The sequence below is a fragment of the Medicago sativa genome, chromosome 2, assembly GCF_051527215.1.
Source record: "Medicago sativa cultivar Bolivia chromosome 2, Bolivia_mono, whole genome shotgun sequence".
Taxonomy (NCBI): domain Eukaryota; kingdom Viridiplantae; phylum Streptophyta; class Magnoliopsida; order Fabales; family Fabaceae; genus Medicago; species Medicago sativa.
In genome coordinates, this window is record NC_140750.1 from 8,371,833 (window position 1) to 8,443,921 (window position 72,089).

Genomic DNA, 72,089 nt, shown 5'->3' on the forward strand with positions numbered 1-72,089 from the left:
AAAAAATTTGTGATTTTGTTGTAAAAAATAATGATTAGGTCTACAGAATTGTTTAGCTGTAAAAATTAAAGAAGGATAAGATTAGAATCTTATTGAGATTTTTTTTTTTTAAAACTTGGCTTACTGAGATTTTTTTTTTCAAAATGAAGAGACCAAAATTATAACTAATGAAGCCTAAATTCTAGATCCCTAAAAAAACCTAAATTTTACTAGTACTAGACCATCGACCCGTGCTAACGCACGGGTCATACGAAAGAACAAATATTACGCAAATATGAAAGTAAACATTTTACTTGAATCGAAAAAATAGTATAATTCAATTCATAAAATAAATTGCCAGAAACCTTTGTAATGTACCATATTAAATAATTTCCACGACATCGACCCTGTTACGGTAACATAACATATAAATTTAATGACATAGTTTATTGAAGAAAAGAAAATCCAACGTCTGTCAACATAAAAATAGTATCAATATGCAATAACAACAATACTACAAAACAAAGTGCTACACATTACGGAAAACTTCTATGTATACCACATTTGATGTCACATCAGTATCTTGGCCGTCCTCATCATTGATCAACATCTTCAAACCATCCCTTGAAGTAACCCTCGATATTGCGACATACAATTGTCCATGTGAAAAAACAGGAGACAGTAGGTAGACACCAACATTTTTCAAAGACTAAACCAAACACGGATTATTAAATGTCTGATTTATGCATATTGAAGGAATTCGATAACAAAGCAAACAACTACAGCATTCGAGCAAGCTAAACATCTTTGTCGTCCTTAGGCTCAATTTTGACACGAACAAATCTGGTAGGTTTTGTGGCCGCCGCCTGGCCAACTTCACCATCATCAACAACCACAGAGTCAATGCTATTATAGGACCTCTTAGCACCTATTTTGGTGGTTGGTGTGTCAACCACACATGTATTGATGCATGAGTCCTCAACCTCTGGTACATCCTGCAGACATTTGCGATAAACAATTTCATCAAAGTGTTACGGATTAAACCTTTACGGACTCACGAAAGATTAATGTAATAGTTACCATCTGAACATTTGAATTGTCTGGCGCAGCTCCATCCACACTAAGCGAGAAGAGATGTTATTGGGGGGGGGGGGGGAGATAGTCATCGAAAGCTGCTTGCAGATTCATCTTGTCAAGAAGGAAATGCATAGGGGGATCAAAAACGGGGTAGGGGATACTCTTATGAAACCTATCAGTCAATCGTATATCAAATTGCCCGTCACCCACAAAAACCAAGGTAATCCAGGCACCAAGACTGATTCCGTAAAAGTCACGAATTTCTTTCCATCCCTTTGTGAGGAAAAATCACTACTAAAAAAACAGCGTTTTCGGACGGAATTTTCGGACGGATACAATTTTGTCTGAATTTTTCGGACGGATTTGGGACGGTTTTAACGGAGCGAAATTTCCGTCCCAAATCCGTCCCAAAATCGTGTGAAAATTCCATGACATGTTCAAACAGGGTTTTTTCCAACGGATTTCGCACGAATTTATTTAAAAAAACAATTCCGTCCCAAAACCGTGTGAAATATTGAGACGGATTTCGGACGGCTAATATTTTTGAGGGTTTTAATTGGGAAAGTTTCATCTCCCGCATATCTCACAAAATTTCCCTCGCGTGTTCTGCTCTCATTACCCTAAAATTTCATCTCCCTCTCTCATAACCCTAAGACCAATTTTAAAATCATTTTCTCAGTGTGCTGCTCTTCAATCAACTTCTGGTGTCCTGCTCTTCAATCAATTTCTTCCAAAATCTTCTCAGGCTCGTCAATCAATTTCTCAAGCTCACCAAGGTTAGCTTCTCTTCTCTTCAGAGAATTCTCTGTATATTTTTTTAATTTCTCAGTGTTTTTATCAACAAATCAAGCATGTTACCATAAACTTGTATCTGATTCTTGGTTCAATTTTAGGGTTTATTTTGTTTTGCTTATTAGGGTTTTTAGTGTGCTTAACTACCTAGACATGGATTCATGTTTGCTGTTGAAAATAATTGTGGGTTTTGTGCTTAATTTTATTGTGCCTGCTTAATCACTTTCACGATTTCTTTGTTCAATTTCAAGTACTTGGATTTTTTTTTCTGTTTTGTTAAAGATTCAATTTTGTTTTCATCAATGGCCTTATTGCATACCCTTTTTGTTTTATTGGTATGACCCTTGGAGGTAGTTTAGACCAATAAAGACATTAATATTGGTGTTAGTAGCTTACCCTAAAATATTTGTCAAAATAAAGACCACTAAATGTATTAGGAAGCTAAAATAATAAAATAACTATTTGAAAGTTTGGCTCAAAAAGTTAGAAAGTTTTCTGTAGAAAGCTCTTGTCACAATATTTTCATTCATAAAACCACTATTTTGGGGGCAGCTGCCCGAATTGTGGTGTAGTGTACAAATAGCCCAACTGCACGGCAGTTTGTTTTAGCCTACAATTGGTTTAATTTGTTACTGGATTTTTGCTGTTGTCGCTGTTTTTTTTTCTGGTGTTGTGTTCAGCTCCTTTGTAGGACGGCTTAGGGAGTCTTTTCTTCCTAATTTTTGCTGGTATGCTTTGGCAGCCGCTGCTGTCTTGTATTGTTTTTGCTGGTATGCTTTTGCAAGAAGTAATATTCTAAATTAGTAAAGCAAGCCCCCTTTTAGTGTGTGTGTGTATTTCCAACCATTGAATAAGTATCATCATCTATGGCACATCTCTGGAAGAAAAAAAAATGCAAAACAATCATTAGTAATCTTAATTTCATTAGTACTTTGCATAGGTACATTTACTAGTAATTATTTTGAGGACCAAATATTTACCTTTACATCTGTGAGGTCTACATTGTGCTCTCTAAGAAAGCTTAAAAACTCTTTGAAGTTCTCTTCAGTTGGATTATTGTGTCCACTGTATGGCCAAATAGCCAGTTTCCTTTTAGAATGTTTACTTGTTAATGTCACAAATTATAAATTGTCCTGTTTCTTTGTAAAAATAATTGATTGCTAATTGGTCAGCACTAAGAATGAGAAAAGAAAAGAGAGCAAAAATGATAGATTGGCCATTGATCTAGTTTATATGGCTACTGGTTATGAGAGCAAAAAAGAAATTAGAAGATAATGGTTTACTTAAGTGTCTATTTTCATTAAAAAAAAAAGTTATGATAAAGGGACATAAAGGGACTGTTTTGGCACGGTCCAGCTGTGTTTCTGTGATGTTTTTCCTCCTGTTTTGGTGTTTAGCAGCTGCGTATCAGCAGTGTTTTCTGCTATTGTTGCAGCTTCCGTGTAGTTTTCCCTTATTTGTATTGTCCGCCTACCCGTTTAGCACGTCTTGTGCCTGGTGTGTTTCAATAATATACACCGATTAGAAAAAAAGTATATTTTATAGTCAGAAATTGATTCATATTATTTTTTCATTCTCAAATAATATGTTGCCTCTGCAAATTTGTTGTTGTTCTAAGTTCAAATTGATTCTGTAAATGATAGGGATGGATCGAAAAGTGAGTTTGTCGTGGTGCTTATGTTCTAATATTGCAAAAAGTTGCACTTAACAACGTAAATCATATTTGAACTCAAAAAATTGAGACCAACATTCAGTGTCTAGTACTCTGCCAAAAAGTGAGTTTCTTTACTTATCATTTGTACAAACCATAGCTACTACTGTGCCTCTCATGCTTTTCATGAATGTGAATTGATGAATATTGTACTTCAGGCAAATTAACATATGCCTAGTAAATGAAATAATAAATAGACCTTAATTTCTGAGCATTAGAAAGATAATGTACTATAGTCCTGGTTAATTAATATAGTAATTGATTATTTGTTGATAGTATTGCATGACTTCTGGATTTTCTGTGTATTTGTGTCATGTGACCCCATTAATTTGTGAACATATTGGAGAATGACACAGGAGGAGGTATTTCTTGATTTCCATATTAAAAGGGATAAGACATGGGTTGATAATAGAGCTGAGCAAGCCCATGTAAGTAATTCTGTAACATTACAGATTAAATTTATCTATGATTTAAGTTATAATAATAGAGCTGAGAAATGATAGCTTTTAATTTATCTATGATTTTACTAAAATTACATATTTATAATTGGTTGTTATTTAAATGATTAACAAAATTCAAAATTGTAGGGAAATTTTAAGAAGAGAAAAGCAGAGCTTTTGGAAATATATAAGTCTCAAAATCAAGAGGAAGAAGGATTGTCTTCTGAAACCCAGCATAATATGTCAGATGACTTGACTATTTGGAAGGAAGTAGCTCTCAAAGGTAAAAAAGGGAAATTATATGGTTTAGGTTCTATAGGAACAAATGGTACGAAGTATACTTTTTGAGGGCAGTTGTTGTCGCCCATGTCCCTGCTAGTTCACTTGAGCGTGTATATGTTTGTCTTGTGTTCGAGTATGTCATCTTTTGAACAAAGTGTTACTCAAATTTGTGTTACTTTACTTTTTTGTATTGACTAATGAACAATTTAGTCATGTTAGTTTGTAATATATTGTGCTAGAACATTGAATCTAGTTCGTATAATTTTATTTTAGACAATGAGGATTTTTTACCCTTGAATTATTATATTTATTTTTATTCGAATCTAGTATTGTACTATTGAATATAAATTTTAGGATTTGAATTTATCTCAAACACATTAAAAAACAAATCTATTTGTGGAAATTCTGTAAAAAAAAAGTTTATAATCTCGTCCGAAAAGCGTGGTAAATATTTTAAAGCAAATTAAATTATTAATTTTGCCAGAAAATCGTTGGAAGTTTTAAATGAATTCCGTCCGAATTTCGTAGGAAATTTTACCTTAATTCCATATGAAAACCGTTGGAAATTAAACTAATTCCGTCTGAAATCCGTAGGAAATTAAAATTAAGTCCGTTCGAAATGCGTCTGAAGTCTATTCCAATATCCCACGGGAAAACCGTGTGAAATCCGTCTGAAATATTTTTGGCACGGAATTTGGGACGGCATTATGATTTGCGACGCGGCTTTTTCGGACAACGCCCTATCCGTCCGAATTCCGTCCGAAAACACATTTCCGTCCGAACTCCGTGGGAAATTTCCGTAAATTCTGTCCCAAAACCGTCCGAAATTCTGTTCGAAAATGACCTTTTTTTAGTAGTGAATGCTCTGTTTACTCTGTCGATCAATACTTCAAACTTGATAAATAACTAACAAAAACATCACAAATGTTGATAAAATTGAAACAGTACAAACATTGATAAAATAGAATGCAAATAATTAAGAATAGATATATTTCGCAGCAAACACATACAACATCAATGCCATATTCAACGATATATGATCTGTATTTGAGTCTCAGCTTGTTGATTGCTTTGTCAAGATCAGAAACAGGGTTTTTCACCAAAGGACCTACAAAATATTGAAAGGGATTGAAAGAATGATTTATACTTTAAACCAGTGAAGAATAAGTGCAAGTAAGAGGAGAGGAAGTAATTCTGATGTGAAGGAGTCTCATGTTTGGTTACATTAGTAGTTTGTTTAAAAAAAAAAAAAGGGAATTAGCATATATACATACCGTAGAAAACAAATTACTATTGTTGATAGTATTGGAAATAAAAGAATTAAACAAATTGTAGTGACATTTTAGCATATATGTGTGAAACCCTTGTCTTATAATCTGCTTGTAATGTTTGTAACGGAAATTAAAATTAAAAATTAAAAATAGAAACCAGTATAAAATTAGGGCTAAAATAATCACCCATGTTAACTTTTATATATAAGAAGATATATAAGAAGAAAAGTTGTTTAAGATCAAGGAGAAAGAGTAAGAAGCAGATGTGGTTATATTTGAAAATAAGCATTAGGGTTAAAACAGTAAATCCAAGCATTAGGGTTTAAGTTAAAATTAGGGCTAAAATAATCACCCATGTTAACTTTTATATATAAGAAGATAAGAAGAGAAGTTGTTTAAGATCAAGGAGAAAGAGTAAAAAGCAGATAAGGTTATATTTGAAAATAAGCATTAGGGTTAAAACAGTAAATCCAAGCATTAGGGTTTAGCTTAAAATTAGGGCTAAAATAATCACCCATGTTAACTTTTATATATAAGAAGATATATAAGAATAGAAGTTGTTTAAGATCAAGGAGAAAGAGTAAGAAGCAGATAAGGTTATATTTGAAAATAAGCATTAGGGTTAAAACAGTAAATCTAAGCATTAGGGTTTATGTTAAAATTAGGGCTAAAATAATCACCTGTGTTAACTTTTATATATAAGAAGATAAGAAGAGAAGTTGTTTAAGATCAAGGAGAAAGAGTAAGAAGCATATAAGGTTATATTTAAAAATAAGCATTAGGGTTAAAACAGTAAATCCAAACATTAGGGTTTAGGGCTAAAATAATCATCCAGATTAACTTTTATATATAAGAAGATTCAACATTAATGAAAAAAAAATTGAATTAGATATCTATCTATGTGCTTGTGATGTATATCATTTTCATCACCTTGCAAAAAGCATGGGGATATCATTTTCATCATATGTGGTGTGTGTATGTCTAACGTCATCATTTCTCTATTTGTACAGCTGCATACTTTTGTCGATTGACTACCACACATGTGCCCTTAAAAATTTTATTTTAGTATCACAATTTATACTTAGTTGAAGAATTTTTTTTTCTTCTAAAAATTGAAGAAATTAGTAGTTAAGGTAAGATTTTTTATTGTCATGTCTCCTAAAAATATGGTTACGCTCTAAAATGATCAAAATACCCTTAAACTGAAATTAAATTCTTATGCAAGTGTTTTTTGTAATGAAAATCCGGTCCCCTTTTCTAAACTTAAGTTAAAAAATATGCAAGATCAAGAGTTCAATGCTATGGTTTTATGCAATTTTATACTCTCTGTTGTTTGATTATTTGTGATTAATTTACTTTTGTGTTCAATTTTAAGTAGGAAAATAGTGTTTATCGTTTTCTGCAAGTTTTGGTTTATTGGAAGTAGTGTAAACTCAATTCACTTAAGTTTTCACAACTCCGTTCACATAAACTTCTACAAACTTGATTTACATAAACATACACAAACTCAATCTACATAAAATTTGAGTTCATAAATGTTCGTAAACTTTAATTTAATGTAGGCATCCGTGAACTATATTCACTTCAATTTACAGACGAAGAAAAAAATAAAAAAGGCACAATTTAATGTCAGAAACCCTAGAAGTTCACTATCATACGTAATAGAGTTATACTAGAATATTAATTGGATTATTATGTTGTTAAAGTCATATTCAACCCTTTTTTTCAATTATAAAAAAAAAAAATCAAATTGAGTACAGAGAGAGAGAGACTCAAATCTATTAAAATGTATAACATTAGTACTACTAAGGATTATGACACCAATCCTAATTTATTATACTCATGAACATATGCTTGCTTATTGCTTATACATTGTTTTTGCTTATACATGATAAGTTGAACTTATTTATTTTTATGCAAACACGCTGAGCTTATTTAAAGGACACGTTGTGTCTTGACTTAATTTATGGAATATTGAGCAAGTTGTTTTATATCCATTGGATGGGTCGTCCCTGGAGCAGAAGAACTATCATACGATGTTAATGCAGTGAGAAAGTTCACAGCTGATGTGGGATGAAATCCATCATAAAAAACGTAAACATTTCTATTGGGGCATGGAGTTGAATCAGGAACGCAAATCCCATCTGACCTCACTGGACAACAAGGAGCACTTATATTCGTAAAACCTGAAATACAAAATATCATAGTTGCATAATTAATTGATTATAAAAATCTATATCATACATTATCAATTGTTTCATTACACCCTTCGATCCTAAGAGAAAGTTTTGTCAACAAAAATTGATGTATCTAATTCAAAAATTGGATCAAATAGTACTATTAACTTTTGCTGATATAACTTTTTCTTATTTATAAGATAGTAATGAGTATTAATCTAGAATATGCAATGAAAATAATTGAAATGCTTACCAAGTGATTCGTCTATGGAGCCAGCAGTACTATTTACAAAGATAGATTTAGAATTTGGATATCGGATATTTAATTGATCCACTAGAGATCTAAGTTTGAGACTAAATATTAATGATGCTGCATTCTGCTCTTCAACACATGATCCATCTGTCCCTCGAGTAGCAATTGAATGTGGAGTGCAACCTATAAGGCCAATTCCAACATGCACGAGTTTTCTTGCCCCAAAATCATACAAAGACTGTCCACAAAAAAATGCCATTCAAATCATTGTTGAAAAAAAATAATCATGTTACCCTATTACATTTTCAAACTTCACTCTCAGATTCTCATGCATTATACAAATGTTGTGGACGGTTTCTTGTTGAAGGACTAATTACATGAATGCTTCTTCAATGTCGGTCAAACAGTAAAAAATGTGGTCAAACATTCAAAAAGTGCATGAAACGGACCAACCTTGCTGACCGAGAAACCGGGGTATATTTTGAATATATAATCCGAAATCATTATCAGAATAGTTCAAATTATATAATCTGAAATGTGTTAAGACTGTGTAAAAACTTGTGTTATGGAGGGTTTGACACATTTCAGATTATATAGTTCGAATAAGACAAATACATGATTTTCTTATGGTTCACATTGCATCAATAATTTTTGTGGTCCATGACAAATATAATTTTTTTTTTGAGGGAAAATATAAAATTTTATAAATTGGTGTGTTTGGTTCATTTGCATACCATACCACAAAACCATGAACATTTATCCAAATGATATGATCGATAAGTTAATTTAGTTTACTACAACAGAGGTAAACCTAATATATTTAGGATCCATGATGATGTCACACTTATCCAATTTTTTTTTTTAAAGAAAGCCCCTTTACAAAACATAAAATTCTGATAATGCAATTTTCTGACATATTTTTGCTTTATCTTTTTTTTTTAAAATAGTAAAATTGATTTTTTTTTACGAGGAATCAACATATTTTTACTTTTGTTATGATGTGTGCGTGTTTCTTTTTTCTCGCACACTCATGATTTTTTTTATTTCTCTAATATATAAAAAGTCTCATTATTAAGTTTGTTTTAGAGCTTAAAATGTATTGGACCGACTTTGTCTAGTAGACTCCACCCCAATGATATTGTCCACCTCTGTTAGGTACTATATTATGTATATAATTTTAAATTTAGTAATATATTTAATGATACATGTCATTTTTTCTTATAATAAAAAGTTTATGCGAGTTAGACTCCGAAGGCTCATCAGATAAGGATAAGCCTCAAGGTTTAAAGGGTGGTTAGAAAAGTATCTACATATCAACCATAAAATTGGTAGCGGAAGTTGAACCCACGGTATTAAGAGCGAATCAATTCTTTAGCAACTGATGCAATTTAGCAATGATACACATCATTTTATGATTTTGCATCTAAAGTAATAATATAATGAACTAACACGTTTATATTTCTCTAACTGAATTATATTTAGTATACATGCAAATAACAAACACGTATATAAAAAGTTGAAAGATATATACCTTTATATAAGAAGAATACTGGCTAATAAGAACTTCAGCATATTGCTCGGTGTTATAGATGCGACTTGTTGGGTAAAATTGGGGCAAGTAGTAGTTGTTTATGTAATCGTTGCTGCCAATATTCACATAATACAAGCACTTATTTAGATAATTTATGGCATTTCGCAAACCTCTAAGTTTGATAACAATTCTGGCAAAGATGATTTTATGGTGTAATATTTGTAATCCCAAAGCGACATTAGCACCCTGCAAATATTGCATATATAGCACTATTTAGTCGCATTTACTATCACTAAAAATATGAATATATATAATATTTTTGAGGGAAATGAGTATATATAAAGTTGCCCGTGCTTGAGGAAGAATGGTTTTACGGTGTTAGGGAGAGGAAACAAGATTTTCATAAAAGTAGTAAAAAATAGAATGGGGTGAGAAAGATGGACACATGAGTTATTTAAGTCACCTTTTAATCTCAGACAATTATTTTGATCTAATAATTGTAAAATACACACACAATACCATATGTTTGGCGGTCTCCGAGCGGATTCCAGATGCACCAGATGCATAGTTTACACCACGAAGTATGTCGTCCGAGTCACTAATGTTTGCATATGGTGGGATGAATTTTGCAAATCCAAGCATTTCACCTACAACGGTAAAATGTTAGCTTATGTGAGTTCAACAAAACAAAAAGAATTAAGAAAAATACACACATTTGATGACATTAAGGGAACCAAATCCTCTCAATCCACTTTTATCTCAATTTTTCTCAATAATAAACCCTAGCCATTATATTAAATCTAAGTTTATATATATCAAAAACCATTTATTAAATGAAATACATCGGAACAAAACATCGTGTTATAGAGAGTTCCCACACGCAAAAAACTCATAATCATTAATGCCTCAAACACGTACATATGCCATGTCGTTTTTATCCCCGTGCTACCTATGTCTTCCGCATTCATTTTTGCTTCCACTTTTTTATTATTGATTTACAAAACTTACGTGAGAACGAAATGACAGTACAAGAATGCAAACCATGTAGATATTTGAGAAGGTATTTTATAAACTAACCTATAAAAATGACACTATGATGCAATTTGATTGAATGTATTTATTTTATATATATATATATATATATATATATATATATATATATATATATATATATAAAATATCCATCAATCTCTAAATAAAGCCCTTTTTAATTATTGTTTTTCCAAAAGGCCCCTTTACAAAATATAAAATGCCGATAATCCAGTTTTCAGACATATTTTTGTTAATCTTTTAGAATTCGTGATTTCATTTTATTTCTCTTACGTAAAAAGTCTCACATTTAAATTCAATGTAGACATCAAAAATGTGTTGGACCGATCTCGATTTTGAGAGATTGATATTCAAGGCCTCAATGTAGATATAGTTATTTACAGGGGTTGCATTTTCCTGAAGTAGTAAATTAATTAGGGTCTAGTTATACTTTATTTTTTACAAGTGGGTATAGTTGTACTTATAAGTTTACCAAAAGTATACTGCTACGATTCTGACCAACAATTTGAAAGGTCAAAATATTAGGCAATTTAGGGCATGTTCGTTATAGTTTCTTTTCGGAATATCAATTCTTTTAGATAATAACTATTATTTTAAAAAAAAATGTTTGTTGCACATATTTTTAAAAAATGACATTATTTCAAAAATAAATAAATAAAAAAATGACATATTCTACTATTTGTTTAAAGAAAAATATCTAAATTAACTTATTTTTTTCAGGGAAAAATATCTAAATTATTGACAATAAAAAACATTGTAACTTTAACACGTGATCACACCGTTGCAAGCAGTAAGTTTTCTATATAATAATTAGGCTAAAATATGGTATTGGTCCCTGCAAAATAGGCCAGTTTTGGTTTTAGTCCCTGCAAATTTTTTTTATAGTTTTTGGTCCCTGCAAAAATAGACCAGTTTTGGTTTTAGTCCCTGCAATTTTTTTTTATAGTTTTTGGTCCCTGCAAAAAATTTTGTTTTTGGAAATAGTCCCTGACCCCAGTTATGTGATGATTTGTCACTTTTATAAATTAAAAAATAATTATTGTATCTGTTTTATTATTATTTTTTAATTAAAAAATAATTATTGTTATATAAATTATAAAAAATAATATTCTTTTTATTAAGTAAACACATATGCCACATATGCACAAAAGTGACAAATCATCACATAATTGGGGTCAGGGACTATTTCCAAAAACAAAAATTTTTGCAGGGACCAAAAACTATAAAAAAAAATTTGCAGGGACTAAAACCAAAACTGGCCTATTTTTGCAAGGACCAAAAACTATAAAAAAAATTTGCAGGGACTAAAACCAAAACTGACCTATTTTTGCAGGGACCAAAATAAAAAAATTTGCAGGGACTAAAACCAAAACTGGCCCATTTTGCAGGGACCAATACCATATTTTAGCCTAATAATTATTAAGGGTAAATCTAATACGGATCTTTTAAAAATGGTCAAAAGGTGGACTCTTATCATTTTCAATGAAAAATAAATTGATAATAATAAAAAACAGGAGAACAGATATAATATTTTATTTCGATTTACTAAAAATAAGAAAATTCATATTTGGACCGGATCCATATTAGACGCCTCTAATAATATGAAAGATGTATAATTAAAACAACAAAGGCAATTTAAAATCTTGATATTGAACATACGATTAAAATCTCTAAAAGTACAAAAATAGATAGATTGTGATTATAATTGGTTTTAATAGTGCAGATAATAACATTACCAATTATGTCAATTGATGTTTTTCCATTCGTAAATCTTCCTGTTTCACCGGTTGGAAAGTCGATGCCATATGGCTTGTAATTAGATTTTGCATTGGTTAGAAGATTGTTGTTGTTTCCATTGTCCGACAAGGAGTCTCCAAATATAAACATGCAAGACACTTGAGGTGTTTGTGTTTGTCCGTGGACACAATGTTGCATGTAGCATGCAACCAAGAGAAAAAGATGCAAAACTAACCATATTTTAGTCTCACAAGCCATTTCTCTAAGAATAAAAATAATTATGCTATATATAATGAGAATGTATTATGATATAGTATATTTAAATGAGAAGTACGTAAATCATAAGATGGTTCATATGTATATATAGGGTATTCGTCACAAAATTGTCAAAAATAAGTATTAATGAAGGATATATCAATGACTGACGGGTTTGGCAAGTTTATATAATTTCTTAACTAATAAACACTAAAAAAAGTCCACAATTGTTTTCAATTTTGCACGTTTCGTAGACTCTTGAAAAAATAGTTTTGCACGTATGCTCATGGAATCTTTGAAAGAATTCTGGAAATTTGAAATTAATAAGTTACAATATTGCACGTGGTGAATTTGCTGTGAGTTATTTTAAATGGTGTGTCAAGATATATCCTTTTTAAGTACGAGTGGAAATAGACTAGATTGATCGGAACCTACGGCAAAAGTTATGGTGCATAAGCCATAACTTATGCACCATGCATAAGTTAATCACAACCATCAGATCAGGGACACGTGTTATAATCTTGTGCTTCAGATCTTTCCCATTGTTTTGCATCACAACCACTCCCTCTTCTCTCACACTGTACAGAACAAAAAAAACAAATGAACAAAAGAGATGAACCTTCATCTTCAATCTTTTTCTGGCACGGTGGCCGGCCACCCTAGGGTGGCGGCGCTAAGCTTCCAGCGATGCTCCCCGTTCAGTCGCTAACTGTCACTACCTCTTCCTCCCATCGCGTGACATCTATTAACAATGTCAAAATCATTGGATCGCCGATATACGACAACAGAGTTCTCTTTGTTTACGGAATCGATAGATTCTTGGATTTGGATCCTAGATTTCAGTACACTGGTCCTAATCAGAAACCTAATTCAAATTCCAATTCATCGTTTGAACAGGCACTGAAACCTAATTATCCTAGATTTGGATTTGGATCCTAGACCATCGTTGGCTCTTTCTTCGCGACGTGGTGCCTTGCAAGTTTATCTGGAACGACGTGGTGCAGAATAATACAGTGCAAGATAATGATAGTGTAGTTGTGGATCCTAATGTTTTCTCAGATGGAGATCGGAATCTTTTTGATCCTGGTGAATTTTGAAGTTAATTTCTGTAAGTTAGCTACACAGAACCAGTTAATTTCCCAATGTCATTTCAAGTGAAACTTTTAGTAATTTTCATAAGGCTTTAAACTTCACAATCTGATTATGAATCAGTGTCGATTTGGATTTACAATCTGAGTGTAATTGGGAAAGATGCATGTCTAATTCATGCGACTTGTTTAATTGACTGGAAAAGAAGTTAAACTAATAATGTTTTATGGAAGTTGGAACAAGTACTGGAAACCAGCAATTTGCATCTAACTTGACCAACGTTCTCTCTCTCTCTCTCTCTCTCTCTCTCTCTCTCTCTCTCTCTCTCTCTCTCTCTCTCTCTCTCTCTGTTTGCTTTTTTTAATTAATTCTTTTTTGAATCCGGATTTGATGAATTATTGAGAATGTTGTGATGAATTGTGTTGTTTATGATCAATCCGGTTCGGATCTGGTGTTAGCATTACTCACGGAAACCATTTTCACTGCAAAATGATTTTGGAGTCTAACTCACGGAAACCATTTTCAATGCAAGTACAACTCACGGAAACCATTTTCACTGCAAAATGGTTTTGGAGTACAACTCACAGAAACCATTCCCACAGCAAAATGGTTTTGAAACCAACTCACAGAAACCATAGCCATAGCAAAACCATTAGACAATTATTTTGGTTTCTCATAGAAGACTATCAAAACCATTAAACCATAATTATGGTTTCAGTAATAATTTCAGTGTATAACATCTTAATCATTATTCAAAACCATCTAACAATAATAATTTCATTAAAAACCATTACACAATTATCTTGGTTTCACATACATGATTATCAAAATCATTAAACCATAATTATGGTTTCAGTAATAATTTCAGTGTATAACATGTTAAACAACGTTCCAGTAAAGAAACTCATAATTCATACTCATTTCTCTCTCTAACTCATAAAAAGCTTATTCAAAACAGCTTATTTTGTGCAAAATAGCTGTTTTGCACAAATAAGTTGTTTTGTATAAATAAGTTGTTTTGGATAAGCTGTTTTGCACAAATAAGCTATTTTGTATAAATAAGTTGTTTCGAATAAGCTGTATTGTATAAATAAGCTGTTTTGAATAAGCTGTTTTGCACAAATAAGCTGTTTTGTATAAATAAGTTGTTTTGAATAAGCTGTTTTGCACAAATAAGCTATTTTGTATAAATAAGTTGTTTCGAATATTGCATAAATATGTTGTTTTGCATAAATAAGTTGTTTTGAATAAGTTGTTTTTTAAAATGAAATCGAAATAAGCTGTTTTGTATAAATAAGCTGTTTTGAATAAGCTGTTTTGCACAAATAAGCTGTTTTGTATAAATAAGTTGTTTTGAATAAGCTGTTTTGCACAAATAAGATATTTTGTATAAATAAGTTGTTTCGAATAAGCTGTTTTGCATAAATAAGTTGTTTTGAATAAGTTGTTTTGCATAAATATGTTGTTTTGCATAAATAAGTTGTTTTGAATAAGTTGTTTTTTAAAATGAAATCGGAATAAGTTGTTTTGTATAAATAAGCTGTTTTGCACAAATAAGCTGTTTTGTATAAATAAGTTGTTTTGAATAAGTTGTTTTGCACAAATAAGCTATTTTGTATAAATAAGTTGTTTCGAATAAGCTGTTTTGCATAAATAAGCTGTTTTGAATAAGTTGTTTTGCATAAATATGTTGTTTTGAATAAGTTGTTTTTCAAAATGAAACCAAAATAAGTTGTTTTGTATAGATAAGCTGTTTTGAATAAGTTGTTTTGAACAAATAAGTTGTTTTGCATAAATAAGCTGTTTTGAATAAACGGTTTTAAAAAAGTGATACTAATAAGTTGGGTGTAGAAAGCGGTTTTAAAAAATTATAATATGGGGCTTTATTAGGCCCACAAATAAATAGATTTTATAGTGGGCTTGGCCCCAAATAATTTTTTTCACTTGGGGTGTAGAAAGCAATTATGTTGGATGTAGAAAGCAATTATGCATGGTGCATAACTTATGCACCATAATCACACCCGGAACCTGCCCTAGCATACGCTAAGACAAATAAGTTTTTATTTTTAAATGAAGAATAATTCAACTTTTTCAGAAGTCTGTTTAACTAAAAAAAGATTATACTACAAGTCAGGGCCGTTCTTTGGGGAGTGCAAAGAGCTCAACCGATCTGGGCCTCCTAAAGTGATGAGCCTCAAGAAAAAAATTATTGCTCAATATCCCCACCCCCACTCAAAAAAGAAAAATAAACATGTTTCATGTTTCAATTTCTAAGTAAAAAATCATGTTCCATGTTTCTATTTCTAAGTTAAAAAACACGTCTTTAGTAAAAATAATTGCTAATTTTGAATTTGGTGGCTAATAATCATTATACGAGTGTTATTTTCAATTTAAATAGAAGATTAATCTTTTAAAAAATTTGTGGTTTTTTTTATTAGGGACCTATTTTTACTATAGAGCCGAGCCTCCAGTTTCATAGGGACGGCCCTGCTACAAGTAAATGCGAGGAATATTTTTTATTACTATTATTTGTATTTTGTATCACATGTACATTTGTATGTATGATACGTTGGCAATTGAACAAGTAGAGTCAGTAAAAAAAAAGGCTGAGGAAACCTTGAAGGCGACATTTATAGGAAGGTCTAATTTCTTAAATCCAAAGTATCAAGTTTTTGTTGAGTATTAAAATTTAAAGTCACCATGAAAAAGACTCTTCAATTCATATGATATATGGCTGGCCTCTCTACATGTATATCAGTCTGAAGTTATTTGGATCCGCGTCATTGAAATAGATGATGATTAGCCTGTATAATAGAATTGACGTGCATTTGGTTGATAATAATTAGATATATAATATTCTGTATATATTAAAATTGATTTTTTTTATAATAGTGACTAAAATATTTTTTAAAAAAAAATAGTGACTAGAGGTTGTATTTTTTTATTTTTTTGAGGTCGACTTTGGATTTTTCTATTTTTAGAATCAGCCTTATTTCTATTGACATGCAGGGTTTACAATTTATTTTTGTTTGACTTGTTATTTCTGCTTTTGTTGAAGTAACTAATTTATTCTAAATGTTTTTATGTCGAACCAAATTCTTTTGTAACTTTACTTCATTATGTTACTCGAGGTAAATGATGTCACAAAACTTTACCTACTTAATGTTTAAAGGTGCATTGAATTTTCGGAAGGTATTTATAAAATTAGGTGAAAAACGTGTTAAATTCCTAACTTTTCTTATGAGGATTGGAAAAATTCAAATACTTTTATTAATTTCCTAACTTTTCTTATGATATTACTTTTGACATTCATTCCCTAAAAAAATAATTTTGACATTCGTAAATGGAAACCTTTATTTAATCCCAACGAGAGCGAGAACCAAATATTATAGACGGTTGAGTCTCATTTCAATCATCATACGATCACCTATAAATGTTTTAGTTGTTAAGTTTGGTTGAGTGTCATGGACCAACCGATAAACTCAGTGGAACAAAGAGAATTCTATCTTCAAATTATGTAAATTCAGTATAACAAAGATAATTCTCTCGTCAAGTTATACAAAACTCATGTGTAATCGATGTTTTAATCTTTCAAAACTAAGGGAATACAATAAACAGAGATATTTCGGTTTGAATTGACCCAAAAGTTCTCTTCTAAAGACGCCATAATTAAATCCAAATTTCAAATTTTAATAAAAGAAAATTATTCTAATTCCAAATTAAATTTAAAATCAAATCAATATTAACAAATTAATTATAGACTAATCATAATTCAATTTTAAATTAAAAATATAATATTTAAAATAAAGACAACATTAATAAATAATAAAATTGCGTCCAGTACTTCAAGCTTATTTCTTAAAAAAATACTTCAAGTTTACGTTGTTTCATAATGAATCCCGATTGTGGTAATTCAATCATGAAATATAAAAGTATAGGTATTTTTCTTATTTTTTCAATGTCATAGATCAGATAACTACAACATCAACATGGAAAAATTACACAATGACTCACTTTTTTCTCTTGGGTCCCAAAGGGAGAAGATTCTCTCTCGGAAGGAAATCTTCACCCCTTTGGGTACTGGATCCTCTCCGGTGACAGGAGGATCTAGCGTAATCCTAACCATTGAATAATAAATACACAGGAACAATTAAATGTTAAAATTAAGAGAGATAATATATTTAATGGTTTGAATACATTTAATTGCTTCTATGCATTTATTATTCAATGATTAGAATTACACTGCACCCTCTAATCACCGGAGAGGATCGAGTTCCACTCCAAAGGAACTTCACAAAAACCACAATTACTCAGAGATAAATGCTCCACAACCAAAATCGTAAACTCCAAAACACAATCCAGGAACTACTGGGCAATCTTGAGAAACCAGAAAACTAAAACGGCACATGACCAGAACACTCGCAAAAAGGGTGCAACCATCTAGGAAGGACCTTCACCATTGATCTCACCTGCCAAGCCAAAATATGCCAAAACCAATTTAAATAAACCAGAATGTCAGAAGTACACCCCCAGCAGCTAAAATATTTGAGCTTGTTTATACTAATGGATTAAGGGCTTCATTGAACTTTTTAAAATAGACTCTTATGATACGATCTGTAATGGGATCTTAGATTATATCATTATTGATTCTTAAAATTTTCACTCGAATATCATTAAAAATATAGTAATTAAAATAAAAGACAATATTAATAAATAATAAAATTGGGTCAAATTGCCACTTGTGTTTTTCTCAATGGATTACTACTGAGTAGCTTGATTTAATCTTGTTTGTACTAATGGATTTTTTGGTGGTGCCATCATGTATAATCTTACAACACTCATGTGATTAAAGAAGGTGAAGCCGTGAAGGTGATCGATGGTCAATCAAACTGTCCAATGTCATTGCGGAGCCATACATCCATAAGACTACATTGTAGGTCCAATGAAAAGTTGAAAAAGTCAACGGTGTTAGAGATGTATCAGCCCAACAATGTCATTGAGACAGCTATATATAACCAATTCACATCTTTGTGGAAATGAACTTGTTAAATTTAAACATGTCATGTTATTATATAGAAGAACTTCACATATGCCATGCTTCTATACTAGCAATGTGGGACTAAAAGAATATGTTTTTTTTTTTAAGGAACTAAAAGACTATGTTTATACTCTCACTTTCACACCTTACTGCATCTTTGTGGAAATGCACTTGGCAGGGCCGGCCAAAAACTTAGAGGGGGCCTAAAACTTGGAAAAAACGAAAAAAAAACTTGTACCTACGGCCAAAATCCGTCACTAAATGTCCTTTTTCCGTAGGTAAAAGTCTAAAAGACAGCAATTTTGCTGTCAATTATGCATTATCCATAGGTAAATGCCTATTTGTCTGTGGGTAAAAGTCTTTAGATTTTTTTCAGTTATTTTTAAATGAAAAATTGTCAAGATTATAACGGGGCCTCCGAATTGTCGGGGACGGCCCTGGCACTTGGTGTTCTATGATCGAATTGTACTGTGGCTCCTAGTATTTCAAAGAATTGATGTCTGTCCACCATCCTTAAAAGATTAATAAGATCAAATAATTAAGATTATGTTCAGACAACTACCTATCTCTATATTCCTTGCTGCATTCTTCAAAGTGGATAAAGCCACTTTTCCTCTAAGGGAACAAAATGTATGTCAAATGTATTAAATTTAAACATCTAGATAACAAAGGATCAAAATGTCTAACGTTAAATTTTGTCAAATGATATAAAAGGTCATTCATATAGTAGAGGTGTCCCTGTGGATTAATGCCCTTATTTTCCAATGTAGTAGATTTTTTTTTTAAGGAAGTAGATTCGTATTTATCGACCTGAAATTACAAGTGACATATGAATACTTAAATTGATACACAATCGGATCACTCGTATATCATTAAAAAAATTAGTGATTAACATAAAAACAACATTAATAAATAATAAAATTGTGTCCAATGCTTCAAGCTTGTTTACCTAAAAAAAAAAATTCACGCTTACTTTTTTTTTCATGATAGATGCCGGTCAGTCTTATTCATGATATTTTACGGGTCTTAGATAAAGCGTGAGAAAAGAACTTCACTACATAAGGATATTACATACGTCATAAATTTTGGGTGCTTTCTTTTTCCACTTTATTAACTTCTCGCGCCATGTGGATTTTATATTCCAAACAACTAAAACACCCTCCAAAGCACGTTAAAACACCCTCCAAAGCACGTTAAAACACCCTATATTTTTCGTACATTATAATTGGAATAAGATGCGCAGGAAGAGACATCATCCTATTATTATATTATTAATTAAAAAAAATATCAAAAATAAAGGAGGGGGGGAGGGGTATGATCTTGCATTATCAAATTAATATTCGCAATCATCATTTCAATCAATCTAAGAAAATTGTCATTAATATCTTGATATAATAATTTTTCTTTGGATACTCTAAAGGTTAGAAACACATTTCACAACTTAAAATATTATATGTAAAACTTATCTCGAGCGCTCTCTTTCATTATTTCTTCTTGCAAGTTTTCATCAATTGTCTGATTTTTATTCAATCTTTGTCTCAATTCATTCCAAATATTCATATTAGTTATCATTATTCCATGTATTTAATACTAAGGCATGCTTGATTTTCTTCGGCACTAGTTTCATGCTGTCCGAGACTTTTGCCTATATGCTTCCAATCACTTAAGCCCCACTTACTAGCAAACTCAAGTTACTAGAAGTAGAAGATTTAAACAATTTACTATAATAAGAACATACTTTGTGAACATATTTGCAATAAATTAACCATTTTCAGTCACTAATCTCACCATTGCATAATTTTCTTGAATAATTTTCATATGAGAAATTTCCTTTTCAACTAGAATATCCTTTGATTTGTTATTAAGATTCTCCAAATTTCTTGAATCATAAACATCAAAATGAGAAATTTCTTGTTCATAATCATGACCAAAATTTTCAATATTAGATACATTTGGCACATTATTAGGAACATGCACAATGTGTGCCCAAAAATATTTAATATGGGGGTTTATATAGCAATCCTTGTTTTATAGAAGGATATATATATATATATATATATATATATATATATATATATATATATATATATATATATATTAAATTGCATCAAGTCGTCCCAAACATTAACATACTTCAACCTAACCCTTCACCCTGTTTTATTTAGGGTAAAATATGCTTTTCGTCCCTGTAATTATAGGCCATTTGAATTTTCGTCCCTGAGCTTACTAATCCTCCCATTTCGTCCCTGTAAAAGTTAATCACTTGAAATTTCGTCCCTCGCCCCTTTTAATCACTGCCACGTCAGCAAATTACCAAAATAGCATGGGAAATGACGAAAATACCCCTGACTTATTTTTTTTTTCCTTAAAAAAAATTTCAAAATTTTGAAAATTCTTTTTTTAAATTAAAAAAATCTGAAAAAATAATTAAAAATCATAAAAAATTTCGGAAAAAAAATGTTAAAATTAAAACTGAAAAAACTGAAATTTTTCGGAGAAAAAATCGTAAAAAAAAATTCGGGAAAAAACTGGGAAAAAAATTTTTGTCAAAATTATTTTTTTAAATTAAAATATCTGAAAAAATAATTAAAAAACATAAAAAATTTCGGAAAAAAAATGTTAAAATTAAAACTGAAATTTTTCGGAGAAAAAATCGTAAAAAAAAATCTGGGAAAAAGCTGGAAAAAAAATTTTGAAGGAAAAAAAACAAAAAAAAATAAGTCAGGGGTATTTTCGTCATTTCCCATTCCATTTTGGTAATTTACTGACGTGGCAGTGATTAAAAGGGGCGAGGGACGAAATTTCAAGTGATTAACTTTTACAGGGACGAAATGGGAGGATTAGTAAGCTCAGGGACGAAAATTCAAATGGCCTATAATTACAGGGACGAAAAGCATATTTTACCCTTTTATTTATAACACGACAGTTAATGATTGGGCCCCTCTTGATACGCCTAGCTATATATCCCTCTACAAACAAGGCATACTATATACACCCCCAATACAAAAATTGGGCCCCTACAAACTTGGGCCCTAGGTCGTTGCACCTCCAGCATATGCACAGGGTCGGGTCTGACGCCGATTGTGGTAATTAAATCATTAAATAAAAAATGTGTATCCTTTTCTTAATTATCCCATGTCGCAAAGATCACCTCAATCAAACAATTACAACTTAATGGATTTCCACTAAATAGCTTGATTTGCGCTTGTTTGTACTAACGGATTAAGGGGTTCACTGAACCTCTTCGAGTAAACTCTTATGACATGTTCTATAATGAGATAATATATACATCCTTATGGATTCTTAAATAATTCAATTAGACCATCCACAATGGTGGATGCTTAACTTATTTAGCACAGGGCCGGCCTTACGCGTAGGCCAGAGGTGAGACGGCCTAGGGCCCATGCCGTTAGAGGGCCCTAAATAAAATTTAATTGAGGGGGCGTATCTAGAAATATTTGATTTATGGGGGGTTCATATAGCAAAAAGCCCCAGAATATTGATATGATGAAGGGAGGGGCTAAAATCTGTTAATGTTTTAGGCCCTTTAGATCAATTTGCTATATATACTCTTGTATAACACAAAAATTTCTATATGCACCCTCCCTATAAAAAAATTTATTTTTCTTAATAATGTGCCTAACAAATATTAAAAATATTGGTGATATTTATTATCCAAGAAATTGAAATAATTTTCATAACAAAACAAATTATATTTTAGTTGAAAATGAGACTACAAAATTAATCTTAATCTTGTTTATCTAAGGTTCAAAAAAAAAAAATTATATCAATATCGTAATGTCAAATTTCTTGAATTGGTTGAAAGGATTGCAAAATTGAATTTGATATTGCACGATCATGCGAGACGCATTCATAATCATGAAACCGACGTGAGACACATTCATGATCATTTCGCAGATGTTATATTGTTCTCTTCTACGGTATTTTATTTTGGTTTGATTTCTATAAAGTATTTGATTTATTTCAGATGTTGTCTAAAAAAAATTATTTGGGAGTGAAAAGCGGAAAAAAAAAAACAAAATGAAGAGCTAATAAAATCACAACAATGAGCTAAAAAAATTTACGATGTATTATATGAAGGACCATTTTCTCGTATTATGCCTAAGGCCCATAAAACTCTAGGAACGGCCCTGATTTAGCACCACATTAAATAGGCACCCATATTGTGGAGTAAAATATATGGGTTCCTATGGAGAAGAGTGGATATGGAAGCACCCGCTCTCTCTTCATTTTTTGTTGGTCCTATTTAATAAATCTTAATAAATTACATAAATTTTGTTGAAATGTAATGATATAGAATTATTTGTGGTAGCTATTTAATAATTTCTCTTGAGGTGTTGGGTTGGAGAAAATTGATGTTTATTAAGTATTATCGTAAAATTAATGATTAGACACCGGGAACCCATTTAAACATCCAATTTAGGGTGCTTTGTTGTGAATGATCTTACATATCATCAATGACATTGAATGTTGTTCCTTTTGTATTTGAATGTTTGGGTAATAGACTATTGGCAAATGTTAACTTGTGCCCTCGAGGGCACATGTTAAGGAATAGGGGTGGGAATGAGCCAGGCCGAGCCGAACTTTACTTAAATAGGTTAGGCCTAGTTGAAAAAACTAAGACCTAAGCCTTGGCCTTTTACCTGTCAAAGGCTTTATTTTAAGTCTGGCATGGCCTTTTTAAAAGCATGGCTTGACCTATTAGCCTGTTTAGAAGCCTAGTCTGTGTTACAAATTTCAAACAGAGTCTGTTTATCAATTTTCTTTTCCTTTCAATTTGTGCAACGTACTTAATATAGAGATAAAACATTAATTAGATACAGATTAAACTTTTGAATGTCGTTGAGATTTATATTTGAATTGTAGCTTTTTAATTATTAGTTTTTAGTCAAGTAATTGTTGCTTTTTATTTTAATTGGGCTTAGTCATCTTTTTTTGTCTGAAATATGATTTTCGGTGAAAATAGACTTTAATAATCTAAAATTTGGTTGAAAGATAAATATAATATGGTCCATAATTATTTCGGTCATGATTTATACTTGAATTCTCTTAAATGGTTTGTTCATAACTAAAGTTCATTCAACACTTGGTCTCAAACGGTTATTGTTATCATGGTTTTACAATATTCATATTAATATAATTGTTTTCCTTTCTTTATTGGAACAATAAAAATAAGGGTCTTGTTAACAGGTGCCCTAAGGGCATTGTTTAAGGAACCCAAAAAAAGAAACTATGTCTTGAAAATACAAGTCAAACACTTTTAAAAGTCATAACCGTACAATTTCCAATGCAAAAATTGCTACTTTTATATGCTTAAACAATGCCCTTAGGGCACTTGTTAGCATTTTCCTAAAAATAATAGATACAGTTGAAATCGTATTTGAAATTAATTAAGTAGATATTTAAATCGAATCAAACCACAATTGATAATAATCTTCAAATCAAAAAGTTTAATTTTCCTCAAAACGTTACAAATCTAATCACGATAACCCTACTTTCAAGTGTTCAATTGAGTTTGCGTATTTGGCAAAACTTCAAAACTTCTTTTAATCTTCGATATCTTACTTTAGCCTAGTTACTTTTAAAAAAGATTCAGGTAAATCAAATATTTCATGTGATTAATTTTCATACATTGACAATGTAATTTTTTTTACACATGCATCCAACCACATCACGTTAAATAGAAAATTTCACGAAATCTAAAAATAATATCTCGCCAATTATCCATTTTCTATGAAAATATCACTTGCCATTAAATACAACTGCAAACATTACAAAAAGTTGTTTAAAGACAAATTACGTACACTTGGACTTGTTGCACAAAAGGAAAAGTAAAGAAATATAAGACGCCTTTTAGACGCATTCAAATGAACAATACATTATAGGACAATAATAGTGGCACAAATAACTTATTAGCACCACTACCTTAAAAAAAAAAAACTTATTAGCACCACTAAAAACTCTTTAGATTTGAGCTAAACGATTAATATCAATAGGGTAAGCATCTGATGCAGATTGAGCATTGTAAGCTCTTCTACCAATAACACTATTTCCAGCTTCAGTTGGATGAAATGCATCCCAAAATAAGAACCCATTCCTATCCCTACATGCAGGTTGAAAGGGCAAACATGTAATTTGACCATTGTTTCTTCCTACACCACAGCATCCAGCATTTGTAACTCTAAAACCTGAAAATTAGAAAGAAAGAAAAAATTATTTTGATAACTTGAAAAATTGATGAATTGTGAATTTAAATTATTTTAGGGAGAAAATAATTACCATAGGATGATGGGCTGGTTATGATGTCTTGAAAGATACCATAAACATTTACATAGATGAATCTTGCATCAGGAAGTTGGTTATTGAGTTGATCAACAAGAGATCTTAATCCATTGTTGAATAATTGATTTGCAGAATTGATTCTTGCTACACATGTTCTACCATCTGGGCTGTTTTGAGCCAATGCATTTGGGGTGCAACCTATTTGACCAACTCCAAATAACGCCATTTTCCTTGCCCCATAATTGTATAAAATCTGAATCACAAACACAACAATTGAACTTTTAATTTTCTTTCAAAAAAAAATAAAATTGAACTTTTAATTTGTGACATAATATTAGCCGTTAGATCAATTCATTATAACGATTGATATTTGATGTAACCCTGGTGTTAATAGATTAGATCCTAACTTAAATATAATGCATATAGAAAAAGAGTCTGACCCTGAGTTGCTGAGCATATGCTTGAAGAAGGACATTAGCATATTGTTGTGGTGTGAATTGTCTACTGGTAGAATAGATTGTAGGCATGAAATAATTGTTAAGGTAATCATTGCTACCCAATCCAATTGTATAAATGCACTTGCTAAGATAATTTGCAGCAGTGTTCTCATCTCCAAAATAATTTACCAATTGGGACACTGTCCTTTGGTAATTTTGCACTTGCCCTCTAAAACTAATTCGTTGTCCCTACAAAATAAGGATCAATTTTGGAAAATAAGCATGTGGTTACCCAAATGAAGAAAAAAGATAATCATATGTGACATTATTAGAAGCAAAAAATAAGTACCAATTGTTGTCCAGTTTCTTCTCTGATTCCAGCAGCTGCTGAAGCATAATTGACTCCTCTGAGTATTTGTCGGCCTCTAGCTGATGCATAGGAAGGTATATAACCATTGAACCCCAATTGCTCAGCTGTTAAATTTCCATTAAATGTTAGACAAGAGTAAATAAAGACAATTACTTGCATGCATACAGAGGAACTATATATTAATTAAAGAGTCAAATCATGAATATATATAGTTGAGAAAGATAAATAAACTAGAGTACGTAATACTGATGGTATAGTACAAATAAAAAGTTATATTAAGTCATCCAAGATTCAAAATATTCTTATATAATGTGAAATTATCACTTCTTTTTTTTGTTACATTGAAAAAATATTTAAACAAAATAATCATTTTTAAAAGACTCTATCTGTTTGTTACATATATACTCCCTCCGGTCACATTTATAAGCAAAAAAACATTTTTTAGGTTCATTGAATACATGATGTATTTGGTCTATATATTGACTAAATACATTATGCATTCAATGAATCTAAAAAATGTTTTTTTGCTTATAAATGTGACAGGAGGGAGTATTTTTTAACGATGAGAAGTTGTTTTGAATGGTTTTTCTAAAAAATAATGTTTATAATTGATTTAATACCTAAACTATTGAATAACAAAATCACTTTTTTTATAACCTGTAGCAAACGATATCATAACCTAGCTAATTAAGAATGCAATGTTGACTTAATTTTTTAAATAAATAAATAATTTTTTTTAGTATATTTTTTTATAAATAAATTAATCTCGAAATTAAAAGAAATCTCACCAATGACATCAACAGTGGTTTTGCCGTTGGAAAACCTTCCAGTTGGTCCGCCAGGAAAGTCAATTCCATAAGGTAAGTAATTAGCTTTTGCTATAGAAGTGAGTTGGTTGTTGTTACCATTATCCACCAAAGAGTCTCCAAAAATAAAATAGCAAGGTACTTGTTGTGCTACTCCAATTCCACTCCACAAACTCAAAACCAACACTACTATCCCTATATTAATCATAGAGAGGTCCCAAAATGCCATTGAAAATTTGAAGCAAAAAAATATGGTAAATAGTTGTAATGGCTAATGGGGTGTGTGTGAAAGAGAGAGGGAATTGGATGATGAAAATGTGAAATGAGCAAAGCTATATATGTAGTGGTGGAGGAGGAAGAGATATGGGGCAAAGATTTAAGGCTTTTACGTACGGTTGAGGATATTTTGGTAGAAGCTAGCATTAAATTATACGCGGATATAATGTGAAACTGAATGAAAATGCTGGCATGAGATCTAGTTCTGCGTGCATGATCAGATCACCACCATCATATCTATTCCTATTGTCTTTAATGTGAAATTATTGCCTTTTGTAGTGATGGATACATATGTTGGTATTTCAAGTTGAGAATGAGTCTTAGTCTTAATTAGATGAAAAAGTGGATGTTGAACACTATGCAAATGAGATGACCTATAAATTTACAGAAAATGCTAACCGGTGTTCTGAGGTATTGATTAAAGAATCAAATATAATAAGGAAAATGCTAACTTGTGTCCTTAAGGCACAAATTAATAAGTTAAAAGTAGAAATATTATGTTGTAATTAATTCATTTTTAATTTAATTCTTTTACTTTTGAGTAATTGAATGCACAAAATTTATGGAAAAAACTTCTACTTTTGATTGCTTAACATGTGCCCTAAGGGCACAAGTTAGCATGACCCATATAATAATAGTTACATTAGATATTGTGCAGAGGTTAAGACGTGTTCAACTCACTTATATAATTGTTGTTCAAAGTCTGACGTGATAATCCTCAAACCCCTGGTGATTCAACACATTGTAGCCATAATAGTCTAGTAGTACTAATTATCCATCAAATATTTGCTACTATCTTATATAGTATTTTGTTATTTACAAAAGATGAAAAGAAAATCGCTATATATAAATGGAGCTAGTTTTTTTTTTTAGAATACATACATGATACATTGCTTGATGGCTAGTTGTTGATATTTTTGTAGTAATACGTTGCAAAAAGTCAGCTCAATAATACTATAATTTGTTAATAGAAAAAGCCAGCACTAGAAAAGTTCATGTGCGTCGAATTACCAATCATTTTGATATTTTGACACTTTCGCATCATAGAAATGTTAATAAATGCCAGTTATACATATTCACAAAATCAACATCATATTAATTGGGCATGCAGTGGCAATTATTATCAAGGAAAAATGAAAACTACTATATCAAGTAAGTAAGCACATAGTGCCTCCAATAAAAAGTAACTACGCAGAGATAAAAACTGTGAAATAAAAATGGATTCCAATTAAAGGATAAAAATGAAAATTTAAATTAAATTATTGACAAAATGTTTTAAGCCCATTTTTTTACATTATTTAAATCCTTCACCATATGTGGTACCCTATCATAAAATAAAATAACATAAAAATGGAGAGTAATCCATTGCTCATGCAGTATATAATGTGGTCGGTTGAGTCCTTGGGAATTCGTCAACTTACATTAAATGTCACTGATAGTACTAAGATAAAATTTCAATTTGTCTGTGAAATAGTATATCACTCTCAAACTTAACTTTTAAATTGAAGTATGTAAAATAATACTCCAATAGGGAGAGAGCTGTATCAGTTTTTTAGGATTATTTTTTTTCAAAAAAGAAGTTAATATATGATTTTCATATAGTAATTCAATAGGGAGAGAGCTGTTTGAGGAAAGAATTACAGTAAATATTAGAAACTAAATTAAAGATTTATGTTTCGTTGTCGGATAGAAAAAATTGAATATTTCTGGAGAAAATCTTGTGTGGATCAGGACCAAGAATTTTGGTTTGGTCACACACACACAAAAATTTGCCTTCTCTCTCTTCTCTTCTCCATTTTCTCTCTCTTCTCTCTTCTCTCTTTGTGTGTGACCAAACCAAAATTCTTGGTCCTAGTCCACACAATCTCATATTTCTTTTCTGACAGTATTACCTACTGATAAAAAAGCATTGGAACGAAGAAAGGAGTGGAAGGTCCACACTAGTTTTGGTATTGAATGCTGAGTCAGATGATTTCTTCAAAAAGAAAAGGCTCAGTCAACTTACCAATCCATGGAGCAACTTGTCGTTGACATATGTGTCGGCTATGACTGCACCACATGATCGGTCTTCTAAGTCAACGTAAAAACCGGTGCTAACTGCTTAAAACATCCACACACGCAGTGGAGCTTCTTGGAACATTTTTTATTATTATTATTATTATTTTTTTTATAAAAAGAAGATAAAAAATGCTAACTTGTGTTGTGTCCATGCTTAGGCACAAGATAAGAAACCAAAAATAGAAATGAAATCTTGAAAATTATGTATTTTTAATTTTGAAAGCTTTAAATTTTATCTTTTTAACTTGTGCATTTATGAATTAATTTATTTTTTAACTTTTTAACTTGTGTCTTTAAGGCATAAGTTAGCATGATCTAAGAAGATAAAATTGTTGATATAAATTGATGTATTTATATTATATGATTTATGATTCAAATACATCAGAGTTTTTGTTTGGTGGTGTTGATTTGAAACTTTAGGATGTGTTTAGATGGAGGGTTTAGGGGGAGAATGGAGGGGAGAGTTTGCTTTTCATTTTTCAATTACGGATAATATGAAATATTTTTTAAAAAGTTAACATATTAACTTGATAAATGATCATATAATAATTCAATCACACTTAATTTATTTTAGAAAAACAAGTTATATAGTCCGTAATTTAAAAAAGAAAAGTAAGTCTTCCCCACCTAAACCCTCAATCCAAACACACCCTTAGACTATGCTTCTCCTCAAAGTCATATGTTCATTTATCTCAATGTACCAATCTAGGTGAGTTAGTTTAGATTCTTAAAAATAAATCATTTTTTGTTGACTAATTTGTCTTTTATAAAAAGGAACAAAGGGCGTACCTAGTTGGACACTATCTTAAATAAAAAATTTTAAGACACACAAAAATGATAAATTTTAAAAAGAAATAATTTAGTGACGTTATTTAATGTTATTTCTCTTTTAAATTTTATCATTCATGTATGTGCCCAAATGATTCGTCCTTTGGTGGAGCTCATCAACCACATGAGCCAATTTGCTTAGTTAAAACTATTTTTTTTTTTTAAATACGAAGGGAACAAGTGCATTTAAGCTTAATTTTTTTTAAAGGAATTGTTTAAGCAGCTTACAAAACAAATTATCTTAAAATAAAAGTCAACTTGTTATAGGAATAAATACACATTTTTCTATACAAAAAATTTCTCTTTTGATCTTAAATAATGTCTTAAAGGTATTTGTTAGCATTTTTCTTTCAATGTTAAAGCGTCGTTTTAGTGAACAAGAGGTGAATATGACAATGTGGGACTGCGATAGTTTCAAAAGTCCTTGTAGTGATGACATAAATTTGGGTTTCCATAAATAGTCTTAGAGTGGTCTTCAATATGATTTTATGCGAATCCTAACTAATTTTACGAGGGTTCTAATTGCACATTCATAGCGTTGATTCCGAAATTGTGAGTTCTCAAAGGCTTTTGAACTTTAGGCATATCATTGATGATATTCTTGTGGATAGCGAGACAATGGATTAGACAAAAAAGATGAAGAAAGACATTGTTCTATTTAAATTTGATTTTGAAAAATCCCGTGATTCAATAGAATGAGTGTAATTGGAAGCGATGTAAAAATGACATTTCCAACAAAATGGAGGAAATGGATCATGTAATGCATTATTATCTTAACTTCTGCCTTAGTTCTTGCCAACAGAAGTCCTACAAGTGAATTTAGAATGGAAATGGGTTTGAGATAAGGTGATCCCTTATTTTATTTTTTTACTTCTTATAGTTGTTGAAGGATTAAATTCTATGTTGGAGGCTTCAATAGACAGTGGCTTGTTCAGAGACTTTCAATTGAGGGATGATACTCATTTTAGAATTTCCCATTTACAATTTACAGATGACACATTGATTTTGTGAGAGAAAAGTTGGGATGTTGTCAGAGTTATTAAGGTTAATTCGCATAAAACCTTGGAAGAGTTCCCTCCGGTGCTTAATTGTAAAATCTTGGCAATCCACGATTTTTATCTTTTAGGAATGCTCTAGTAGATATAATAAGAAAGAGACTCTTCATATGGAAGTATAAAAATTCATAAATGAGTGGTTGTCTTTTGCAACTCCAAGTATTATTTCTAAAATTTAATCCTTTTTTAAATCTTCGTTATGGGAAAGAGTGAGGAAGTATGTAATGTTCAATGAGACACTGTATTATTAGATCAAAACAAAGGTCGTTTAGGTTTGAGTAAAGTGTGAGAATTCAATCTTTCGTTATTAGGTAAGTGGTGGTGGAGATTAAGGGTGGATCATGGGAGTTGTGGTTCAAAGTTTCATCCCATCAATATCGTGTAAAGAGAGAAGGTTGGTAGGGGATAAAGGTAATAAGATGTCAATTTGGTAGAAGAACTTGCAAATATTTAGGAACGAGGTTGTTGTTGGAGTAAACTCTAATAACCAGTTTGTATTGATTGTATTTTCCTTTGTATCACGAACTTATACAAACGTATGAGACATTTCTTTGATATATTTTCTTCATCTTAATATTATAAAAGAAACAAAGTACTGCATGTTAGCCCTAGATTTCCAATATGCAAACTCAAACGATTTAAACTGCAATTCCAGTGGAGGGAAAATTCTAGGGTTTCATAATTTTGAATGTTTTTACCTTGCTACCCTTCTGATTGTAAGATGTAAACATGTTGAAATTGTTTGTTGACTTATTGGTTCATTGGCAAGAAAGTCCTCCTTTCACATTTGTGGCAGGATAGGATGTAATGATGACAGGTTAATGTAGTTTCATTTTTTTCCCTCATTTTTTATATATAAGTGTCTTAGGGGAACAAGTACCTCAACTCAACGGGAAAAAGTTATAAACCTGCAAAAATACGGTTTGGTGAGAGCTTTGAGTAAGAGAGGTATGGCTCGTCTGGAGAACTACACAATGTTTGCTAAGGATAGATCATTTGCTGGTTCTTTGGTCGCTGCTAAAGGTATGGATAAATGTTAGTATGATATAGAATTTTTTTTATGTTTATGTAGAGGTCGTTGTGAATACAATCAACGCATGTGGATTGATATTTGATGATGACAGTTCAAGGGAATGTTGGACCTGAAGTTGACAGAGCTGTGAAACAGGACTTGGTGAACATGAGGACTTTTCATATGGAGTACGACTGTTGCAGTGTGAGTTATCTTTCTTGCATATGTGGTTTTGTAGTTTCATTTATTTGCTGTTATATTTGTCTTGCAGCTTGCATGCATCAAGTGATGCTTTAGGGGCGATTTCAAAATCATATTTAGATGGTAACATGATTTCCTGTTTTTGCAGAGGAAGGGAAGGCTACCAGCATGCTTTTCACGTGTTTTTGGCTTAGAAGTTGCTCCCTTCGTGTCTGGTTTAATGATTAACATTGTGGTATTTGAAATTTAATGATTAGCATTGTGGTTGTGGTTGTCCTTTGGTGTAATGGCAGGAGTGTTTTTGGTTATGCCTATCCAGCGTATGAATGCTATAAAGTAGTTGAAAAGAATAAGCCGGAAATTGAACAACTTCGATTTTGGTGCCAGTATTGGTATGCAATATTGTTTGATCCTTGATGCTAAAAGTGTAGTATTTGATAACTTGCGGTGAATAATGATACTGATCCTGTTTTTATCTTTCCATGCTGCAGGATTCTGGTTGCTGTTATGACAGTGTGTGAGAGATTTGGAGATACTTTTGTATCATGGTAGATGACTCTATCTTTGAAGGTTTCTGTTCTAATTCAAATACAGTTTATCATGGATTCTTATTTTTGAATTGATTTCTTCTTGAAGGGTCCCAATGTATTGTGAAGCTAGGTTGGCATTTTTCATATTTTTGTGGTACCCCAAAACAAAGGTATATAATTATTTTCTGTGGTAGAATCTGATATAAGCATATTATTTGCATTTCTTCAATATGATGGTAAAGTTTACGTTTGTGTTAGGGAACAACATATGTATATGATTCCTTCTTTAGACCATATGTTGCAAAACATGAGCCAGAAATTGATCGAAGTTTGTCGGAACTAATTAAGGACAAGGGCGGGAGATTATGTAGTTTTGTATTCTCAAAGAGCTGTTAGTTACGGTCAGACTAGAATATATGACATTTTGAAGTTTGATTCAGCACAATCAACCCCAGCACCTCAGCCCGCTCAGGTAGTTCACTATGATTATGCATTGGTTTTGTTTGCTATTACATTTGAGTTTGACTTAACTTTGGATATAAGTACTTATGGATGTGCATATCAGAACACAAAGTCATATACAACTTAATACATACCTGTTAAATCATTAATCTAGGGCGATTTGAACAAGGAAACTAACTAATAACTGGAATGACTCTTTTTTTTTTCTTTTCTGATAAGCAAAATGACTCTCATAAGTTGCTTTCTTAAGTTGTCATGGGACTGATTCAATTACAGGAATTACCTCATTACGAGCTTATGACGGAAACTCCCACAAGCAAATCACTAGGGAAGAGGGCCGTTGAGAATGCTGATGGTCTTGACTTGATCGCAGCTGATCTTGACGAAGCGTCTGCAACAAAAGAGCCAAAGATAATTTGCCTCGATGGTGTTTGGAACTGAATGCTGCACCTGTACTAATTTCTTATATGTTTGTGTCTGTAATGCTTTTGTGCATGTGTCTTTCTTATGTAGTATGAATAATGAGGTGTATATACTGCCTTCGTGTGCATGTGCTCCTTCGATGTATAATCTGGGCTATGCGATAGTAGCGATATACCCCTTTTAGTGTGTTATGTTTTTCTGATGTTTGTGTTTGTCTCTTTTCTGTGTAATATCCAATCTAAAGTGCTTTATGTTTTCTTTTCAATCTGCACACTACTGCAAGGTATCCTACCTATATGCAATCTGGTGTGTCTATATGTGTGTTTTGTAAATATTAAGATATAAGTATTTGGTTGGTAAAAAGGCTATCCCTATTTTATATCCAAGCATATCTCCAGCTGCTATTGTGTATATTGTAGTGTATTTTCCTGTGTAAATCAATTCCTATAGGCACTATGAAGCAGGCATATAATGTCTTATATGTTTGTGTATGTAAATCAATTCCTATTTTGGTTGCAAGCACTGCATAAAATGAAAGGCACTAAACCTACTGCATCAAGGCATGTGTTTTGGTTAATTTGCCAATTATATATCATATATGATGTGCTATTTTTGGGTGATCAATGAAATTAACAAATGGGATTTGTTTGGACTGCAATATTTATAATTTTGATAAAATGATGGAATGCCACACTTTTTTCTTGCACAAGCAATGGCCACTGTTATAATACCAAATGCACCAGATTTAATCCACTCAACGTATATGCAAGGTGAGAGAGAATGAAAATTGGCCATTGATCTTTATTATAAATTTTAGAATCAAGCCTGCAATGTTGACTTCACACCCTTTATAACCTATGGAAGTAGTGAGCTCACATGGGACGGCCTTGCTATTCAATGGTTTGCATTGAAATTAATGAGTTTTTAAATTATGACAATTGTTATAGTTGTCTGCACACCAACCATTAGAGCATATGTCTCTAATGATAGGATTTTGGTTTTGACCTTGAGATGCATGTGATATTACTTACTCTCAAAGACTTTGGATTTCCTCTCCATACACTACGATGCAATGATGCAATGATGTACATATTGCTCTCTATGTGGGTTTGTCCTTTTTTGTTAAGTTTTTTTAATAAACTATATTGATTAATTAGAATGTGAACAAATTTGAAGTTGATTGGTTTGAAATAGATGTTTTTTTCTATATAAAATCAACGAGGAGCAAAAGGTGGAGTTAGACATCTCAATTATGTTTACATTCCTACGTTTTTACTTTTAGAAAAGAAATACACCCTATTATATGAGATGAAAGATAATGTAGTGAAAAAATGATATCAAGCTTTCAAACAATGTTTTGAAGAGTTAAAGTCAATCTTTCATTGATGCATATAAGATTATAATTACATTACTATTATATATTAATTTAGCAGGTCAATTTCTATTTTTGTTCCTTTTTAGAAAGATCTGATAATTAACCAAGTTGCTTGGGCTCCAGTGGCAAGGAGCTCCTTCCAAGGACGTACCCGGGGAATACCGGGTTCGATTCCCAGGGGGAACAATGCTTGGCCAGTGCGCATGCCTCTACGCACGAGCCGGATTAGTCACACACCTTTGATGGGTTAGAAACCGGTGCGAAAGCCAAAAAAAAAAAAAGATCTGATAATTAATGTCAGATTTGATGTTGGTAAACATTGGTCCATCTAATTAACGTATGATATTGTACAATATATTATGCTCGTCATTGACCCGTGCGATAGCACGGGTCGCGCGATCTAGTATATTACTAACGGAGGGAGAATATCTATTTTCAATATTTATATATTACTTTTTTTTACACAGAATTATCTATTATCATCTATAAGTCTATTTATACAATAAAATAAAAAAATTTGAACTGCTCCATGATCACGCAAATAAACTATTTGTTAGCCGGTGAAAAAGTGAACAGTGATCTTGTAATCATTTTCCACTTTCAATGGCCAACACACAATATTTTGTGCGTGACTTACATTCATTACGAATAGTTCTTCCTTTATATAGCACACTTATCATACTTACACCACCGGAAGATGTGGGCTTTATTCACATGGAGTACAAACATTAACACGTTCAAAATTTTCTCCTTTTCTCCTTTGTCCTCCTATATATACCTCTCCAATCAAAACATGTCCTGCCCAATTCACTAATCCACCCATTACAACTTCATATTAATTCATTCTTTCATTCATTTCTAGCCATAAAATTTATCTTGACAAAGTAATTACTATATTTACACGTGAAAAATAACTTAGCAGAAGAGGACATAGTTCAAAACTTGAAATCTTTCACAACAGTGTCAGTTCTGCATATCCTGTCTTTCTATGCTCTCTTTCCCATTGTCTAACATCTGATGATGAGAAATAGTAGTCATTCATTGAAAATTGTAATGATTTTTTTACCGTTCGAGTTTAAAACAATTAAGTATATTTCTCATAATTGTAGCACTTGAATCGATATGTAATCAGTAATGTGATTGTCGATCGCGGCCTAGTACACTACACAGATTAATTAAAATGTGCTCTTCAAAGTGGCTTATACTTTTGGCATCTAACATTGTTTATCACTATTTTACTTATCAATAATTTAGGCACCAAATCTCGTACCAAAAAGGAATTTGATTGCAAATAAGATGGTTTTCAATGCTAAGGAATCAAGTATCTCAGTGCAATGAGATGTCTTGGAGATGGTGGTTTTGGACTTTTGGTTTTTGAAGTTTGAACTTATTATTAATAATCAGAAAGAAGTTGTGTTCAACTCATTCTAAGTTGTTGAATATTAAATGCAACTATTTGTAAAAATGTAGATAAACGTGATTATGATTATCATTGTTAGTGTGACTAGTATTGCATATAAATGATGACAAATATTGAAGTTGTCAAGTTGCATTTGTAATGGTTATTTTTACCAGTCAAGCTTAAAATGAGAGTAAGTATAGTTAGTGTGTTTTAAAAATCTCAAAATGAAACAGCTCAATGATGAAAGTATATTCTTGACAGTTGTAGCACTCGAATGATGTGTAATGTGATTAACAAAAATGTTCTTTCAAAGTGGTTTATACTTTATACTTTTGGAATCTAACATTGTTTAGCATTACTTTTATGAATATAAATATGAATTAGATGGTTTTCAACGTTAAAGAAACAAGTTTCCCACTGTAGAATCTGCAAATTTGTTGACAAATAAATACCTGTCACTTACTGCTCAATGGTATCAGTTTTTGGATGATATAGAGTTAAAATACTCCATGATTTCATTAAGGAAAGAAGAGGGGGGGAGATTATCGTCTCTTTGGTAAAATTACTCCATGATTTTAAGCGACTCTTGGTTAGATGGTGTTAGCTTGCGGTCGAGATTTTGGTGCATGTAATGAGTTATGTGTTGATTCTAGTGTTACTGTATGCGATATGAGGTTGGGGGGTTGATGGGCAAGGGTGGAGATGGAGAAGAAGTTTGTTTATGTGGGAGAAGGAGGAGCTGGGGGAGTGTAGTTTGTTGTTGGAAAACATTATTTTGCAAGAAAATGTATCTGACAAATGAATTTGGAAGAAGGATACTCATTTTGGCCAACGTGTTATCGATGTACACTCGGACATTATTTGGAACAAATCAGTACCTCTTTTCACTTGGAAGCTAATCAATAACACAATACCTACAAACAGAGACGGAGCAAGAGGAGGGACCAACAGAGGCCACGATCCCCCCATATAAATACAGAGACAAAACTTTCATTCTCTAGCAAGGCTCGAGATACCCACCTTTCCTATATCCTTAAATTTCTAAGGCTTAATTAATGCTTTGGTCCCTTAACTTATTTTTGGATTTAAATTTGGTCCCCTAACTTTAAACTGTCTCAAATTAGTCCTTTAAATCTTACACCGTTTACCATTTTGGTCCCCTCCGTTAGTTTTTTTCAAAATCTGTTAACCCTTTGTCCACATGTCATTTAAGATTGGTGATTAATGGCTGAATTTTGAGAGCACACAAATATACAATGGACTCACAACATATGATTATTTCTATTGAATTTCCTAAAAATTAAAATTAAAATATAAAAAAAAAAAAAAAAATCTCTTCTCTTCCCCGTGTTCCTTTCCTCCTCTTCTTTCTTTCTCCCTCTTCTCTTGTTCATTCTCTTCCCTCTTTGTTCCTTTTCTCTTCTTCCAATCTTTCATAAAAAACTCATTTTCGAATTACAATCCTTCATCATCAACATCAATCCTTTCAAATTCCAATCTAAACCCATTTTTGGATCTAATCTAAACCCTTTCAAATCCCAATCTAAACCCATTGTTTTATGAACATTAACCCATTTTACTGTTGTTGTGTTGTTGTTGGGGAGCAGATTTGGGCCAGATTTATTGTGTTGTGTTATTGTTGTTAATGGATTTTGTTTTGATTTTTTTCTTCTTCTGTAGAATGAGCCATAGGTTTCCCTCGTGAAACAGCTCTCAAAGAACCATGGCTTCTTTCCTCATATACCCACAATTCAATTCTTCCAATTTTGAAATTTTGCTATCCAAAGGCTTCAGCTTCTTAAATCGCGCGTTTGTTAAAGGTGAGCTTGAGAATTACAGAGTAGTTTGGAGAATAGAATAATTCTCTTTTCCTGTGGAGTTGAAACAAACTCATTTTGAACCTAAAAAATTGGGTTTAATAAATGGGTGTTAGTTTTGATTGTGAGTTAGATGATAGTGGTGATGTTAATTCTAAATTTAAGGGGATGAAGATTGACAATCTTAGATTCAAGGATGAAGATGAAGTAGACTTTTTGTTTTGATATTTTTTTTTTACAGATTGAATGTTTTGATTTTGTTTTGCAATATTTTCTGGAATTTGCTATGTTGGAGTTTCTCAAAAATAGCTATGAAATTTTGTAATTTTCTGGATTTTGTTTAAGATGGATATGAATAAAGATGCAGATGAAGAAGATTGAAAGGGGAAGAAGATGAAGAAAAAATTAGGTGGTTCTGGTTCATTATAAGCTACAATAGATCCCTCCATGATCCAACCATTGATCATCAATCAAAACTGACATGTGGCAAAGGGTTAACAGATTTTTAAAAAACTAACGGAGGGGACCAAAATGGTAAACGGTGTAAGATTTAAGGGACCAATTTGAGACAGTTTAAAGTTAGGGGACCAAATTTAAATCCAAAAATAAGTTAAGGGACCAAAGCATTAATTAAGCCTTTTTTTTTATATATATATTTTAACTTTGAAAATATCTTATAATTCCTTAAATTTGTTATATATGATTTACATTTTACATTTTAATTTTTTTTACTAAATTATACTTTCCACCCGGTCCCCCCTAAACATAATTCTTGGCTCCGTCTCTGCCTACAAAGGATAATTTGATTCGTCGCACGGTTGTTGCGTCATGCTCTATGTTGTGTTGCAAGGTTGGGGCAAAGAGGAAACAATCAAACATCTTTCTTAGAGTGCGACTTTTACAGCAACCTTTGGAATCTAGTTCTTTGTTTGTTGGGTATTTACACACCAACCATCCTGGTGATATTGGTTATCACAAGCTTCAGTTTGGTGGCGTCGATGTCTTTAGAAAGGAAATTTGTGGTTGTTTTCAAGCAATTTGGTTGGCTAGGATTTGACTCATTTGGAAAGCAAAATGCAAGAAATAATAAACAAATTTATTTGGAGTAGTTACTCAAGCGTGTCAAACTTCATTCTTTGTGGTGGCTGAAAGCTCACAATCCAGTTCGTTGATTTCCATTCTTGGTAGTCAAACTCTTCTCTTTGTATAGGTTTCACCGCTATGTAATGATGGTTATGTTGTTTTTCTCGATTTGTTTTGAAACTTGCTACTGTATTCGTTCCTTTTCCTCTGAAGCACACCTTGTGCTAAAATGACTTTATTAATATACTTATCTTTTGGCTTAAAAAAAAAAAAATTAGGAAAGAAGCTTTCCTTGTTCAATTGTTCTTGTTTCGCAGATTCGACACTTTAAAAATATCACAACGTTACTACTTACAGCCAACGTACATGAGAATTAAAGAGAATACTTCTCTGCTGCTCAGCCACATTCAAACTCATAGTTGTGCTAGCATTATCAAAGTGCTCAACTGATTTGAAAAACCGTCTTTTCTGACATTTTTTTAAGAATCTAAACTAATCCACCTAAATTGAAGAATCGAACTTGAGATTTAAAGAGAAACACATTACAAAGTTACAAGACAAACCACCCAACTAACTTGAGTGGGAACTTAATTTACTAAATCCTTCCAAAAAAATACTTAATTTACTGAACTTGAATGCGAGAGGTTTTACTTCGAGAAGGAGGAAAAATATTACGCATAACATTTGAGTGATAGTAACTATAGTTTTGATTGTGTGTAGTGTTTATTTGCCATTTCAACTAAATTAAAAAGTTAATTAATTTAGCCTAGTAACTAATTGTATATTGTTATAAAATATTTATTAAAAAACTAATTAATAAAACTTTCCTTTTACAAAGTTTTCTTTTAGGAAAATTTAAAATTAACAAGTTTAAATTTATACTTATATTAAAACACAATTATTTTAAATTTTATTCGTTAAAACACAATTATTTTAAATTTTATTCGAGAAACATGATTATTTAAAAAATTAAATTTATACTTATATTAAAACACGATTATTTTAAATTTTATTCCAGAAACATGATTATTTAAAAATAATCAAGCTGATCCGGAAAAAAATTAAAATAGTGTTGATGCAACTAGAGACTTTTTTGCTACCGTAAATAAAATATCGAAGTGCTCTATTATTTTATAGCACATGCATCATATATTAACTCCTACATTAGCCAATGTGGGCTCTAGTCACAAAACAACAGCCACACACTTAACATTTATTTTTTGTCCTGTGCTTCCACAATCAAAGTAATGCCAAACCACTTTATAATAAGTTGCTGAACATTATGAGAATCTATTCTTTGGAGTAAGGAACAACAATAGCAACAATAACATGAGAACTGAGCAGGTCACTAGACAGAAACTATATGTTAAAATGTGGACACACATTATTATAATTAGTAGCATGACTATTTATATCCTACATTGTGCAATGTACATATGGGTTAACCATCTTCAGTCTTTAAGCTAGATTTTGAAAATGAGATTGAAGTCTATTTAAAAACAACAACATCGCATCAACCTCATTGTTTTTTTCATAAATTTTCAATTTGAATAATGAATAGAACTAATGGACTGAACTATACTACCTACATGTTACATTCACTTCCAGTTTTTACTCTTGAAGATGTAGAAGTTAGTATCTTTGAATTTGAAACCAAATTAAATATAGATACAGTATGAAACCTGTCACATATGATGATGGAAACAAATAAACAACAAATCTTCTCCGAACAAACTTTATAACTAACCTCAACATTTACAGTTATTCTCGTACAATGTTACAATTTAGTGTAAGTGGTTTATGGTTAGGATAACAATGATACCACACCACCATACTATAATAGCTCAAAACCTACGAAATAGATTTACAGTGATAATACATTTCTCTTTTAACTCTTTAAATTAAAATTTTAATATGTATTTTTTTTTTTTTTGAGGGAATGTATATATTGTCAAAAAAAGGTAAAATAATTTTTCGCATATTTTGATATTTAAATATGAAATAAGAGAAAGGGTTCATTGACTTCAAAGTGTAACTCTTTAGAATTACTCCAAATCATAACCTTTTATTTTAATAATAGTCAAAGTCAATGGTTATGATCAATTATATTAATTACTAGTGTGGAGATTTTCTTAGTCTTACATGCCGAATCCGACGGCAAAACAAAAAAAACTTTATATTCTTTATTTTTGAAGAAACTTTATATTCTTTATTAAAAACTAGTCGGCCGACCCGTGCGACGCACAGGTCTTATAGTTTAATATTTGTTAAAATAAATAATTATTTCATTAAAAACATATGAACACTAAAAACATCAAATTTACAATCGGAAGAAATAAACATTATCTGAATTTTGTAAATTAAAACACCGGCCAATATTACTTATTATTGTGTCATTTAGTAAATTATCCTATCCTCATTTGGTGAATTCAAAATTTCATTGAACGACACAAAATCAAAATGGTTGATTGGAATATGATCATCTTCAATCTTGATGAAGTTTATAGAAATCAGGCAATTTAACTTATAATTGTGTGGCATGATTTTGTACTTAGTATCATTTCCGGCTACCAATATCCTTTCAACCACACATGCTGACCCTTCTTCAACATCCTCAACTATCTTTGGCACCAAATGCTTTCTCACAGTAGCATGAATCCCATTAGACTTTTACACGAAAGAAAGAAAATGTTAGCGAATAACAAAAAAATATACATAAAAGTAAAGGCCAATTAAAAAGATGTATGATTAACATTGTAGTACATTTTCATCAACAAACAACATATTCATTAGTCATTATTATTATTATTATTTTAATTTTGATTATGATGAGGTATGTTTTTTTAAAAGTAGTGTCAACAACAATTTAAATTTTATGCGCCGTTTCAATTTGAAAGGTGAATTTGGCGTTTTATTTACACCAATAATAATAAAAGTATCAAATTGTTGAAAGAAATCATTAGACATCATCTATTTATTCGATACATTTATTTCAACATAAATAGGAGTGATCTAGTGGCAAGAGGTGTGAAGAATTATTGTGCGATTCCTAGTTCAACTCCCAACAGACCCATTTTTTGGAAGCAATGAGAATAGGGTTTGCACACTATTCTCCAATTATATATAATAATAGATAATAGATAACTTGTATTCCCAATCCTTTATTGCCCTCTCTCTCTCATTTTGATTTTCCTCTTTACGACCTTCAAAGCTTCTTAGGGTTATTCCTTTTTAATTTCATTTTCTTTCATATTCTTTTTGTTTTCATGACCTTATTTTCAATTGATTAATGCAACCTTTGCAGTTGATTTTCAATTGATTATTGTAAGATATTTGGTGAATAATATAATTAAGAAGAGTTACAACATATTGCAAAAAATATGAAAGGCATTTAACAAAAATGATAAGAAAAGGAAGGCATGCGTAGTAGGTTATTGCTAAAGAATGGCTCATCTCATAATCTACACAGTTACCCCTTTGTTGAAAAGAATGGCATTAACCTAATTAGGCTTAACCTAATTAGGCTTAACCTACAATCGTACAATTGGAGCCCCACCTAATAGTGAATATATCGAGATATGTGAGCTAATTAAGTTAATTTTTTTTGCACAAACTAATTAAGTTAATTAATTAACAAAAATAAGATTAAATTGTAAAATAAATAAATAAAAAGGTAAATATAAAGAATACACTAAAAGAATTTTTTTTTGAAGGATCACTAAAAGAAAAAATGTTGCATAATTTGTCCCACTTACATATTGTTATAACATATAATTAGATTAACCAAAAATTAAAACTGAAAATAAGTCAATTTTTCTAAGTACAGAATGAGTCTCTCAACGACAATGAAAATTAGGAACATTGGTCAAGAAATGACTCACTACCGTAACCAGAAAAATAACTATTAAAAAAAAAAATTAACTACTACCTACTCAGCTTAATTACAAATAGGTAGTCTTTTGTACTCAACTTAAAGGAGGAGTTGTTTTATTTTATAGCACATGCATCTTATGTTCTTTTCTACATTAGCCGGTGTGGGCTTTGGTTACATAACGGACAAACACACATTCTTTTGTTCTTCTTTGTTATGAAAGCCAATGATGTTTGTTTTACTTAATTAGTCTTGTTATTAAGTAAATAGTTTTCTCCGTAAATTTGATTCTTACAATGTTCCTTCTCCTTTAGAGTGAACTGATTTGGAAAACTTCCTTACCAAACAGACAGATTAATTTACTGAAGTGAATGGGAAAAAAGGTTTTTCTTTTTCATATGGATTATTTTAACATCTCAGAGATAAATAAACACCTTTCCTTGGTAAAAAATTTGTTTTCCTGTCTGCCTAACCTAACATCTCAGAGATAGAAACTCATTTTAACATGCAATATTCATAATCTGATAATAGTTAATGTTGAAGTAGATACAGCCTTGTTGCAATGTATAAAAGATTTTTTCTTTCTTCAGCCTTGAATAAGTTATAGATGTACAGTATGAAACTTGTCATATTGCAGATTTTATTTTTTTTACTTTCAATTTATTTTCATTTATCTATTAAGCGGGCAATAAGATGCGCCTTTAATCCTTTCTAGAATCAAATAAACAATAATTTTTTCTCTTAAACAAACTTTATAACAAAACTTAACATTTACAATTTTTCTCTTGCAATTAATGGTTAGGACCGTAATGATACCACCATTGTATTATATCTCCAAACCTACCAAACAACAACTATACTACGTATAAATAGGGTCAATTGTTATTCAATTTGATCATATCATCAGTAATATTTGTTCATTAGTTTTCTATACTTTTCTCCCAATTATGAGATTTATCAAGAATTGTAACACGGTATCGTAATATTTCTCTCATCAGTTCTTGATCACATGCCAACTGGAGACACCACCTCATATCAAGAGCTTCTGCCATACAAGGAATGGTCACAATACTTTCTTTCGTACACACTGCCATCAAAATTAATGTCACCAGATTGGTTTTTAAACAGTCTCATGTAGTGTAGCCATCCCAAAAGCATCCAGCATCCACTTGGGCAATACAATCCATTTGTTCGGTAGCTTATCATCCTATCTCTGCCCATCTTGGAGAATTCAGCTTATATTTCTTTACTTAGAGGTTTCTAATTTGCTTTTAGTCTTTGGCTCCTTTTGATCATAAAAACATATATATAAAATTGAGGTTTGACAATTGATGTCTTTTGGAATAAGAACTTTTTTTAGTGGGAATTTGGAATAAGAAAGAACTATAATATACATAATAACAAATTCATAAAATCCACTCACAAAGAAAAAAATTTATAAGATAATATTGGATTAATAATGCAGAGCTCTCTTCTCTTTAGAAGAACTCTGCAAAAGTTCTTTTTTCTATTTGTTTTCTAAAAGAACATGAAAAAGACAATAAAATTCTCAAAGGTAGTTAACTATCGCTAGATTTTTTTTGTCATTTCCATATTTTTCTAGGAAACAATGGATGTGAGAAAAGCAACTTTCTTATATTTCTCATGTGTAAATTGAAGAGAATTACTCTTTCTGTGTCCAATGATAAGCGTAAGAGTTCTTTCATTATATATAGCCCACGCATCATACTTACACTCCTACACTGGACGATGTGGGAGTTATTCATATAACATAAAAACATTTTCTCCTTTGTCCACTCATTATGAGTTATCACTTCATATTTATTCATTAATAACAACTTCAGCACTAGTTAAATTGGTATAAGGACCGTGTACTATTGTGGAGAATAAAGTTTTCAAATTCACCTGTCAATCACACCAACCTGCAAAACAAGTGACAACTTTTCCACACACTCCCTCACCAACCCCTCCTCCCACATAAACAACCTCCTACGCCACTTCCACGTCTTGCCATTAACCTCCCACCCCAAAGAGAACATCTCCGCAACTGTGGCTATTTTATGAACAGCAAGATCAAAAAATTTAGAATATCTAACATCAAAAGATACACCATTTAGCCACGGGTCCTTCCAAAACAATGTAGAAACCCCATCCACCACCTATCTAGAACTATTATCCAACAGCCAACATCTAACATACCACCCTCATTCTAATATGATTCAAGTTTTGCCGCTAAACTGAACCCTCTCCTCCACCATACCATAATCGATCCCCATCCTCACCATAATTCGCACTAAGCATCTGATACCACAAACTTTTCCTTTCCTCCAAGATCCTCCCCACCCATTTACCTAGTAAGGATAAATTAAACTACTTCAGCCTCCTTACCTCAAACCTCCGTTCTCCCTTTGTAAGTATAAAGTATCCCATTTAACCCACAACAATTTCCTAAAGTCCTCAGAAACCCCCCAAAAAGATTACAAAAAATAGAACGAAGAGAAGAGATGATACCTAGGAAAGAAAATACACCGTAATGAAGGACATAACAAATTTAAGAAGAATCAGCCGACCCTCCAAAGAAAGACTTTTACTCTTCCACCCAGACAATCTTTTTCGAATATGATCAACCAAAGGGTACCAAAACTGAAGCTTTCTCGGGTCTCCATCAATAGGTAGCCCCAAATACAAAAAAGGAAGACGATTAGACGACCATGCTTACAATGCATTACCACAGCTGCCTCATGCAACTAAGACTCCACCATATTAATCCCAAACAACATGCTTTTATGAAAGTTTACTTTTATCCCAAATATCTTTTCAAACAAAAGCAAAACAATCTTCAAAGCACGAACATTCGTCCAACTTTTGTCACCAACCAGTAAAGCATCATCAACAAACTGTAAGTGGGAAACTAACATAGACGCTAACACCCCTACTCTATACCCATAAAATAAATCATTCTCCACCAACGCATTCATCATTACATTTAGACCTTCAACGGCTAATAAAAAAGATAAGGAGAATGAGGGTCACCTTGACCAAGCTCTCTCTTCAAATTAAACCCATTAGTCGGGCTTCCATTCACAAACACCGACAACAAAGCAAAAGTGTACAAACTTAAGAGACTTAAAACATGGATAAAAAATTAGGATTAAAAATCAAAGAAAAATTTACAAAGAATAAAACAAAAATTTAAAATATTTAAAGGAATTAAAAATATATTTAACCCTACAATAAAAAACAAAATAAAAAAAATAGTTAAACTTCAATTATGGTGCCTCCCAAGAGATTAGTTAATTGTTTATATTGAATAAATACTATTGTAATAATTATTTGTTACTTATCACTTGAAAAAAGTATAAGTATATTACAACAGTAGAACAAAAGAAACAAATAACTGAACTCTTTTTTATATTCATTCATTGAGTATTCTTGAACGAAGACTTCTTCTCTTTATAAGACAAGCACCATATATTCATTTCTAGATTAGCTGCTGTGGGCTTTGGTCAGATAAAGTAGATCACACACTTAACTCTTTTTCTTCTTTTTCCTTTGTCCTGTGCCTGTCAATTATTGTTTGAAGTTTGAATTGACAATAGCAACATTAACATCAACATGGTACTGAGCATGTTACACAGATTCACTATTCATGTTCACAGATTCAAAATTTAAGAAATATGATTGAGTGTTGCTCATGGTATTAGAGACAAGCTTGTTAAGATTTATTAATATTTAGTTAGCATTGTTAGTTATTTTCCTCTCATTTCTATATGGACTTGTATGAATAAATAGGGTCCCTTGCATCAATTGTTATTCAATTTGATCATATCATCAATAATATTTGTTCATTAGTTTTCTATACTTTTCTTCCAATTATGAGTTTTATCAAGAATTGTAATATGGGATCATAATCTTTCTCATTTTCAGGTGGAGTTATATGTATAAATAATGTCCATTGTACTCATTGTATATAAATAACATATGGCCTACTTGCCCATCAAAGATAAGTTGAGTGTATGTTTGCTTCCTCTTTTGGATGTGCCAAATTTTATTTTGACATGTTTTGATGTTTTTCGGAATAATAGACTTTCCCTCTAGAATTGATCCTAACTTTAAGTTAGGATTTGTAGGTTTAAATTCCAAACGTAATTTTTTGAATAAGAGCTTAATATACTACGTAATAACAAAAGGGTTAAATATATTTTTTTTAGTCCCTAGAAACCATGAGTTTTTAAGTTTAATCCCTATAAAATTTTAATAGTAATTTTAGTTCTCCACAGTCCACAATATTATAATTTGTAAAAATAGTCCCTGTTTTAAAAAAATTTGATATAAAATGAATAATTTTTAATCCTCCAAAATAATCCCCATCCCCATAAAACACAAATAGGAACTAAAACCAAATTAAAAATTTAGAGACTAAACTTAGAAACATCTACAAAGGATCACATTTGACAATAATGTTAAGTTTCAGATCAAAGTTTGAATTTGAAGTGTTCTCTTCCAATAACTCATCTATTCAATCTTTGTTATGGAACAAAACATTGTATATCAAATGTGACAATGGTAGAGTAGAACTCATTCTTTGAATGAATTAAAAAGAAGAGTTGTTCCATTATATAGCCCATGCATCATATTTACACTCATACACTGGACGATGTGGGATTTATTCATATAACATGAAACATCAACACGTTTAACATATTCTCTTTTTCTCCTTTGTCCACAATCAAAATTTATCCTCTCCAATTCACTAATCTACCCATTATGACTTCATATTTATTCATTATTTCATTCATTTCTAGTCATAACATTTATCTTGACAAAGTAATAAGCTGTAATTACAAGTGAAAAATAACTTAGCAGAAGAGAGCATAGTTCAAAATTTGAAATCTTGCATATGAGCAGCGTCAATTCTGCATAATCTGCTTTGAAACAATCATATTTCATATCGATCGAGAATCGTTCAAGATAAGGTATCATCCATTTTCTATCTTCAGAGTTAAGAATTCATGAGTAACAAAAATGGAGAGATTTCCACACATGAATCATGAACACACGCAACTATTGGTCTGTTTTTTCCTTTCAAACAAAGACCTGAAGTTATGCCTTCCATTTTCGCAAAGCGTAACCTGAAAAGTACTAATACTGCGCAGGAAAGCTCATTTCTACTGGTTGTGCCTGCTAAGTTTATAGATAATATGTCTCCAGTCGAGAATTTTGCAATTGATGAGCCATCTCTTGATTCTCCAGCATATGCTTCAAGGAAACTATGTTCAATTAATATAGCCATGGTTCATACCTTGGTTAACATTGATTTCTTTGAAGTAAACAAAAAGTTATTATATAAGAATAATTAAAATGAAGGGGAAAATGTTGATTTGGTATGTTTAATCAATGTGTAAGTTAACACAAGAATGAGAGCTTATTTTGAACTTTCTTCAGATCAGTAGATAAAGTACATCAACAGCATCTCAATTTCAAAGGAAAGGAAAGTTAGGAGCTCTTTTTCCTCGATAGATAGATTTGCTTCTGCCATTGCCATGCATCATATGTTCACTTCCACATTAACCAATGTGGAACTCACTCACATAACTTAAATATTCACACACTTCAACATTTCTCTCTTTCTCCTTTGTCCTGCGCATACACAATCAAAACCTGTCCAACCCCATTCACTAATCCACCTATTACAACTTTATATTTATTCTTTATGTCATTGATTTCCAATCATAAAATTGATTTTCATAAAGTAATAAACTATACTATTTACAAGTGAAAAATAAAACTTGAACACATGGGTGGATCTGGCTTCACAATATTAGTGGGGCAAATTTTTTTTTGTCACACAATTAAATAATATTAAATTTAATAAGAAGTTATATTAAAAATAGTTGTAGCAACCAAAATTACAAAGAAAATAATCTATTTTCCATTTGTTGAAAATAAACTAAAATTATATCATTACTAATTGTTCTAAGAACATCTCTTTCTATATAGATTACAAGAGAAGAATCAAATGCTCTAACAGGATACCCGTGCATATGGACGGGTGAAAGTGTTGCGCTTTTTTTTGAAGTAATTCACAATTGCGTAGAAATTATAAAAAAAAATTGTATTGATATATGAATAAAAATATAGATATACGTATAAATTGTACAAAAAATTATTTCTTTATTAAATATGAGTAAAAATATAGACACGTTTATGAATTAAAAAAAAAAAAAGGTTCTCTTATTAATATATGAGTAAAAATATAGACACATATAAATGACCAAAAAAAAAATATAACACCATGTTAATATATGAGTAAATATATAGACACATGTATAAACATGAAAAAAAAAAAGATCTTTATGTTAATATATGAGTAAAATTATACAATGAATTGATAAAAAAAAAAACTAACATAATGCTTTATTATGGTGGTTGAAAACCTTTATAATTTATTCATATTTTGCACTATTGGACTATTTACAATATTATATTAGTTTACATATGTCATGTAAATAATAAATTTTATTTAATTTTAATTTTAGGTAAACTCGCACGAGTTCTCGAGTCGAGTTTACCTAGGCAAAACGAGTTAAGATAAACTCTCAAGTTGTAAAAACTTGATGAAATGTACTCAAGTTTGTGTTCTTAACTGAATTTTTTTTCAACAAAAACAACATTGATGCTCCAAATTTTTGACATTAAAAATAAAAGTACTACTAGTTGGAAACGGTATCGTTGGTAGAAAATAGTGTTTTTTAACGCTAAATTACATCAGAAGTCTTTTAAGTTATTTAATTGTAATAAATTGTCCTTTGAGTTTTTTTTCGTACCACTTACGTCCTTTAAGTTTTTTAATCGTAAATTGTTAGTCTTTAATTATTTTTCGTAACGCTTAGGTCCTTTAAGTTATTTAATTGTAACTCTTAAGCCCCGAATAACTTACATTTTTAAAATCTAAAATACCCAAATTGTTACGGTTAAATAACTTAAAAGACTCAATTGATACAAAAAAATTTAAAAGACCAACTTGTTACAGTTAATTAACATAAATAAATTAAGTGGTACCAAAAACAACTTAAAGGACCAATTTGTTATAATTAAGTAACTTATAGAATTTCTAGTTTAATTTACCTTATTTTTTTTAATAATAATGTCCTTTAAGTTATTTAATTGTAACTCTTAAGCCCCGAATAACTTACATTTTTAAAATCTAAAATACCCAAATTGTTACGGTTAAATAACTTAAAAGACTCAATTGATACAAAAAAATTTAAAAGACCAACTTGTTACAGTTAATTAACATAAATAAATTAAGCGGTACCAAAAACAACTTAAAGGACCAATTTGTTATAATTAAGTAACTTATAGAATTTCTAGTTTAATTTACCTTTTTTTTTTAATAATAATGGGGCATGTTTTTGTTTTAACAAAATAAATGAATTTTAAAGAAAATTGTGTTTAAAAAAAAATTAACTTGGTAGTTAACATTAGTTCAAAATAGAAACAAAATAAATGAATTTAGAGAAAATTGTGTTTAAAAACAAAATTAACTTGTAGTTATTAGTTCAACATTAAATTAAACAAAAAATTAAGGGTTAAATATGTTTTTGGTCCCTATAAATATGTCAACTTTTCGTTTTAGTCCCTCTAAAATTTTCCTTCAACTTTTAGTCCCTATAAAATTTTCAATCACTACTTTTGGTCCCTATTTTTAATTTAATTTTTGTATTTTTTTAATGCAATTGTGCAGAAATGTGTAAAATATTCTAAAAAAAATTCCCAAAGAAAATTAGATTTTTTTAACAAAACACAAATTAAATATGAATTTTTAACCTTAAAAAATACAAAAATTCATATTAAATTCATGTTTTGTTAAAAAATTCTAAATTTTTTTTGAGTGATTCTTATAATATTTTGAATTTTTATGGAAAATTTTATTAAAAAATATGAATTCTACATATGAGTTTACTTTAAAAGAGGGACCAAAAGTGAAGATTGAAAATTTTATAGGGACTAAAAGTCGAAGGAAAATTTTAGAGGGACTAAAACGAAAAGTTTACATATTTATAGGGACTAAAAACATATTTAACCCAAAAATTAAATGGGGAATTAGTCACTTTAGTCCCCGAATGGGAAAGAAGTAGTCACTTTAGTCTCTGAATGCAGAGAAATTGCAAAACAGTCCCTGAATGTAGACTTTGTTGACAATTTCAAGGACTAAAGTGACTAACGGAGTCTACATTCAGGGACTAAATTGACTAACGCGTCTGCATTCAGGGACTAAATTGACTAACAAAGTCTACATTCAGAGATTATTTTGTAATTTATCTGCATTCAAGGACTAAAGTGACGACTCCTTTCCTATTCAAGGACTAAAGTGACTAATCTCCCAAATTAAATTAGAATCAAATGTTACAAAAAAAAAATAAAAAATCCAAAAAAGTCTTATAATTAAGGTAAAAAAAGGTTTATACTATTTCCTGTTATAGAACTTAGTTAATTGTTCAAAGTCAATTTTGCAGTAATTAATTACTAATATGAAGAAATTAGTAACTATTTACTGCAAAGGGGACTTATGAACGAAACACAAAGATCTGCTTATTTTCTTTTCTTTTAATATTTATGTTAAGCGATGGGATGAGGAGTTAATTTATAACAGAAGGATCATATGTTCACTTGTACATTAGCCGATGTGGGCTCTGTTCACATAACTTAGACAACTAACAACAATGTTTCTCCTTTGTCCTGTGCTTCCACAATCAAAAGCCTCTCAATTGTACTTTGAATTGTTAATATAACAGAAGCTGTGTCCAATCACTCTGTTATAATTTGCAAAACATTATGAGAATCTATTCTTTGGAGTAAGAACAACAAGAGCACCAATAACATGGTACTAAGCATGTTGCACAGATTCATTGTTCATGTGCACAGATTCAACATTTTATATATAACATTTCGTTATTCTTAGCTATGCTAGCATGTTCGAAGTTGAAGTAAATTACTTTGAAGAAGGTTTGTGCCATATTTGAATTTCATAGTTAACGAAGGGTATTTTTTGGTTACCCTGAACAAGCTAAACATAATGTCTCGTTGTTGTAGTGATGCTCAACATTATAGCTACTTGCCCATCAAAGACAAGTTTCATATTATGTTTGGTTCCACCTTTAGAGGCGTCAAAATTGTTTCTAGATGTGTAAATTTTATGTTGACATGTTTTGATGTTTTTCGGTAGAATTGATTTTGTCTCTTGAATTGATTATGAATAGAAGTTCAGATTTGTAGTTTTTGTTGTGAATTCGATGAGAAAACACACCAATAACAAACTTGATGTGTGGAGCAAGGAATAATTAAGCAACCAAAATCAAAGTGTATGGAACAATTATAAACACAAGCCAAAAGTAGAAAACAGCGAGAGTGACAAAAAGAAGAGAGAACACAAAAGAATTTGTTGACCCAGTTTGGTCCAAATTGACCTAGTCTGGGGGAGAGAGCAGCCCTCCGTTCCACTATATGACGAGTAACGTTACAAAAGAGATATCAATGGGTTACAAAAATAAGTCTCCCGCCTAATTCTACCCAAATTCCAGTCTCTTCCCGTAACCAAGAGACTCAATCCTAATAGTGTTTCCCAAGGTGAATCAAACCTCAAACCCTAGTGTTTGTTCCAAAGAGACAAACTCTACATAAACCCTAGTTTTGTTGTTGCCTTTCTAAACCCTTGTTTCAGCCCCCTCTATCTCAAGGTTTACACTGATACAATGCCTATATTTATAGTAAAAGTAACTCCCATAAAATTGGAACAAATCTGGCCCAAAAATACGTTTCTGAAAAAAAAAACTGTTACGACAGTTCGGGCCCCGAATTCCTCCATTCGGGCGCCGATTTTTCACGCAGCAAAATGCTCCAAAAGACAGCCAAAATCGGGCCCCGGTTTTGCACTTCCAGCACACATCAATTTTGGCCTCCAAACTCCAATTTTGAGTCACTTTCACAACAATCTCCACCTTGACTCCAAATTAGTGATGATGCCCATTTAACATCAACACCTTGCTGCTCTTTCCCTTGTTTCCCACTACACCAAGTAGCTCCACAAGTTTACACCATAACCCCTTCAGTCATCGGAATGTCTTCCGCCTTCTCGAAGGTCCTTGCAGTCCAACTACACTAGGAATTTTAGGTAGTTCCACAAGCATTTACCTCAACATCTTCAGCCATCGGAACGTCTTCCGTCTTCTCGAAGAGTCCTTGCAGTCTAACTACACTAGGAGTTTTAGGTAGTTCCACAAGCATTCACCATGACATCTTCAACACAGGACATCTCCCGTTTCCTTGAAGGTCTCCTTGCATCCAATCACCCTTGGCCTTCTTTTAGGGTAATCCCGCAAGCCGTGCTATACATTCTTCAACCTTCGGGGTGCCTTCCGTCTTCATGAAGAAATCCCTTGCTCACCATAGAGCATAGCACCCAAGGTCCTCCATAGTCGTACCATTACCGGTGTGTTCAACTCCACCTCAAGCTAAGCGTACTCTACCTCAACTAGCAAATGCGTACATCCCACTATGTCTTCAACCTTGCAACTCCACCTCAACAGGTAGATCATGAGTATTGTTGCCTCCGCCTCTCCAGACTGATCATGAGTATTCTTACCACCACCTCTCCAGGCTGATGTTGAGTGTTTAACGTCTCTCCAGACGATTACCGCTTCACTAGGCATCAATCCCAAGGTGACCAACATCACCTTCATCCTCCAAACAACACCCCACCATCAGAGCACCTGCATCCTCATAACCCTCAGAGACAATTTGTGCGGAGTTACCATTAATCTCAGGACAATCCTTCATGAAGTGACCCATCTTGTGACAGTTAAAGCATTCAGATTTTGACTTTTTACCACTCTTTCTCCGGTTACCTCTACCTCCACCATTCCCTCTTGAGACACTTAGGCCTTCACCGTTTCCATGAATTCTCAAGTCCTTGGACTTGGTCAACTCCTTGGTTCTCAAAGCCGCTTGAACTTCTTCCAAGGTAACAGTGTCTTCTTTACCATAGAGCATGGTATCTTTGAACGATTCAAAAGATTTCGGTAGAGCACACAACAAGAGTATAGCTTTATCTTCATCCTCAAGTTGCACCTCAATATTCTCTATGTCATCAAGGATTTTGTTGAACTCCGTAAGCTGCTCCATGATGGCCTTTGACTCTACCATCTTGAATGAGTAGAGTTGTTGTTTTAGGAATTGCTGATGAGCCAAAGACTTTGTCATATACAAAGATTCCAACTTTGCCCACATCGATGCCGCGGTTGGTTCATTTGCTACTTCTCTCAAAACTTTATCCCTGAGGCACAAGACAATGGCACTCATGGCCTTGTCCACCATCTTGATCTTCTCCGCTCGTGACATGGTGACCGGTAAAGAACCTCACCCTTCAAAGCTTTCTCACACTTCTGCTGTATTAACACCGCTTCCATCTTTACCTTCCATAACCCAAATTCGTTATCGCCGGTAAACTTCTCAATATCCCACTTCGAACCCATGGTACTTGATTATCATTTGACCCTTGCCCCACGGTGGGCGCCAATTGTTGTGAATTCGATGAGAAAACACACCAATAACAAACTTGATGTGTGGAGCAAGGAATAATTAAGCAACCAAAATCAAAGTGTATGGAACAATTATAAACACAAGGCAAAAGTAGAAAACAGCGAGAGAGACAAAAAGAAGAGAGAACACAAAAGAATTTGTTGACCAAGTTCGGTCCAAATTGACCTAGTCTGGGGGAGAGAGCATCCCTCCGTTCCACTATATGATGAGTAACGTTACAAAAGAGATATCAATGGGTTACAAGAATAAGTCTCCAGCCTAATTCTACCCAAATCCCAGCCTCTTCCCGTAACCAAGAGACTCAATCCTAATAGTGTTTCCCAAGGTGAATCAAACCTCAAACCCTAGTGTTTGTTTCAAAGAGACAAACTCTACGCAAACCCTAGTTTTGTTGTTGCCTTTCTAAACCCTTGTTTCAGCCCCCTCTATCTCAAGGTTTACACTGATACAATGCCTATATTTATAGTAAAAGTAACTCCCATAAAATTGGAACAAATCTGGCCCAAAAATACGTTTCTGAAAAAAACTGTTACGACAGTTCAGGCCCCGAATTCCTCCATTCGGGCGCCGATTTTTCACGCAGCAAAATGCTCCAAAAGACAGCCAAAATCGGGCCCCGATTTTGCACTTCCAGCAAACATCAATTTTGGCCTCCAAACTCCTATTTTGAGTCACTTTCACAACAGTTTTAAACTCCAAACATGATTTTTACACTCGAATTTATTGTTGGATTTTAATGACAAACACACATAAACAATTCTTATACGCATTCTATTAAATTGATTGCTCCAAATCTATCACTATTATGATAGAATCTTTCTTATTTTTAACTGCTCTATGTGACTGGTGTGGTACCGTGAAACAAGCTCTGTAGCAATTGCACGGGGTAACTCGAATTTATTGATCGATTAGTTTTATTCACAAATTTGATTCTTACAATTTACTCTTTGCCTGTCTTCCTAACCTAACATTTGATAGAGAGCAACCATTTTGCATGATGTGATCATTTATGTTTAAGAATGGGAACAAAAGTTGGGCAAAAATTATTATGTGCTCAAAATCACATTACGATAATCATGTGATACAAAGTTTAAACATAGACACACTTCAGAATCGAGACAATTAAGTTAGAAAAGGTGATTGGTAAAATTGAACTGAAAATTGGAAAGAAGTGAACAATAAAACCGATTATGACTTGGTATTTCTTTCATTGAGAAAATTGATTTTCGCAATGTAGTGAACTATATTTACAAGTGGAAGAAAAAAACTTAATAAAAGAGGATGGTTCAAAACTTTAAATCTGTTTTCACAATGTAGTGAACTATATTTCACAGTAACTTCAGTTCTGCATTAGTTGTTGAACACATTGAGCATCTGTTTTCTGGAGTAAGAACAGCATATACACAATAACATGATGATGTATATTCCTCACAGCTGTAGCACTCGAGTCGATATTGTGTAATGTGATTCATTAAAATGCGCTATCAAAGTAATATATACTTTTTGTTTAGCATTATTTTTTGGTCCGTAATAATACTTTAGCAGCCAAATCCCTTACTAACAAGGATGCTAATTATTAGATGGTTTTCAACATTAAAGAAACAAATTTCCCATTGTAGAATCTTCAAATTCGGTAACAAATAAATACCTGTCACTAACTGCTCAATGTTATCCAAAAACTGGATAATAGGAAGTAAAAATACTCCATGATTTAATCAATGAAAGAAGCTTTCCTTGTTCATGTTGCACAGATTCGACAGTTAAGAAATATCATTGTTAGTACTGTCCTAGATGAGAATTAAAGAATATACTTTTCTTAGGCTCACTCATATTCAAACTCAGCTTCGCTAGCCTTTCGAAGTTGAAGTGGCCTATTTGAAGAAGATTTGTGCCTCATTTGAATTTTAGTCAACACATCAAGGTTTTGTTGGCAGACTTCTAATGAAGGCTTGTGTTGTTAGTTCTGCTTAATTACTCTTGGTATTTGTTTCGAAAATCCACGAGGTGTGGTGTCACTGCACGGTCCACCAACTCGATGATTTTCACCTTCTAAAAAACCAGAAACATAGTTGATACTGCTGACTGTATTACCCAAGTGGATGTTGGACGCTTGCTGGATGGCTACACTGCTCATGGATTTGTGTTAAGAACCAATCTGGTGACATTTCGATGGAAGCGTGTTTGAAAGAAAGTATTGTGACTGATCCTTGTATGACAGAAGATCTTGGTGTGAGGTGGTGTCTCCAATTGGCGCGTGATCAAGGACTGCAAAGAGTGAAAATCCAAACTGATGCTCTGGTGGTAGCAGATTGTATCTCAGGCAAGACTACAAATGCTAATTTAACTCCTATTATTTATGATTGTACTGAGTTGATAAGCACTTGCAGTTTAGTTTCTGTGTGTTATATAAGTAGACAAAACAATGTTGAAGCCCATAAGTTAGTGTGTATACCAAAATTAGTAGGATCAAGAACATGGATGGGGCATATCCCGGACTATTTCGATGCATTACTCCTATGTGATCCTATTAGCTTGAGGGGGGTGTTAAAGTGTAATGAGATATTAGTTTAGGCAATTACTTGTATAACAAGTAATTGAGTAGCTTAGTAACTAACCAATTGTTTTGACAGTTATGGTAGTTACAATAGTTTGTTATAGTTAAATAACTAAATATGGTTAAGCTTGTGGTTTACATAGCATAATATAAATAAGTGTATCTCTACATTGTAAGATTCAGATTTTGTGAATAAACTTTCTCTCTTTCAATTCATTTGTTCATTGTTCATAGTAGAGTTTTTCTATTCTTTCTCATCTATGGAGATTCAATCTTATCCTTTCACAGTGCATGTATTGTTTTTTTCGACACATCAAAATTTTCTTGGTAGACTTATAATGAACGCCTGTTTTGTTTGTTTTGCTTAAAATTACTCTTAGTATTTGCTTCGAAAATCCAAGACATACACGGTACACCAACTCTATGATTTCCAGCTTCTACAAAACCAAGTTGAAAAAGTATAGGGAGGCGATCCCATTGGCGATCCTGTCAACAATGCTCAAGGCTACTCAATCGGAGAATTATGAATACGGAATTTTGATTCTTATGATGATTTCAGGTTTCAGCTGCTCTATGTGATTAGTGTGCTACCTGGAAACAAGCTCTTTAGTAATTAGTACAATATTGCTCTGAGAGAAACAGCTAGCTGAATTGCTCATAAGTACAATATTGGTCTGAGAAACACAGAAAGAGTCAAAATAGATTTTTTTATAAATCTTAAACACAGTTAAAAATGACAAAAATGAATTGATTTTTTTCTAAAAAAATCTAAAACAAAGGCAACCTAAATTTGATAAACTATTATTAGTCTTTCATTACCAAAAGTCATGATTCTCTAAAAAAACTATTAAAGCATCAACAATAAAGATAATCATTGTTTGAGTATTTTATAATGGAGCGAAACAAATTTTCCTTTCCATTGTTTGAAAAGTTGACAAAATATAATAAATTATAACTTTTTTACCCTTAGTTAATATATAGTCTTCTATTAAATATTTAAAATGTATAGTAAATATTCATGGAAATTTTTATCATCCATGTTGTACTTGTAAGACATGTTTGAGTTATTTTTAAAGCGAAAAAGTAAACATAAATTTAAAATAAAATGGGATTACAAAGACCGAGGGGTGACGGACTTGACCAGTATAACCACACAATTAAACTCAAACGGGTGATATACAAATCAGCACAAGTGGAATAAAAGAGTAACAACAACCCTAACCGGATATTAAAATATTGTGGGACTCACGAAGAAAGAAAATGTGTTAAATTGAGTACTTTTGCTCCACAAGCATCAAATAGATTTTCTCCCCAATGGAGTACCTATTAGGTTACAATATTGGGGATGGTCTTACTCCCCTACTTTTGCTACCCCCTCCATAAATATAAACATAACCGGGTTCAAGAAGGTTGATGTATTTAAACCAAATTTTAAACTCAAAGAGTTCTATATCCATAAATCATGGATGCAGTCTTTCACATATGCGCTTGTTTTTAATGATTTACAAGCTAATATGTCCAAATTGATTCAAAATCAATTCATACATCTATAATCCAAATTATGTTTGCGATCAATTTCATAAATTTACACAAATTGGGTTTTAACTAAAGGGGAATGAAGATGAAGAAAGAATACTAACGAGTGGATTTAGAGGAGAAAAACAAATTTTCATTCTATTTCATAAACTAAGTTGTATCATTTTTCAAAAAATGCAAGTTGTAAACCGCTTTTGAAAACATAAATTTCATTAACACCTTTTACTATTTCATTAAGCAAAAAAGTGCAAAGTGTTAACCAATTAGTTTACGTAATTTTAAAAAATGACAAGTACCTAAATTTTAAAAGTGGGTGACAACATACATTTTACATTTTTGTAGTTTTTTTTTAGGGATTTTAAATTTTTGTAGTTAGTAGTGCTGAAAATGGTTAATGACATAAGTCAGTTTTTGTGTTGCCAAAATTTATAATAAAAAAGGGTCATATTAGCCTTAAAGGCACTTATTAAGAATTCAAAATTAGAAATGATTGATAAAATTTAGGTAGAAAAAAATCACTTTTTGTTGTTTTAATATAGGCTAAAGTGCACTTTTCCCCCTTAACTTTCAAAAACTTGCAATTTTGGCCCCCTAAGCACAAAAACTACAATTTTGCCCCCCTAAGATTTAGCCCCATTGCAAATTTGATCCTTTTGGTCAATTTTGACCTAGTCAACGCCTGCATGGCATGCCACATGTGTAAATAATAAATTACAAAAAATTAAAAATGCCATAAAATCATTTTATAAATTAAATAAATAAAAAAGATATTAAATATAAAAAAAATCATAAAAAAATTAAAATTAAAAGGAAGGAAAATGAAAAAGGAAGCGACGTGATGAATTCCAAAATGCTTCTTCTTCTTCTTCTCCTTCACCAAACTCTCGCCGGATCTTATCTCCGGGAAGAGTCTCCCCCCTTGGAAGATGTCGCCGCCGTTCCCAATGACAACCCCTCCTGATACAACTTCGCCGCCGTCAAGATCTCGTAGCTTTCGTGCACCTTCCTTGGACGACGACCGCATTCTCGCCGATTATAACATCCAGAACGAATCCACTCTCCACCTTGCTCTTCGTCTTCGTGGTGGAGCTAAAAAGCGTAAGAAGAAGACCTTCACCAAAATTTCTCACAATCGGGTCAACATGAATCTGGGTCGGGTCTGTTTCTGGAACTGAAACTGAAACTTTTGTTGCTGAAGAAGTGGATGATGTTGATGGAGAAGATGAAGATGGTGTTGTTGAACGTTTAGAATTTGATGAACGTTTTGTAACTTTTCTTGTTCCAACACCAACTGGTGTGTTCCTTAAAGCACCACTTGTCCAATATCTTTTGCAATTTTTTGCAAAAATGACGTGGTTGTGAGAGATTGTAGTTGTTGTAGTAGCATAATTTTGTGTTGCTTGATTCACAACGTGGACATTTGAGTTGTTCTTGTTCTGGAAAATTTGGTTTCATGGGTTTGAAATGTTGTTGGGTCTTGCATCTTTATGTCACTAAAAGGTAACAACTTGAATAAAAATAAAACTAAAAGGTAACAACTATGATTAGAAAATGAATACAATTTTGTGCCTTTTGAATTGAAAAAAAATCGAAGATTGTTATGAACACATGAAAATGAAAATTGAAGATTGAAGGTTTTTTATTCTGGGTTTGGATTGGAAGAGATGACTAATGATGAATGTGTATTATTTTGGATTTTATTTTAAATCTTTTCTGATTTTTTTTTATATTATTTAATTTATAAAATGATTTTATTATTTTTTATTTTTTTAATTCATTATTTACACGCGTGGCATGCCACGTAGGCGTTGACTAGGTCAAAATTGACCAAAAGGATCAAATTTGCAATGGGGCTAAATCTTAGGGGGCCAAAATTGTAGTTTTTATACTTAGGGAGCCAAAATTGCAAGTTTTTGAAAGTTATGGGAAAAAAGTGCACTTTAACCTTTAATATATTGAATACATAATTTTTCAGATAAATTTTCCATTTTAAACTTTTTAACAAATAAACTTTTTGGTGTTAAACTTTTTAACGCCGATGTGTAAACAATGTGAGTATCTCCCTACCCAGAGAAGTTTGTGATTTCAAACAACTATTGATTTTAAATTACTTAATTAACAAACAACTATTGCATTTAACTAAATTAGTTGGTTATTAAAAAGAAGCAATCATATATTTAAATTTAGTTTATACTCAAAACCGTATCAATATATGGTGTGGGACAACTTTTTGGTTGTCAAATTATCATTTCTTTTAAAAAGTTAAAAAGTTTGAACTTATAGTTTAATTTTCCCCAAAACTTGTTCCCGTTTTGAAAGCAGGAGAAAAAAATTACCACATGTATATAATTTTTTATCACATCACATTTATAGTAATTTCTTTCTCCACAATGAAAACAGGAACAAATAAAAGTGAATTTTAATTTTAAGCTGGATCACTGAAGAGTCCTTATTTTTATAAGATAAGCATCATATGTTCAATTCCATATTAGCCGATGTGGGACTTGCTTACATAAATTTTCTCTTTTTCTCCTTTGTCCTACGCCTACACAATCAAAACATGTCCTCCCCCATTCACTAATCCACCTTTTACAACTTAATATTTATTATTTATGTCATTGATTTCTTATCATAAATTTAATTTTCATAAATTAATAAACTATACTATTTACAAGTGAAAGAAACTTAGCCGAAGAGGACATAGTTCAAAATTTAAAATCTTTCACACCACTCTCAGTTTTGCATAATCTGGCTTTCTATGCTCTCTTTCCCATTTTCTACCATCTGAGGATGAGAAACATGGTTAACATCATCCACATTGTCACCACTAACATACACTACTTTAACTATATCATAACATCAACCACATTGTCACTTTATCATGCCAAATTGCAAATCTGATTCTCTTGATTTTTTTTTTTAGACTCTAATGCTTTATATACCATTGTTGTTTAGGCTCCAATATTTTTTAGTGATTCTATTAAGTTAGGTTGTTGATCAACAAACAAAAACAGCGAAACGGAAAAATCCACAAACGAAAGGAGGAAGAACTGCTATAGACTAGATGGTAGGCCTTCTCGTGCCAACTTCTGAGGAGTCTTCCTGAATAAAGGGCACTGATCTAACTTATTTAGAAAAGTAATGTATTATAAATTTGGATATGAAGAGAACTAATGTACTGGGATCCTATTCCTATACACAGGTACACCAACCAAGGCATAACAAGTTTTAAGAACACCCGTGGATGCTTTCCAATTAAGGTTTATTATGAAATGTGTAACTTCATGATAGACTCAGAATTGCAAGTTTTAGAACAATTTAACGCGACTATAACGGAAAGAACGCTTTCTTGTTCATCTTGCACAGATTCAACACTTAAGAAATATGCATATTACTACCAACCTAGATGAAGAGTTGGAGAGTGTACTTTTCTTCTGCTCAGTCATATTCAAACTCATAGCTTTGCTAATAATGAAGTTGTCATGGACTATAATGAAAGCAAGTTCATTCTTTCATATACAGTTGTATTATGAGTCTACTATGGTTGATGATACTAAGATGATCCTTTAGCTCCTCTCCACATCCAACAATAGAATCAGAATAGATGTTCAATTCAGAGATACAATCGGAAATTTAGTTAAGGAATGACCGAATTAAAAGTATAGTTTAGTGAAGAAAAAACTCTACTTTGCAATTGGGAATCATAAAATTGAAGGATACGATTATGTACAAAAAACTCTACTTAATTTTTTGGTCTTAAAAGATTAATTTATGATGAGGTATGTTATTTGAACAGCCACTTTTTGTACAACTTATGGGACAACCAAAAATATAGAAAGAAATGTATGTTTTGACACGAAAATCAAAGCAATAGAGAGAGAAAGCAAGAGCATAATGAGTGTTTGAGAGAGAGAGAGGATTGTCCCAAAAGTTGTAAGAAAATGGTTGTACAAATAGTATCATTTCTCATTTATGATTAGTGGAATCAAACCTAAAAACTTAGGTATGTAAGAACTAATATATTGAGTAAAAAAAGGTCAATATATTGAGACCGAAAAATATTATGGCATACTAGTATTTTTTTTTTAAAAAAAAGGTTGGGGCTCTAACCTCTATTGATCCACATTCTAACTTTATCCCAGATTCAATCGATTCATTGTGTTGAAAGTCTTCGCGACAAAAATAGTCAGGTGGCATGTTCTCTTGATCATCAATGTAAACGGCGATGCAAGTATGTGTGAATGAAAAATATTTTCTTTTGAGGAAAGCATACTAAAATGAATAAATTGATTCACACTTAAAAGAGGATGGTCGGTATATTACGTTTAAAGTGATGATCTTAGATTTAATGAAAAAGTTAATGTTGAACTAATATAAATAACGAGACTCATTTACAAACTACCTTAAAATTTTGGAGTAAAGTATGTTATCAAATCCATTTATATGATCGTTCTGAGTGTGTTTTGGCCACACGTTTTTTCCAGCCAAACCTGCTTTTACTTTCTCAAACGTGGTTTCAGCATTTTTTGTCTTGTTTGGATGAATGAAAACTGATTCCAGGAAACTCAGTTTAGGACTCAAAACGCCAGTTCTGCTGAAGCTAGTATTCCTAGCTTCTGCGGCAAAGAAAACGTGGTTTTGGCTTTAATTTCTCAAGTGGCAGGTGCTTTACCAAAATACCCACATTATCTTCCCCATTTTCCTACATAAGGATTGCAGATTTGTTTCAGATTTGCAGGAAAAATAGAGAGAAGAGGGGAACAACATGATAAATTAAACTTGAAACAATGAAAATAAATCAAAAGTTTTGATTTTGTTTGATTTATGTTCTTTAATGGCCGTTCAAAAAAAAAAACTCGGTGCTTTTATGGAGTTGTTTTTATTATACAGTGAGTAAGCTTTTCCCTTGGTTTGAGAAGACAAAGAATAACAGGTAATGGATAAAAGCCCAATCCTTTTTTTATTTTTTTATAAAATGCCCAAATTTTAAACAAAAAGAGTTGAAATTTATTTATTAGTTTTTTTTATAAGAAGATTTATTTATTTGTTTCATTAGGGAGTTTATTAGTTAGTTATAACAATAATTACAATCTATTGTCCTCGTGAACGTAGCTCAGTATGTATGGACAATGCATAAAATATGCAAGGTCTCGGGTTCGAACCTCAGCCACCACAAAAATAATTACAACCTATTTTAGTAATATTTTAAAACTAATTATAAATCGTTACCTAAAATGATAAAAATATATTAATTATAACTCTTATTAATTAATATTATTTTAAAATGAATTTTTGAAGAAAAAATATCCATTTATGACAAATTGAAATAATAATCTAAAATAAACATGACATATTTAGTTTTAATTACAATTAAAAAGATGTTCTAAAAAATACAATTAAAAGGGTAAGTTGGTCATTACACATTCAAAATCAATTTTGATTCAAACTACCCCAACAACATCAACTCATAACAATCACTTTTAAACAAGTGTATCCAAACATAAATCAATTCACCTTAAACTCACTTTTAATCAAAATCAATTATCTCAAACTTAATTCTATCAAAATCAATTCTCGCCATCGTCATACCAAACACACTAAAACTTTATTGATCCAAATATATGGTATAGTGACTCTGAGCACCACTGACTACATTCCGGATCCTACTCTCTATCAGACAAGCACTTTCTGATGTAACAAAAATATCCACACGCTTAAAGTTTTAATCAATTTAGAGGTAATGTCTTTAAAATCACTTTTGGCTCTCCCAGAAGTAAATCCAAACAGACACTACCATGCAACAATGACATCTAAAGTTGTCACAAAGTATCTAACGTAAACAAAAGGAACATACACGTATGCACAAAACCGGGTTAAAGAAAATTGATGTATTTGAACCAAATTTTAAACTCAAAAGTCTTATATCTATAGATCATGGATGCAGTCTTTCACACGCTTGTTTTTAATGTTTTACATGCTAATATGTCCAAATTGATTCATAAACTCAATTCATACACCTATAATCCAATTTCTTTTTGCGATCAAGCTCATAAATTTACACAAATTGGGTTTTAACTAAAGGGGAATGAAGATGAAGAAAGAATACTAACGAGTAGATTTGGAGGAGAAAAACAAATTTTCATTCCATTTCATAAACTAAGTTGTATCATTTTTCAAAAAATGTACGTTGTTAACTGCTTTTGAAAACATAAATTTCATTAACCCCTTTTACTACTATTTCATTAAGCAACAAAGTGCAAAGTGTTAACCAATTATTTGATGTAATTTTTAAAAATGGCAAGTACCTAAATTTTAAAAGTGGGTAACAACGTAGATTTTGTAGTTAGTAGTACTGAAATTGGTTAATAAGCAAGTTTTTGTGTTGCTAAAATTTATAATAAAAAAAAGGGTCATACTAGTCTCAAGGGCAATTATTAAGGATTCATAATTAGAAATAATTGATAAAATTTACGTAAAAAAAAAAAAAAAAATCATTTTTTGTTGTTTTAATGTGTCAGCACAATTTTCAAGATAACTTTCTATTTTAAACTTTTTAACAAATATCCTTAAAACGGACGGAATTTTAACTTTCTATTTTTAAACTTTTTAACAAATTTCCTTGAAACGGACGGAATTTGCACCGATGCGTAAACACTTTGAGTATCTTTATCCTATGAAGTTTGTGATGTTGCATTTAACTTAACTTAAATAGTTGGTTAATAAAAAGGTTTGAACTAAATTTGTTGTTTCCCCCAAGATTTATTCCAATCTTCAGAATTATGGAAGAAATTACTGCACATGATTTTACACCACATTAGTAAGTAATGCCACAATTGCCAAAGATTTGAAACAAATAACAGAGATTTATTCTTCATGCTGCATCTACGAAGATTTCTTATTTTTATAAGATAGGCATCATGTGTTGACTTCCACATTAGCCGATGTGGGACTCACTCACATAACATTTCTCTTTTTCTCCTTTGTCCTACGCCTACACAATCAAAACTACCCTCCCCCATTCACTAATCCACCTATTACAACTTTATATTTATTATTTATGTCAATGATTTCTTTTCAAAATTTTGCTTTTCATAAATCACTATATATTTACATGTGAAACAAACTTAGCAGAATAGGACATAGTTCAAAATTTAAAATCTTTCACACCACTCTCAGTTTTGCATAATCTGGTTTTCTATGCTCTCCTTTCCCATTTTCTAACATCTGATGATGAGAAACATGGTTAACATCATCCACATTGTCACTTTATCATGCCAAATTGCAAATTTGATGCTCTATTTTTTTTAGACTCTAATGCTATATACACCAATGTTGTTTAGGCTCCAATATTTTTGAGGGATTCCTAGCATGCCTGCTTGCTATACCTTTTTTTTCCCTTGCGGGAAGATTGAGAACTTTGACGGGTCTACCAGCTACAACCATGAAGTTGAAGTCATCGACTGGAAGGTCATCTTCCAATGATGTAGCAGGTAGGGACTGTTAAGTCTACTACTTTGGTTTGGAAACACCTCCAAAGGTGGCAAAGGATCACACGCTTTACGGAAGGAAGGAAGAGTTGAATCCCTCTTTTATTTGTTATTAGGAGTGTAAGTTCCCAACATCTCACCGGTTGAATTAGAGAAGCTAAATTAGTTTCGGTAAGCTGCATTCCCCTGCAGAGTCTTTCTAGAACACCCTTGAATGTATGTATTTATCATCCTTGCAATCGTTATCTCATGTAAGTCATTGAGTAGGTGAAGCATGGTATGTCAACATGTGCTTGTGGAATTGTTGATTATTGTCACCTTTGTTTATATTTTTGTGCTTTCTCGAAGAAAAAAAATACGAAAACCAAATTTTTGAAATTGAAAGTGAATAAGAATTCCGTTTTTTTCCTTCAAAAAAAAAAGAATTCCGTTTTTTTTTTACATAAAGTTTTCTTAATAATTTGATCAATCTATCTGAAAAGGAAAGTAGGAAACAACACACCCTAATTGAACTTAACTATCAAATTGTTTCTCGATGCAACTTAATATATATGGTCTAGAATAATTGACTAAACGATTGAAATTTGTATGAGATGCTTCGATTAATTTGTGATATTTTATTTTTCATTGCACCTTGATTTATGAATTATTCATTGAAATTATATTTATACCTCTATTTTTTTAATGATTTTTGGATAATACCCTCATTTTACCGTGTCATTGTTTCTCTCTTTCTCTATTATCTTTTACCATAAGAATTGTTTTTCATCAATAAAAAAAAAGAAGAAAAATGTTATTTAAAAGTTGTCTCAAATAATAATTTGTACATAAGTTGTCTCAAATAATAATTTGTACATCTCTAATGTTGTACGTCTTGATATTGATATGATAGCAAGTTCTTAAAAAAATTGATATGATATGAGACTAATATTAACACAAATTTTAAGTGACTAACAGGACAACAGAGTGCACAAATGACAATTGTAGAATATTTTAAAATTTCAATACATTTGAGGGACTATTTACATTAACAAATTTTAGACTTACATACCAAGAGAGTATAGCTAATTGTTCGAAAAGTGTATGTGGTAAGTAATTACTAATGTGTAATTTTTAAGTACATAACTAGTAATCAAAGACCAAAGCAGGGCTGCAACACTAGCTGGAGTCCTCCTTCAATGGGTTATCTCAAAGCCAACGTGGATGCTCACCGTTTAGGTGATGGCCATTGGGGTTTGGGATGGATCCTACGACGGGAGGATGGGGGCACGGTTGTGGTGGCTACCAAGGTAGTTCGGAGTGGTGAAGATGTAAAAACCGCTGAAGCTCTTGGCATTCTGGAGGTCTTGCAGTTCATCCAAAAACAGGGATTGAAAGAGGTTATTGTGGAAACAGATTCGCAGGATTGTGTTAATGCTATCTTCTCAAATTGTTGCGCTCGTTCTTACTGGGGAAGGACAATCCGAGCTTGTATCAGCTTATGTGAGTGTTTGGATAAGGTGGAAATCAGATGGACCAATAGGAATACTAACCATGTAGCTCATGCGATAGCTCGATGGGCTGCTATTGAGCCAGATAGTTGCTGGACTTCTAAGTTCCCTAGGCCCATATTTTCTCATATCCAAAAAGATATGATTCTGTAATTTTCCCCTCCTTTTAATGCAAGTCTTTATTCAAAAAAAAAATACCAAGACACACTTTTCATTTTCAAACAAGAAGATAACCTCTCCACTTATGTGTTTAAATCTTGGAGAAAATACACTAACCTCCCCTAAGGTTTATCTAAATGTAACACACACCCCCTCTAGTTTCATAATTATCACAAACCTCCCCACAGTTTAACACTGTTAAACTTCCGTTTATTTAACTTATTCAAAAAAAAAAAAAATATCCACATTCTAAAATTGATACTCTGCCCCTCTTGCGTATGGAAAATCTACGACCAACGAATTAATTGATATAGCTAAGCTAGCTAACGTGTGGAACATAGGAAGAAGCACTACATTTCAATCACACTTAAAGCCCCAACCTCATTCTCCAAACTAAAATCTCACTTACCCCTTCGTTACTTGCACCTTCCCTTCTCAGAAATACCACTGTTCATTCAACATACCAACACATCACATCGTTGAGGCGGCACCATCACTGCGTGTTTCTAACAGTTCGCGTAGTTCAAAACCACGACGTCAATGATGAATCTGAAGATCAAATCAGCAAGGGTTCTGAAGAATAAGTAGTGGAACAGGGTGAGGAAAAGGAATTGGTTTACTTGTCAGACTATTGGACTTTTGGTATGCTGTCCGTTGATGAGTCTCATCGATACTACAATGTTGGTCATGGAAGTTAAATTGAAATAGCGGCTTTATCAATTTTATGATATGATTTTATAACATTCACACTCTGTTCTCTTTGTGTTGGTTTCATCCGATGTTCCTTTTTAATATCACGAAGTTTATGCTTGAAATCATGTTTTGGTTTTCAAATTTTGTTGGGTGAATATGTTTCAAGCGGAGAGGTCACAAATGGAGATGACACTGTGCACAAAAAGAATGAATCACTAAATGGAGGAATGGATGTAATTGAACAGTACTGGAAGCTTAGTTCATTCGCTATAAATTAATGATTGTCGTTGGAATAACTATGACTTCAACAATGGAAAGGAAATGCTACATATTGGGACTTCAATCTTTCTCTCTCACTGTTTCTTTTTTTAACGGAGAGAAACAAACAGTGTTAAGAGAGAAGGGAGGTTTCTATGTATTTGGTGAGAATTCAAGGGAGGTTTATGTCTATTTTGAAACTAAAGAGGGTGTTTGTGTCGTTTAAAGATACCTTAGGGGAGGTCAACGCAATTTTCCCTTAAATCTTTAATTCTGTATGAATTCTAAGAAGAAATGTTCTTTCTTTTATAACACTTGTACATTAGCCGATGTGGGCTCTGAATATAGACAAAGACACTTAACGTTACTCTTTTTCTTCTTTGTCCTGTGCCTCCACATTCAAAAGCCTGTCAATCAAAACCTGTCCTTCCCCATTCACCAATCCACCTATTAAAACTTAAAATTTATTCTTCATGTCATTGATTTCTAATCATAAATTCGATTTTCTTAAAGTGATAAACTATATTTACTAGTGAAAAATAAAACATGAAACCACATTGTCAGCACTAACATACATACACCAATGCCGAATTGCAAATATGACTCTCTTTATTTTCAGACTCTAATGCTTTATATACCAATGCTGTTTAGGCTCCAATTTGTTTTTTTTTTTTTTTATCTTCTTTGGTTATTGTATTTCCTTTAATTTCTTGTTTATAATTATGCATTTTCTTTCCTATGCCAATTTATTTTCCTTTTTCTGGAGACACTCTTCATTATATCTTTGGAGATGCTTTTAAGTACATACATAAATAACCAAATAAAGAAGGAATGTAAATTCCCAACATCGCACCGATTGGAATTACAGAAGCTAAGATGGTTTCAGTAAGGTGCATTCCCATGCAGAGTCTTTCTAGAGAAAGCAGACATCTTCGCATGCCTGAATGGTTAACTTCTCCGTTTAGTTCAGACTTCAGAATTCATTCTATTAAGTTAGGTTTGTTGATCAACAAACAAAATTAGAGAAACAGAAAGATCCACAAATGAAAGGAAGAAGAGCTGCTATAGACTAGATGGTAGGCCTTCTCATACCAACTTCTGAGGAGTCTTCCTGAATAAAGAGCACTAATCTGACATATTTAGAAAGCTAATGTCTCATAAATTTTCAATTTGAATAATATGAAGAGAATTAATGGGCTGGGACTTCCGAGTTAAATCTTGAAGCTGGGATCATAATGCCGAACACAGGCACACCAAGGCATAACATGTTTTAAGAAATGACTGGAAAGTTACAAGATTGGAAAGTTACAAAGCTGGGATAATATATATTTCCCATGATTTGATTAAGGAATGACCGGAAAGAAGGTTTTCTTGTTCATGTTACAAGATTTAACACTTAAAAAATATGTATGTTACTACCAACCTAAATGAAGAGTTGGTGAGTATACTTTTCTTCTGCTCAGTCATATTCAAACTCATAGCTTTGCTAGCATTTTTGTAGATTAAGTGTACTATTTGAAGAAGATATGTGCCTCCTTTTGCTTAATTACTTTTTGAATGAAAGCAAGTTCATTCATATTGTCTTGTTGTAGTCATGCTTACATGCCCATTAAGACAAATTGATTGGAACTTTCATTGACTGGAGTGTTTGAGAACATGTATGCACATTCTATTAAATTGATTTGTTCCAAATCTACCTCAATTTTTAACATAGAATCTATCTAAATTTCTGTAGCAGTTGCACTAGGTAATTGAATTGCTCATATGTATGTGTCAAATACTTTTCTCCATAAATTTGAAGCTTTATCTAAATATACACAAGTAAATTGGTCTTGTAGCTGCTCTAGAAGATCAATATGTCACATCATATCTCATTTGATCCAATGGTGAGACTTATTTACAGTTGTTGACAGATAGCAACCCTTTTGAACTTGCTATATTGGCATACTCTGATCATTATTAATGTTTAAGTAGGTGAACTAAAAGTTGGAAAATACTAGATTATAGCGATGTGATGTGTGTTCAAGTTTAAACATGTTGATGTATAGACCGGTTGATTTTACTGATTTTCTCATCATAAGATGTTAGAAAATGGGAAAGAGAGCATAGAAAGTCAGATTATGCAAAACTTCGGGTGCGAAAGATTTCAACCCACACACTCCCTCACGTGAGTGAAAGATTTCAAATGACTGTAACATCTAAACTTAATTAGTTTGTTATTAAAAAAAAATTATAATTAATTTGTATTACCTTACTCCCAAGAGATTAATTGTTTTCATCTCAGCATGGAGAAAGTAATTACTGCATAAATGTATATACACCACGTTTTAAGTAAGTACTTTTCGCCACAATGAACAACGAGAACAAATAACAAAGGTCTTTGTAAACAGTCATTAATTTTATTCTTATTCCAATTGAGTAAAGCAGGAAGAGTTCTTATTTTTATAAGACAAGCATCATATATTCACTTCCACAGTAGCCGATGTGGGACTTGCTCACATAACATAAATATAAACACCCTTAATATTTATTCATAATATCTTTGGAGATGCTTTTGAGTACATACATAAATAGCCAAATAAAGAAAAGTGGTTTGAAAATTTTAAATTTCAGTTTGAACTATTATTAATATTAATAATCAGACATAAGTTGTGTTAAACTCTTTCTAAGTTGCTGAACATTATGTTCATCTGTTCTTTGGAGTAAGAACAAGAATATATGTGAGATTTAAGCTCATTGAATAACAACACCATCGTACATACCTACCTCTTATCACTGAAACTCGCTATCAAGCTTGATTGAGGGATTCGTAGCATGCTTGCTATGCCTTATTTTCCCTTCTGGAAGGAGTGAGAACTTCTTCCAGGGCAGTCGGGTCTACCAGCTACAATGATGAAGCTTGATCATCGCATTGGAGGGTCTTCCTCCAAGGATGGAGCGAGTAGGGACTGTTAAATCTGATACTTTGGTTTTGAAACCTCTAAAGATGCCGAAGGATCATGGGCTTCAAGTAAGGAACAGGAATGCAAGTTCCCAACATCTTTCCGGTTAGAATTAGAAAAGCTAAGTTAGTTTCGGTTAGGTACATTACCTTCAGAGTCTGTCTAGAGAAAGCAAACCGCTTCACTTGCCTGAACGGTTCACTTCTACTAAGGAATTCATTCTATTAAGTTGTGTTTGTGGACCAACAAACAAAAACTGTGAAATAAAAGATCCACAATCGAAAAGAAGAGCTACTAGACTAGAAGGCAGCCTTCTCAGACCAACTTTTGAGAAGTCTTCCTGAATTAAGGGCATTGATCTGACTAATTTAGAAAGCT

General features: G+C 31.9%; 4 protein-coding genes, 1 long non-coding RNA gene and 1 pseudogene across 5 annotated transcripts; 3 read left to right on the top strand and 3 right to left on the bottom strand.

Moving 5' to 3' along the window:
* The first annotated feature begins 1,350 nt into the window (after positions 1–1,350).
* LOC146944215 (uncharacterized) lies at positions 1,351–4,552 on the top strand. Its single transcript, XR_015028127.1, has 4 exons — positions 1,351–1,832; positions 3,492–3,623; positions 3,916–3,987; positions 4,147–4,552. It is a non-coding gene; the product is annotated as an uncharacterized LOC146944215 (long non-coding RNA).
* A 2,779-nt stretch (positions 4,553–7,331) lies between these two features.
* LOC146944216 (GDSL esterase/lipase At1g29670-like) lies at positions 7,332–12,636 on the bottom strand. Its single transcript, XM_085742625.1, has 5 exons — positions 12,300–12,636; positions 10,033–10,160; positions 9,514–9,759; positions 7,983–8,220; positions 7,332–7,738 (listed from the first exon to the last, which is right to left on the bottom strand). The coding sequence occupies exons 1-5, from the start codon at positions 12,556–12,558 to the stop codon at positions 7,512–7,514; spliced, it is 1,098 nt and encodes a 365-aa protein (XP_085598751.1). The 5' UTR covers positions 12,559–12,636; the 3' UTR covers positions 7,332–7,511.
* Positions 12,637–24,423: 11,787 nt separating this feature from the next.
* Positions 24,424–26,906, bottom strand: LOC146944217 (GDSL esterase/lipase At1g29670-like). Its single transcript, XM_085742626.1, has 5 exons — positions 26,581–26,906; positions 25,772–25,896; positions 25,426–25,671; positions 24,983–25,238; positions 24,424–24,891 (listed from the first exon to the last, which is right to left on the bottom strand). The coding sequence occupies exons 1-5, from the start codon at positions 26,825–26,827 to the stop codon at positions 24,668–24,670; spliced, it is 1,098 nt and encodes a 365-aa protein (XP_085598752.1). The 5' UTR covers positions 26,828–26,906; the 3' UTR covers positions 24,424–24,667.
* Positions 26,907–31,382: 4,476 nt separating this feature from the next.
* On the top strand, positions 31,383–33,829 carry LOC146944218 (HVA22-like protein h). The gene is made up of 7 exons (XM_085742627.1): positions 31,383–31,838; positions 31,940–32,031; positions 32,177–32,420; positions 32,520–32,576; positions 32,665–32,728; positions 32,817–33,030; positions 33,297–33,829. The coding sequence occupies exons 3-6, from the start codon at positions 32,278–32,280 to the stop codon at positions 32,952–32,954; spliced, it is 402 nt and encodes a 133-aa protein (XP_085598753.1). The 5' UTR covers positions 31,383–31,838; positions 31,940–32,031; positions 32,177–32,277; the 3' UTR covers positions 32,955–33,030; positions 33,297–33,829.
* Positions 33,830–35,545: 1,716 nt separating this feature from the next.
* LOC146944219 (uncharacterized) lies at positions 35,546–53,278 on the bottom strand (annotated as a pseudogene).
* A 14,069-nt stretch (positions 53,279–67,347) lies between these two features.
* On the top strand, positions 67,348–67,812 carry LOC146944220 (uncharacterized). The gene has a single exon (XM_085747924.1). It carries the CDS (start codon positions 67,348–67,350, stop codon positions 67,810–67,812), a length of 465 nt encoding a protein of 154 aa, XP_085604050.1.
* Positions 67,813–72,089: the final 4,277 nt, after the last annotated feature.

Coding starts and splice junctions, on each gene's coding strand:
- LOC146944220 (XM_085747924.1), top strand. CDS start 67,348: ATGGGTTATCTCAAAGCCAACGTGGATGCTCACCGTTTAGGTGATGGC.
- LOC146944217 (XM_085742626.1), bottom strand. CDS start 26,827: ATGGCATTTTGGGACCTCTCTATGATTAATATAGGGATAGTAGTGTTG. Junction 25,897..26,580: donor AACCACTGTTGATGTCATTG/GTGAGATTTCTT, acceptor GAAATTTAACAG/CTGAGCAATTGGGGTTCAAT. Junction 25,239..25,425: donor CATATGCTCAGCAACTCAGG/GTCAGACTCTTT, acceptor TTTGTGATTCAG/ATTTTATACAATTATGGGGC.
- LOC146944216 (XM_085742625.1), bottom strand. CDS start 12,558: ATGGCTTGTGAGACTAAAATATGGTTAGTTTTGCATCTTTTTCTCTTG. Junction 10,161..12,299: donor AACATCAATTGACATAATTG/GTAATGTTATTA, acceptor TTACCGTTGTAG/GTGAAATGCTTGGATTTGCA. Junction 9,760..10,032: donor CGGAGACCGCCAAACATATG/GTATTGTGTGTG, acceptor CAATATTTGCAG/GGTGCTAATGTCGCTTTGGG.
- LOC146944218 (XM_085742627.1), top strand. CDS start 32,278: ATGATTAGCATTGTGGTTGTGGTTGTCCTTTGGTGTAATGGCAGGAGT. Junction 32,577..32,664: donor GGAGATACTTTTGTATCATG/GTAGATGACTCT, acceptor TTCTTCTTGAAG/GGTCCCAATGTATTGTGAAG. Junction 32,729..32,816: donor TGTGGTACCCCAAAACAAAG/GTATATAATTAT, acceptor CGTTTGTGTTAG/GGAACAACATATGTATATGA.